Below are 71,084 nucleotides of genomic sequence, written 5' to 3' on the forward strand. Positions count from 1 at the left end.
AAAATTGTCTGACAATAGCTAACTGAAACAGGAGTGACCCTTCTCACTGGAAGCTCCTTTTTCCTGCTTGTCAGCTACTTAACAAGTATGTGAAAGAGCTGTGGAGGGAGAATGGGAGCACTATGCGAAAGAAAGACTCTGGGACTTGCTTCTCTTAGCAACAGCCGAGATTTGTTTGTTTTTGAGGGAAAAAAATTCCAGTCCGCTAACTACAAGTCTCATGATCAGTATGGCCTGCAAACAGGATTTATCTGACTCATCCTTTCTATGATAGGATTAGAATACCCTGAGCACAACACGCTGTTTCACTTCAGTTTCATTTGCACGTGTTGCTTGATATTTTGTGAAATACTCAGTTACAGTCAGAGTTTAGCTAAAAGATCAATGCCACTCTTGCGTCAGTTGGGTAAATGACAAGCTATAGTCAGCAGTTTGTTATCTTGATTTCAAAGCATAAAGGCTGTGAATTAGGAACCAGCTACCCTGGCTCTGTTAAATGACAACAAAATCACCCTTCTAGCACTTAAATTAACTAACTAATTAATACATTATATCTTCGTTGTTTAATTCATTTAAAAAAATCTGACTGACAAGAAGACTTCAGACAGTCACTGTGCACTGGCAAGATATAGTAAAAACACAATGTCGTTTTTACACTACATTTTTTGTATGGATTAATCAAACAAGTTATGACATGTAACTCTGTGAGCTTCAGAATTCTTTACCTTTAGACAGAGCTATGCTACATATTCTCTGTACCTGCTTTCTGCTAAGCCTACCGAACTTGCTGGTAGTGGTAGTTCCTCATCCACCATAGAGTCTATAGATGTTCCTACAGAATGATTTTCCAGTCAATTAAATGGGAATTTAAATTTGGAATTGTCGACTAGTCTAAAAATAAGGAAAAATTTACCAAAACTTAACAATAACATTAAACATTGTGCAAAAAAGTAGATACATTGTGCAAGTAGATAATTAAAAGTCATTTGAAAACATGAATCACCATTTGCAACTGTGTTTTAAACACTGCAGACATGTAGCACTTTGTAGCATGCATATGAATACTGCACTATATCATACAACTACTCCTAAATAAATAGCACTTTTAACAGATGTCAACTGTCCTACTTTTCATTCTTGCTGGTTTGCAACATTGCTTATGTGAACAGTATGAATCTTCTCATCTAACTCTTAGTAGGACAGCAATAAGACCATGTCCAGAATGCTGACCCCTTCCTTTAATAGTGGTGATCCTTGGCTTACCTTGAGGTGGTGCCTGTGGGTAGCCTCCTGCTGGTGGATAGCCTCCAGGCTGTGAAGGATATCCTCCTTGTTGTGGTGGATAACCTCCAGGCTGTGGTGGATAGCCGCCAGGTTGAGGAGGGTAGCCGCTTGGCTGTGGTGGGTAGCCTCCTCCTGCTTGGGGTGGGTAAGCTCCAGGCTGGGGTGGGTAAGCACCTGGTTGTGGAGGGTAAGCCCCAGGCTGTGGTGGGTATCCGCCTGCCTGATGGGGGTATCCGGGGTAGCTCATTGCTGTGAACATAAAAAGAACAGTCAATCAGAGGGCTGCCTAACCGATTTAAAAAGAAAATCACATTAATATTCATCTTGTGGAGCCACCTCGGCAAAAATGCACCTTATCTGTTGGCAAACAACAGTTAAACAAAAGAAATACTCCTCTGACATCTTTAAGACATATTGAATGTGCTTCCATAGTTTAAACACACCCAGCTGTAAAACTGCTCCTCCTCATCTTTAACACTAGAGAGAACCCTTCACTGACTAAGACATGAGCAATGTGACTTTTTCAGTACAAGGGCATGTATATAGTAATCTGCTTTGACAAATGCAAATTTGAAATACAATAATTATATAGTCAGTTGTTAGATTTGGCACATAGCTTACTAGTCTGTTATATAGGTTCCTGTGTTGCATGAGTTCCTTGACTCATGGTGCAATACACTGTCTGCTGATTGTAAAAGCAAACAACAAACGGCCTATTACAGTCATCCCTAGTTTTAGTTCTGCAGCGTATTCACCGCGGTCTTTTCTTTTGAATAAAGCAATACAAGTGTCACTGTCACTAAAATCTAACGAAGGGCAGACTCTTCCATCCCGGGCTGTTGGCTCACAGACGTTGCTAGATGAGTGGTGGGGTGGTGAGGAAACTTTCATTTTGGTCAAGCCTAGTATAAAAAGCCTGTGTCCCAGTAGGCCTGCTTGTTCCATGGTAAAACTGACTCCAGTGGACTTAAATGGAACAGCCCTTGTTGCTTTGCATTTTATTAATAGAAAAAAGACGATACTGTATTTGGATATGTGCACAGAACAGATAAGATACCCTGGGAATACAGAGTGAACACATCAGTTGTGTTATAACTTAGTTTTAGTTTCTTTGGTGAGAGTTATTAAAACCACAATGGCTGAAATACGTTCAACCTTTCATCCAGTACACTTCCCCTTCATGGCCTGCGGCTGATGTCCAGCTCCAGACCACTGGTGCTGAGTCAAAGTGCTGTTGTAACATCCTTCATTAAAAGAATTACTACAAATGTGGCTTGCCTTATTTAGAGACAATTTGTTCAGGTTCAAACATATCACATGTTTCATTCTCCAAAGGTGCTAAACATGTCACATCCAACCACTTTCACACTTCAAAGTGTGAGGAACAGCAGCCGGACAAACCCACACAGCATACTGCAACCACTGCACCACTGTATTTGCTCAGGGAGCTGGGCTGCTTGTAAAGATCATTTCAGGGTCATAAAAGAGAAAGAACCTATTGATAAAGTAACTGCAACCTCCATAGTTACTATAAAACTGTTGCTATTAGCACATTTTGTGTCAGCCCACTCTATTTATAACTTATAATGAATGCTAGGTCGGCTAAATACATATCATTACCAATGAGTTTACTTTGGCAAGTGGACTCTATACTAAACAGATTATGGAAACGGACTATTAGCTTATGAGTCGAGCTAAAGTTTTACTTCAGAAAGAGGGCTAGCTTACTTGAAGTACAAGGCTGCTTCAGGCCTGTACAAACCTCTATTGGAAACGAGTGGAGTTACCTCCCAACACAATTTACATAATGTAGCTCCAGCTACTTCGTAAACTGAACCTTACACTTCGCCGTATCGAAGCTAGTTAGCACTAAAAAAACCGAACAAAAGCCTCACCGAGACCGAAACTAGCATTTTATAGCCGTACGTGGCTGAGCTAAATGTACTAAAGACTGTAAAACAGCGTTGGCAGGCCAGCTAACGTCAACGTCGAGGAGCAGAGTAACGATGAACAACAAAACGACTGCAAAAAAACACCAACAACACATCTAAATGGGGCTAATTCAAAACGTCTACTAGGGTATGCTGTATTGTTTTAATAGTTGTTAGCTTTTAGCACTTACTTTTTTTTTTATTTAGCGTGTAGCAGTCTCTTCCTGGTGGACGTATTCCTTTGGACAGTCTCCGTATTGACTGTATTTAAGTGGTGTGGGTGGGACTCAGAGTTTCCATTTAGGGAACCCACCCATTTCCAGTGACAGACAGCCTGTTCTGTGACAACAGCCATAAACAGACACCGGCCACTGCAACTCATTCACACACCTGAGCATTAGTGCCATAATGGAAACTGTGACAGACACACGTCACCATATACTTTACAATAGGTGTATGACATGGCAGGTGTGCTTCCTTGTACAAACATCTTAATCAAGTTTTAAAGTAAGTACGTAGAAGAAGAAAAAGAAGAAGAAGAAGAGTTATAAGATTTTTTTTTTTAAAAAGTAAATACTATTTTCTGAAACGTACTTTATTGTATACTACATACATACGTGTGTGCCTTAAACTTAGAGAAGGCAACTTAAATCTAAAAATTTAGACTAAAAAAGAAAAGAAAAAGCAATTATTTATTCAATTTTATTTAATTGTGTGTGTATATATTTCATGATATACGTCCTATATATTTACACATATGTGAAGACCATGTATCCATGTATAATATGGCATTCTTGAGTTCGCAATAATTCAATTCAATTCAAATAACTTTATTTATCCACTAGGGGCAAATCAAAAGCTCACTGAGTATTTAATATAAAGACATATAAAACAAAAAACAAAACAATAAACCATATCATAAATATCACATTACATGGGCTGAATTTTGGAGAGTCAGGGGACATGAAATAATATGTATATAATATAATATTATATGTAATATAATTCCTATAATTGGACATCTTTGAAACACATATGAACAAAAACAATCATTAATTTTGGTTCTTTCATAGATTTATTATAGGTCTTCTGGAAAAATGACAAATCTTTTTTCCGTCCTATAAAATTAGGAGTTATGAGGGTCATTGGAAACTCAAGACTGCCTTGATGATGGGGTTTACAACTGTGTGTAAAGCCTTGTATATGCCCCTACATTACCATTAAAATGGGTTTATGAAACTTATGAAATGAAACTTGTGTTAACTTATGTATTTACACTTTGTGATGATAGTTTGAGGTATGAAAATAAAATAGACTAGCTTTATTTTCATTATACATGGGGGCATGACAAAAATATAAGTATCTGCCTCTGGGCGGGGCATTGAACAAGCTAAATTAACAACCATAAATAATTTAATCAAATGTACATATAAAACAAGACTGTATTAAGGATTCCAACATATACAAAAGAGGCAAGATATATACAGTACAGTGAGGAGGTAATGAGATCAAATAAAAACCAATAAAACAGAATAAATATGGGCAGGAGATTGCACGTAAGCAGCATTATTAAAAGTGACACTGTGCGTTATTGTTTTGAGTTCAGAAGTGTGATGGACCATGGGTAAAAACTGATTCTCAGCCTGTTTGTCCTTTGTTCACACAGACATACGACTATAACAAAGGTGTGTTCTGCATGAAACAGAGCACAGTGAAGACAGCTCTGGCTATGTGAGATAAGTCTGGATCTGTCCATGCAAGCACATAAACTGAATGTGTCACACTATGATAATGGTTACCAACAAGGAAGTGCATGTGTGTGTCTATGAAGGGAATGTACCACAAGAGGGAGCCATTTTTAAAGTTTTCACCATGCTATACTTCCCTTGTCTGCCACCTTCAGGTTCACTGGAGGCTGTGAGAGGCCTGGGCTGCTCTAAAGAGTTTATTGATTGCTTAACTGTTGAACTCAATGTTCTGTGCTACTCTAGATCCATCCATCTTATTGCACACATGAATATATATATAAATGATCAGATAGGCCTCAAGATGAACAGGAATGAATGGGAAAGTCCAAAAATAAATGAATGAGCAACTCACCTGTGGATAAGCAAAACATTTTACAAGTAATAAATATCATTATATGGCTCAGTTAATTTATTTAATTTAGCAATTTGTGTTGCAGAATAACCTTATGGGGAATTATTGGGGTCTGGGGACATAAATGAATATTCACATAAAACGGGCGCTGATTGGCTGGACGTCCCCTGTGACGTAGCGCTCACTTCATTACATATTCAAAGAGCGTCTGTCTGCCCCGCTGCAATAAAGGCAGATAGCGGACCATGGGGAGCAGGGGAAAACTTTCTATACTGACATGTTAGCGCAATGACTTTTTGAGTAACATCTAACTGGGACGAGGCTCCCGGCGTGAGGAGGACAGGGCCCCTTTTACGGGAAGAATTTAAAAAAAAAAAAAAAAAAAAAAAAAAAAAGGAGCACTTGCCATCTGCCGGGGGAACGAAAAAAGCAAAGACGGTTAAAAGAGTTGAGAGCAGTCCAACAAACAGCGGTGGAAAATCCAGTTTGAGTTGAAAGATGAGCTTGTTGTCTGCCATAGACACGAGTGCCTCCGTGTACCAGCCTGCGCAACTTCTCAACTGGGTCTATCTTTCATTACAAGACCCTCACCAGACCAGCGCCTTTGACGCGTTCAGACCCGAACCCAACTCTTCCCACCCGGATCTCAGCTTCAGCAAGACTCCCGCAGCGACGGACCTGAGCTCTTCCCTGAACTCCAACTATCTCAACAACTTCTTTCAGCTGCAGCGAAATGAGGTGAAAGATGGCATTGCTTGCGTGTTGCAAATCTGGGATGTTTGGGATTGTGATTGTGGTTAAAGTTACCAGAGTGAGAAACCGAGTTGTTGGATTGTGAGCGAGTAAAAATATTTTTTTTAATGTGCAACATGGGCTGATTCTGGTGGGATATAGCCTGCATGACCCGCCATGATATTTCTAATATGGAGAATAACTTCCTAGTAGTCTTATTACATACATGTCATGGAGGATTATATGTCACTCATATCAGAGCATTTATTTTTATTACTGTTATAAGTTGGTATTATTATAGTATAACACTGCACAATTGGAAGTCCTAACAAATGTCAGAGATGCTCAGTAAATATGTAGTGTCACAATGTCAATGTCACTTATGAGTATTTCAGATGTACTCTACCTGCAGGAGTGTTATAGGATTGTTTGGGAATTTTTAAAGTAATTCTATAAAAGTTTACTTCCTCAAGTTGGGATCTGACTAGAATCTAGCTAAATATCACAACCAGCTTCCTAACTATAGTCACTTTAGGTCTCCTTTTACCCACTTACAAGTGAGTCTCGGCATATTGATAAGTTACAGTTCAGGTGATCTGAGCAAAAAAAAAAAAAAAGCTTTGATCAGACATGCCTGTGATCAGAGAGGCAACAGATGGAAATAGATTCCCCTGCACGCCTCTGCCTGGAGAAAGCGGGTCACTGCAGCCCCTTGCTGAGGTCTGCTGTCTCCTGGCTTCTTCAAATAGACCAGGTTGTGCAAACACAAATCAATCCTTGTTTACATATTGTCTATTTTTGTAGCTCAGAGTAATTTTAAGGGACAAACATGCTGCTAATGTGTGCAGGGTGCAAATCTGATACTCCGGACCACACTGTGTGCAAAAAGGACCCCACCACCACACCCCTAAACCTCAGGCCTCAACACACACTCACATACATGCAGCATGCACAGAGAAAAAAAAAATGGTCACATTCTGTGGGCAAAGTGGTAAAAATATATATCTATATACAGCAAACTGTGTTGATTGCACTGCAGTCGAGTTTCTCAGATCTACATTATGATGAGGCTGGAAACTAGTGGATGTTGTGTTCACCAGTGTTCATTATTATGTTGGTGGGAACCAAAGAGGCCTTTTGAAGTTATTTAACACCAAGAGTCATCTAAAAAAAATCGGGTGTGCACATTATACATTACAGTGTGTAATGCCATTCAGGCCATATGAGCAGAAAGACTTTCAGACTGCAGGAACACACATATAGTCTGGAAACGGTTTAAGGGGTGGGGGGATTTTGCAACTTACTATGCTGGTGAAGCCAAGTAAAATAAACCACTGCAGAGATTTGATGATGAGATGAGTAATGCAAAATGTGGTTGTTTTTGCAGTGAAGGATCACACAACAGTCGACTTAAATCGAATTGGTGATAAATTAGTGAACTTGTTGTTGATTGGGAACTCACTAGGGGCCCGAATCTAGTATTACAGTTTCATCTGCTAACAGTTTAAATTGTTTAAATGTTTGTTAACTTTTCTTTCTCATTATCTAGTTTTTGGCCAAGAAGACAAGTATTTTAATGGGCCTTCTGAACAATTCTGGATAAAATTAAACAATACAGTACTTTCCAGGAAAAACTGTTCCAGCTCATATCAGTCATCTTTAAGTTTCCGCCACGTACCACAAACCTGCATGTTGGTGTTTGAGTGGCAACACATCCCTGGAGCTATGGAAACAGTCACAGATGTGCTACACTTGTCCAACTCACTTGGATGCGCAGTGACTGGTAATAATGATAGTTTAGTCCTTCCATCTATTGCTACATACTTAAACACACAACCTCCCGAGGAGTCAGTCAGTCGGTCAATCACTCACTCACTCTCTCACTCCTTCACACACACAGACACACAAAATAAACAAACACTCTCACCCCGCCATTAGCAGATGTGTGTGAAATCTGTTTCCTTTGGGCTGACAGTAGGAGGTTTGAGGCCAAACCGAAGAAACGGGAGGAACAATCTGCGCTAAAACTTAAGTTTAGACAAACACACAAACATGTACATTTCCAGCAGGAGTGCTAATGCATAACGCAGTAATACGCCGAGCTGAAACACATGGCAGATGGAAAACTCTGAGAAACTGCAGAGCTGTAATGCATGATTTACAACGACTGCATGTAATAAATGAACATGAGTCTCGAAGCTGGAGCTGGTTAGCAAGACAATCTCACAGCCTTCAGATAAAGATTTGGCTTCCAGTACCGGCCAGGTTGCCAAGTCTTAAGGTTTCAGTGCTTTGCAACATTAAACATCAGCAGTAACATCACTTCCCAGACACAAACGTGTGTCCCACAATGATGCATGGCCGTCAGGGATGATGAAGAGTTTATCTGTGGATTTCATCATGTCTACGCACTTGCTGACGTTTTTACTTGAGGGTGGCGTCTCAAACATTTGTCATTAGTTTCCTATTAGTGCAGCTAAACTATTCAATTTCAAAGCAGATGCCCAGCTACACTCTTAGCAACTTTTCCACAAGCTTAATTACCTGTGTGGTCATAAAAATGTCATCGGCATCATTTCAAGCAGAGGCCAGTTCCTGTCTGTCCTCTCTGGATTGTATTTAAGCAGAGGAAGACATGAATGAGAAGGGAAATAAGGAACTGCAGGCAATGCATTCCCTGTTATTAATATTCAGAGGGCATCTTCTATGAATTCACTGGGCCCTGTGGCATGCAACACTGCGTTCTGTGGCTCCGAGCAGACTGCAAACTCGGACCATGGCTAGTTTACCACCAACAGTGCATGGTGACATTGCTGATGTTCCACAGGCTGGCGAGGGAACATGCCTCCCATCTTGTTTACAATGAGTCATCCTTTGTAAAGTCCTGTCTTTTTCTCTGTGGACATGCTCAGTACTTTTCCAGTTCATGAGCACAGCTGGGCCTCTCGCCAGATGTTCTGAATTTAATGAGAGAAATGATCTTGGAAGGTTTTTTTTTTTTTCTTCATTTTTTTTTTTTTTGCACAACAGAAAATAGGACAGAGAGCCCATAAAGGAAATTGATGATTAATCTAAGAACTTTTACTTTCTGCTGAGAATCTGAATGTCATGTTAAAGCGGAACCGTGTCTGATATCTTCTTGCAGGCCTTAAACAACAACGTGTATAAGAATGTGTCGCCCTATGGCTCCCTGAACAACATTGTGGATGGACTCAACTCCCTGACGGACCATTTCTCAGACCTTTCCCTTTCTTCAGAGCCAAGGAAACCCAACAAAAGACCCCCACCCAACTATTTGTGCCACCTGTGCTTCAACAAGGGCCATTACATCAAAGACTGCCCTCAGGTGAGACTTGTAGCACACATATATTACATAATGCAGTCAATTACCTGATTCTTTATCTGATACAACAAGTGAGTGACTTGTGTTGTGCTTGCTTCAGCCTCTCTCTTTCCCTCTCTCTCTCTCGCTCTCTCTCTCCCTCTTTTTGGATCTGGTCTGACCTACTTGTTAAACAGGCTGGCCTCTGTCTTCCGCAGTCATGTGCGTGTGTGTCTATATGTGGACTTGTGTGCATCTTAACTGCCAAAGCATTACGCTACAACAAACTATATGTTAGAGCCATGATAAATGAGCTTTTTGAGCTTTCTCAGATTTCCAGGTCAAAGGTGAAACTGCCTGCGTTTGCATCAGATCATCATCTCAGCTGCGTTAGCGTGATTCCAAGAATCAAAAACCACGAGCAAACACTACAGGTGCCGTTTTTTACCGACATGTAGCTCAAGATGTTACATTCATTTCTCGTAGTTGCAGTTACATTCCTCTGCCTCACAGTTTCCCACTGCTTCAGCCTGTTGTGATGCAGCCTTTTTTTTGTGAAGCACCATGGCAAATCCACCTTGAGGTCTAGAATGGAGGTTGCAGCGCACTAATGTGTGACTAATGGCGACCCAGCTGTTGTCATCACCCCGAAATGTGAACTCATCTGGGAAAGCTAAAAAGGGAATTTTAGGTTTCAAGTAATCCCTGCCAATATGCTTTAAATAATCAGCCATGGCAGAATTGTTTTGTTTTTTTTTTAACATAAGACATTAGTTGCTACTCTTGATACTACAGACATGTCATATACCACAGCATGCCAAATACTGTGTTCATTTACAGCAACAATAGCATAAGTTAAGCAATATTTTGTAGCTTGCAGGCGCTTTTGAAACTGCTATGGTAGATCTGTCAATGTGATGTTGCATAGCACCTTGTAAAAAAACTCCATGGCTGGGACTGCAAGTGATCCGATTTCAGACGGGCAACACAATGGCATTTTCCCCTCGAAATTGTGGAATTTTTTACACAGAGTTGCTTTTTGTTGGACTCGGGGTGCCTAATAATCTCCCGTCCCTCCTTTGCCTCTCCCTTTTGTCTTCTCTCCCTTTCCCTGGGTGAGGTGCGATAGCCGAACCCCAGCCCCTAAGTTTCTTTTGCATGGAATGGTAACGAGGAGCAGATGTGAGATTAAAATGCTTTGACTTGCTTTATGACATATGATGACTGGTCTCATGAGGCCTGTAAAAGACCCGTGTACTGATGAAATATCTCCTGGACAGCTCCAAACTGCAGAGTGTGGGAATTAGATCATCTATTGACAACTCTAGCGGGAATTTGGAATTGTAGTATATCAGGCAACATGTAGCTTTCGCCTTCATTTTTCCCCTTTAAGTAACGCTGTACCTGTTGATGTGAGCGTTGATTAAACGGTTCTGATATTCAACTCTGAAGCAGGTGTACGTTAAGTAATGCACAACTCGGTGTTTTATTTCTAAAACCACATGCCTTGTACGTTAAATTCCACTCTATTACTTTAAAACAAAAAGGCTCAAATGTTGCTTTATTAAACATTCGAGAGCAGACGCTGTGAAATGAATCTTTCTATAGGGTTGAGCATTCCGTTGTGTTTGTCAAAATCACCCTCAGCCGTCCTCTGGTTTGTATTTCAGCTGTTCGTTAAACTGCCAACAGTAACTCAAAAAGCAGCAAAGTCTCCAGACGGCCTCCACACCTACACAGTTCAACACCATCTCACTTATTTAGGTCTCTCCTGGGCTTGTTTCTCCATAAATTCACCTTCCATTTGTGCTACAGCGTTTCCACTATTGCCCAGTCACCTGTCATTGCGTGCCTAGCCGAGGATAGTTCAGCCTCGCTCGACCGGCTCGAGACCCTAATAACAGATGTGACGCACGGCTTGCAATAAAAAGCGCAGGTTTTTAAAGGAAATAGGCTTTGACATACTGATAAGCCATTTTCCGAAGACTATTTTCATTAGTCTGTTTCACAATGTGCAGTGATTAGTTGTGTGTCTGTGTAGTTTAGTGTGCCTCCACTAATAGTTTGTCCTGTCCAGAGATGCTTTGCCAATGAAAATAGAGGATCCTGCTTTGCAGAGTGCTGCTAAGTTTGTCATCCTGGTCCAGCATGGAGCATCACATTCTGATGACATGTACAGTCTGTCTCTACTTCACTTCAGCATGTTTTATTGTGTTGTTTTGAGCTGTGGCTTTTATCACTCAGTGGGAAAGTGTTACTTTTATAAATCAAGTGACTATTGCCACACTTCCTTACACTGATTGCTCTGTGCTTTCTATTGCTGCTCAGAGTTAAGTCCTTACAAAGCTGACTTACCAAAGTGCTAATGCATTACTTTAGATGTGAGATTTTTTTTGTAACATGTTAACATTGGAAGCACATAGAAGAGCCTTGTGGCTGTACTGAGAGAATTATTTTTCAGGGAACTCTTGTAGTTGAGTGAAAGCCACAGGCCTGGCAGCAGCTGCCCAGTGCTCCCTGTCATGGGGACAGAGGTGTTATGTAAACTGGCTTTTATTCGGAAAATGAGGTCGCTCCCCTAGTTATGAGCAGAATGCCTCTCACTGCCACGCTTTGGCCCCTTTCCAAGATGTCTTCCACTTGCACTCATGATTTGGTTTCGTTCTGAGGACTAATCCTCTCAACAGCTGGCCCCACCTCTGATTTTAGCGATCAAAATGATGCACTGAATGACATCTTCTTGCTATGTCTCCCTGTAGAAAGATTAACTCATGGAAAATGTCTTTGCCGCAATGCAGGTTTGTGGGTATGTGGGGGTGGCTGCTGCTGCTGTGTGTGTTTTTTGCGTGTCTTTGAGCTACAGTGAATTCCTAAGTTACAATTCCCCATTCCCAGTCATAATGCGATCCTCTGATTCAGACCTGGAGAATTATAGTTTCCTGGACGTGTTTGTTTATTTATTCTGAGAAATTTAAGTTTTGGTGTTTTGTTTTTTTTAACTGGTAGAAACCACAAAACTGCAGTTGCCAATCTTTCATATGACCAAATCAAAATGACCAAAGCTGAACTTTTGGAGAAAATGTTATGCTCTGATAGGGGTGTGTTCATATTCACATCAGCTGATTGAGGAAATTTTGTTTTTTGGGCCTTTTACGCAACAGATTTTTAATTTTAGGAAATGCTTTTGTTTTCTTTTAATGGGATACATGAGAACATTCATACCGTCTCATATTTGTCCATTATATATAAGGCCTCAGCCAGCAGCTGGTTAGCTTAGCATAGCAGGGAAACAGCCAGCCTGCTCTGTCCAAAAATAACAAAATCTGCCCCCCAGCACCCACTTGTAAAACACTAACCTGCCCTTTTTACACTTGATCCCAGTCTTTGTGCTAAGCTAAGCTAACCAGTTGTTCCTTGTGGCCACACAGTTACTGGACGGATGTAAGACTGGTATTCCTCTTTTCATGCAACTCTCTGCAAGAAAGCTAATATGCATATTTTCTTTTGCCCCAAGCCTCACTGTAATGAAAGAGGGAAAAAAATCCCTCTATAAGCTACCTCCTTTAGATGAATCTGCAGATCTTTCATTGCTTAGATTGCATAGATAGAGTTATAAAAGTCTGTGATGACGTACAGATTTGTATTTCTTGTCCTGCTGTGAGACAAACTGAATTTATTTTACATACATTAAACCAGCGACGACACTTTAACATGGAATGTTCTACGCGTATCAATGTGCAAAAATAACAGGGTGGGCAGATAGAAGAGTCATGCCAAGACCATCACAGTCACTGTGTTGATCAGAAACACATGGAGCCCATTGATCCGCATACAGAGGCTTCTTTATCACACCAGTATAATGCACCTTTTGTTCAGTTTGTTATGGAGCCAGTGGAATGTGTACACATATATATACACATAACATTAATTTCAATGTTTATTTCCTTTATATTATGCTCCTGTTTTTTTTTAGTTCTGACTAAAATGTGATACGAGTATGTAACTGAATCATTCCAGTTACCTAAGCGTGCAAAATGAATGAGGATGACTTTCAAAAGGATGCCCTGTTTCACTTTCATCCATACAAGTGCTACATTTCCTCTCATCCAGACCCCTGTCAGTCAGCCAGTCAGTCAAAAGCCTACGACTGTGCCGTGCCTGAAACTTCCCAAGCATGTATCTGATCTGTATCTGTAACCATATGCCTGTTGCTGTGACGGTCCTCACACCTCGTGCGGTGTTAATTTCAGCAGCAGTCTGTCCTTTGTGACAAATGGTCACCATAATCTCCCATAACAGTGTCAACACGGAGACCTGAGGCGAGCTGTGAAGTGAGGCCCTCTTCACACCAGAGGCGAATCGCACTTTGAGTAATGTGCGACTTGCCAAAATGTGTGCTTTTCCTTTGGAAGCGGTGTTAAACTTAATGACTTGTCATTACTGCGGCCCATTTTGTCTACCATAACAAACAGCGGCGGTAGTTGTTTTGGCAAAACGTATTTGCTTTTACATTTTCCAGCCTTTGACTGAGCAGTGATCCTCTTCCAAATTGGTTGGTGGTCATGCTGGGATAATTGTGCCGTGACTTTGTTTTCATGTTTCTGTCTGTTGTTGCACTGGGACATGGTAGTGAAGTAGGAGGAAGGGGGGAGAATGTGTCAAAAACACATAGCAAGTTTCTAATTTACCATGTGTTACATCACTGCACAGCGCTCCGAGTCTGTCTGCTTCATTCTAGGAAAGCAAATATTTTAGCTCTGTGTGGGCACGCCCAGTAACTGTAATGTTAAAGTCTTAACTAAATCAGATTTAGGTCTGTCATGGTCATGCACTTTCTCTGCCTTTTCTTTAACATATGTATTCTGAGCCAGATCTTGGAGGCAAGTTTACTGTGCCAGGATATTAAGTCTGGTCCTCTTTGGGGTGTATTTAACTGAGATTAAAAACTTTGGAGAATATGCTTTGCTTATAAATGAAGATAATCACATTAATCAAAATGAAAATGCTCGGAGGATACTAGCAGCATCTGTATTTGCTTTTTTATTAATTATATTTTTTGTCATTTAACAAGTATGTTGGGTATTTTTTTGTTCATATAAAAGTCTTAGATGACAACCTGCAGGCTTCCACGTTCACATCTGGAAGGCCGAGTGCTCTCATGTTGGCGTTTCAGCTGTTAGCAGTTCATCAGAAATCACTGGCTTTGTTTGTCCGCAGTAATACAACAAGACAAAACTGTCCTCTTCACTTCACACAATTCTGCTGTGATTAACATGTTTTCCTCCTTTTTTCCAGAGAATTTGATTAACTTAGACTGTAGCCTTTTCTGCGAAATTCAAATTTCCATTCAACCCAAAAAAAATAATAATTCCAGCATAATTTTCAATCAAATCTAATATTGTTGAGTGAGGCTTCTCTCTCCTATTGGGAGCAGCTCTGCCTCAAGCCGCTGGCAAAACATTTGTCAGCTCTTGTACTGGAAACATGCTGCTAAATTGTCTAAACTAGCCTGCCATCCCTCTTTGATAGTTAGTCCAGTGCTGATTATTCAATAGTTCAACAGATTATGTGGGCTTAACGTAGCTGGAAACGTTTGCTGTCCCCTGGAGGCTAATGTTCCTGGGAAGAGAGAGAACATAGATCCTACATCTGTCCTTTAGCTTTTCTAATCTCTATTTAACCAACTCCTGCCTTCACTGAAGAAAAAAAAAACCTATAGCAAAAATCACGTATTTATATTTTCTTCTGCCTCCGCCATCTGTTTTCCGTCTCCTGGTCGTAGTTTTCTCCTCCCTCCCTTCATGCATCCAGCAGTTTGTTAATCCTGTCGATAAACAATCTTTCAACGCCGCAGTCACACTTCAACATTTGTCATGAGAGAATGCCTCACATTTTACCCCCATGATCTCTGTGCCCCGAGGCCAGGTCTGACATGGCTGCAGTTATTTGCTGTGGCAGTTTGGATGTGTCACTGTCATGCCATTCAGCGCTATTGAGTTTGTGTGACACAGAGAGGGTATAGTTCGAAAACCTCGAAGAGGGCAAGAGGGCTAAGAGACAGCGGACCAGCGAAAAATGGGAGCGAGGGCACTTCCCCTGAAAGGAAATCAAAGTTAAAAGAATGATAAAAGTGTGGTTTCCTGCCAGCTGGTTTGTGTTCTGTACAGAAATCCCATTCTTCCTCTCAGTTTTTGCTGAGACAACAATCGCACCACTTCCTGTTTTGGTAACTGTGACACAGTGAACCGTCACATTTAACCACGGTCAGGGATGCGCCGGTAAAGTGTTGAAATATGGTGATGATGGAAGGTCCAAACTCACCACGAGGAGAAAGTGGTATGAAAACACAATGCGCCATCGACTGCTTAGCCTAAGTCGAAAGATACAATCTATGTTTATTTTAGGTGAAGCTTAGCCGATGAAGTCTATCAGTTGTCTCATCGCAAATGGATTTTGCACATCCAGTCATCTGTTCTGTGAGGATGTATTGTCTAAATTATGCTAGATGACTTTATTAGCTGCATTTCCAGATTTTCTTATGTAATGCTTTGTTATACAAATCTTGCTCCAGTCAGAGCCAGTAATGTAAAATGCAGGCTGGAGTTAATAAAAGAAAATAAACAATAATGCGTTCGAGGCACTTGCTCATCACATTGCTTTATGTAATCTTGTTTTTGCAGCATGAGCGAAACCAGGTCAGCGTTCATTTTGGAACCTCGTCTTCTATGTTCTACCTCTTTTATTTTTCTTTATATCTTATTGCATCTTAGTGTAAGAGCCTTTATAAATATAATATTTTATCCTGCCACATCCAGAATGCCTGCAGTATGAAGACTGAAGGCAACAACACCAGCAAATACTCATACAGTAGCAACACTTGGTGTTCTGAACACAACTACAGTGTCATGGAGGTCAGCAGCGCTGCACTGAGGCCTCAGGAACTAGAACAGGATGGTTCACCTTTCACTGAGGGAGAAAGGAAGAATCAGGGGGTCAGAGGTCAGATTTTCACTACAGCATGATGTCCTGTTAGCACACCATGACCAGAGGGCTGTGTTAACGCGTACTAAATGCTAATGTTCTCTCATGTTATGTCTGGTCTCTTTGCACATTTTGCCATGTTTTAGATTTCATTTTAAATCATTGGAATTAGCATTTTTTTGGTCTGATTAATCTGCATAACCATTAAATAAGCGAAAACATGTTTTTAACAGTCTTTTTTTCTGTCTGAATATGCTGATTTTTAAAAATATTCCTGTTTATTTTTTAAATTAACTTATCGTGCAACATGGTTTTGATCATTATGTTCCCTGGTCTGATAGCATCTATTAAACTGATTCTCGTTGGGTTTTGATCTACTACAAGATGCCATCTTGTGCTCTTTTCACTGTTTTCTGATGTTCTCCAGACCAGACAGTGATCTGATTGTTAAGACTGGTTAACTGATAACGACGATAATGGATGTTTTCAACGACAGATGTAGCCTCAGTTTGGCTTCAGCTGAACTCGCCTATTTGAATCATGGCATCATTTAAAACTTTGATACTAATGGACTGATATTCAAACCTCTCTTCGGGCTGACAAACATCTCATTTGAATTCAAACTGCCTGATTAAGATACTTTACAGATTTACAAACCCTGACACCATAACCTCGTCTGTCTTCGCTTTCACTCATTAGCGAGTTAAGAAAGGTCGACGGTGAAAATGCCTTCAGAATAGAGTCACTAACCCACTAGAATAATATCCGCGGCAGAATTTTCGTGCTTATCTCCACGGGTTCGTCGGTATTTGGTCGAACTAATTGCTCCTTGTAGCGGCACCGATCCTTGTCACTTGAAAACAACAGTAATTCTTTCGCGAAATAAGACGAGACCGAAAGAGGGGACGGACAAGCAGACGGACAGACAGAGACACTGTGAAGCTGCGAGTGCTGGCACACTGGACTGGATTTGGTGTCAAGAGATCAGGGGCTGACACTGCTGGCTTTGTGTCGCGCTTGAATGGGCACCTTAGGGAGAGACTGCGGTTCTGAATGGGCACCATTGGGGAAAGCCCTAGCGGTGGGAATGGAGGCTGGTAATTAAGGCAGTCATTGTATGTCTGTAGGATATGCTAGACAGAGAGGTCAGGAAGGCAGGCCTGTATTGTTCCCCCAGCAGGGTCCTCACTGCATCACAGTGGTGCGTCAGACTCGAGTATGTTTGGAGAGCCTTGGATCTTACAGAGGAAAAAAAAAAAAGAGAGACTTACAACACCAAACCACACAGGCGGTCCTATATAGTCTGTTTGTTTATATGTCAACATATAGACTATAGGGGCCTCTTCTGTGGTTTTGATTTTGTAACATTTTTTTTTCTCTCTCTCTTTACGTTTAAGTGTCTTGAAGTCCTTCTCTGGCAGGCTACTCGGAAGCTTTAGTTCTCTCACGAATCAGGACTGTGTCAAGCACAGATTAAAGTTTTACAGACACGGAGGTGGGCGTGCTTCTTAAGGGAGCCCAAATCAGACAATACACCGTCTGAGTTTCAGATGTTTTGCACAAGTCATAATCAATCAAAGGGGATAAAAAATAAAAGACAGTGTAGGGAGAGAAAAATAAGAGCCACAAAGGGCTCATTTATTACCTCTGTTTAAAAGAAAAAAACATGTAAATATGATTAACAATGTCACAGATATACTGGTTGTACACTGTGTGATAAAAGAAAATGTATTATATTTTAAAAATAATGGTTTAACCCTTTTTAAAATTGGTATTTTTGGAAAAAAATATAAATTCCATCTCTAAGATTTCTGAGGAAGAAAAAGATTCGATCACTGTCAGACATATTTTTTGAGTTAAATTGGAGATATTCACAAAAACATCAAATAGTCTAGTTTGTGTAACTTCTTTAGAAAAGTATGCATTTGTTTATGAAGTAAAGGGGCTGAGGGGAAAAGATTTGGATGAGAAACTGTGAGTAAGAGTTACATAAAATACACGCAGCTGCCACTTTGTAAATGGATGCTTTACCACCCACTACTGCACTTGGAAGATGCCATCACTGCTAGTACTATGATAAGCTGGATAAATATGAATATAGACAAGAACTATGCATAGGCTGATTAGATTTTTTTTAAACTGAAGTACTAAAAAGATACCACTAAATATAAACTCAGGCTTGCTTTCTGAAATGCATCAGCTTAAGAATAACAATGGTAATGTTAGCCTACTATATTGAGAGTTATTGTCCTTTTGCTTTTGGTCATTTAACTTCATAAGGTATGAACACTAAGTTTGTCAAAGAAAATAGCACTCTTTCTCAGTTATACTAGTAGATTTACTTAGTTTTACTGTCACAATGTGTTCTCTCAAACTCAAGTCTAATTGTAGGTCTTATTTCGTCGCAGTGTTTCTGTAAGTGAAAATAGACTTTGGTGACTGCCTCTGTATAAAAAAAAATAATTCACATTTCACTTAGACGCTTCCTCTCTCTATCTGTAGGCTTTGCTCTGCAGTGTGTCGAGAAGTTCCTGGCAGGGATGAGGGCCGGTGGGGGGGCGGGGGGGAGGGAGGTGCACCATGGGAATGTTTTTACAGAGTGACCCCTGATCTTCCTTCCAGTCGCTGCAAAGGCTCTGAAGGCCTCGCGTCTGTCTCTGCTCTAACACTCACTCAGTCAGGTTTGCCAAAGAGAGAGACAGAGACTGAGAGTGAGTGGAGGCCGCCGTGTAAACAGATAAGGCTTAACAGAGGTACTGGTGGCATGCTGTATCAGACCTATTTTCTCTTTCATCGTGTCACAGCAGACAGAAAACTATCATCGCCTAGAAAAACTGCTGTGGCCAATACCTGTCAGGATATTTTTGAGGGGTTAAACAGAGAAAGAGCCTTTCATAGGGAGAAACCATATAGGGCCATAGGTCCGATATAGCATTGACACCGAGTGACACTGAGATTAGCAACACACGTGTACAGTATATCCAGCACAGTGACTTTCAGAAATATGCAGACACACATGCTGGCACAGCCACATACACACAACTACATGCAAGATGCATACAAACACAGAACTTCCTGTGGCAGATGACAATGTTTTCTGCACCTCTGTATGCCCCAGGCTGCAACCCAACCTGCTCTTGTCATTCACTTTGCTGGTAACCCAATGCTGCTGTGCAGCTGCACAGCTTGTTGGGCTTAGTGGGACTATGGCTAAGTCCAAGGCTAGCAGAGGGCAAGGGGGAAATTCACACCCACTGCCCCACTTAACGTTAGCCCTTAACGCCCAGTAGATATGGTAAGCGTAGGAGTATGGTAAACTTATCCTTTGTCTGTGAAAGGAGGCAGCCTCCATGGTGTGGTGTGTTGATGGAGCTGAGCTTCTGGGTTCAACCAGGACAGATTCCAAGGCCCACTTGGCCCGCACTTGTGTTTTCTATGAATGAAGCATGAAGAGGGAGAAAGGATCCTGTCAAAAACATCAGCTTTAAAACAAGGGAATGTTATTGGTATGAATCAAAACACCCACATGTCTGATTCTCGAGGGTATCCATCAGTCATCCAAGAACATGACACTGAGATCCATGGCCGATTAGGGAAGCAGGGTTGTGGAAATCTAGGAATCTGGGAATAAGGTTTTGGCAAAGAGCACGCTGGCATGGTGATATGCCTCTGCAGCTGTCTTGGACGCAAGTGGCGTTGGGTTTGTTGCTGCGGAGAAAAACTTGAACATACACACAACATCTGCATACAGTCTGCACATGTACATATATGGTATGTTTGCATACATAGTGAAGCGGGCATGGAGGTTAGAATATAGTGGTCTGTTGGCGTGTCAGTGAAATTTTATAACAATTTATTATATGGTCTTCAAAATAAATATTCTCTCATTATTTGGTGGATTAAAGTGTATTTTTCTGTCTTAACATTGAAATCAGCTGCTTATAGCGACATATAACACAAGACCTCCACCTCCAGCTTATCAAAACAACCTGAAATTGCAGGTCACCAAATTTAATTTGTAAGCAAAAACATTATTAAAGATGACTTAGCTGAGATTTGCTTTAATCTAAATCAACAGATCAGTATATTGTAATGCCAGCTTGGCCAATTTAGTTTTGCAGTACAGAAACTGAAAGCTGCATTGTTCCATGCATCTAGAAGATGTTTTATAATCTTCCAACTAAATGAAGCCATTAAGTAAAACACATAGATGTCAGTGGGTCATAAAAAAAAGAGCTAATCTTATTTTACTGATTAAAAAAAAAAGCTCTCCAGGGGTATTTCTGCTGTCTTTTGGGATTTTATTTCTGCCATATGTGTTTGTTTTTATTACTGTAGCGCAGCAATCCTGCCTGTATTTCCTCGCTTCTTTTGTTTTATTTGAAAGGGACGAATAGAAATAGAATTGAAACCATAACAGTTTTATGATCTGTGCTTGTAAAAATGCTTCAACAATTTCTCGGTAGGCACTGATGACAGCAAAAAACAAAAAATCACCCCTTTTTTATACTTTCTTGGCGAAACCTATCCACTTATCAACATGACTGATAGCTGTGGGATGTTTCATCTTTGGTACAGCTGTTTTGATTTACCTTTTCCCTGTGTGATAGCTCAGCATGTCAAAGAACAGACTAAACACAAGTGATATGCCCGGTACAGTTACGGGACTTCGCTTGAATCTGAGAAAAAAAGGTTAAATCTAGATACTTGTTTTGTTTCAAGATGTGATTTCGAGTGTGTGCTGTGGTACAGTATCAGCCTCTTCCAGTAGAAACAACACTCTTACTCTGCCAAGCGGAGGCCATTTACTAAAACGAACTATTTTGGCGTTTCCCCCCCCGGGCTGGAAACGAACTTGCGGTTCTTCTTTAAAACAGTCGGAGCAGTTGTCCTCTCGAAATCCTCCCCTCTGTCGCACGGTGAGATAACAAACTCATTTATAAAAACTTGTGATCTCAGCGGTTAAACCCAGAAACCTACAAGAGGAAACTCTCACTGCTCTGTTAAACATTTTTTAATCCATCGCTATCCACCTTGTATAGCTTGCACTGCTGATATTGGTTGTACTGCTTCAGGTCCGTGTGGGTTTGTGGTTCTTTTAGGAAATGTTGCAGCTTTTGATTATGCTCCAAATTTTTTTCTTCTTCTTCCATATACCACTTTTAAACCTTTCTCTGTCTCTGCCTGCTATTTTCTCTGCTGTTTCCCTCACATGATACACCTGAGAGGGGGATAGGCGAGACTTTATGGCAGCACAAATGCCTCGTAGGAATATTTAGACCTGGAAACAACTGGGATGTGCTATTGTGAGTAAACTGCTTTTTATAGTGTAATGAATGGCCGTGCACATACGAATAGCTAAAATAAAGAGCTTCTAGAATATGAAACCTTTTTTAAGAATAGCACCCTGACCCACATGGGTGGAGAGCAGGTTGAGACTAGTGGCTGACGGCCGATGGGAGACTCAGAGGAGAAGTCACATCCAGCGAGCTCATATATCATTTGCTGACTAACATATAAAAAATATATAATGTGTCTTTGTCAGGGAGTTCATTGTATCAACTCACGAAGACATTTACAGATTATATGTCAATTTGAAATGTTAGATTCATATGCACTTGGACATATTTTGCACCCAAAAGGGGAAAGTGTTACAGATACCTTCCTGAGAGGCGCACTGCTATGCCAGCACTCTGCTTGTCACCACTTGCACAATAAATGAGGTGACTGAGTAACCTACTATACATTTAAACAGACCCAAAATCTATTTAAGTTGCCACTTTTTTTTCCTCTCGGTTTAGCCCTGTAATAATGGACATGGGCGACGGAATATATGAAAGGAAGAAAATTATACAGTAAAAATAAAGTTCAGATTATTATGTACCAACATTATCAAAGTATTATTCGATGTAGAGATGAAATGGTCAGTTTAACAGAAAAATAATAATTTTTTAAGGAATTATGCTTAATGTTTACAACTTCCAGCTTCTTTATTTTGAATATTTGCGGCTTTTCTTTGTCTTATGTGATATTAACTTGAAGGTTCCTGTGTTTTTGGCTGTTGGATGAACAAAACAAGACATTTGTTGTGATCACGCTGGACTTTAGAAAGCTGTAATTACATTTTACAATATTTTCCGGCACTTTTTGAAACTAAAAACTCAACAGGTTAGTTGAGAGTAAAATTAATCATGGTTTGCAGCCTTGTGGGGTGGATCAGTAAGGTGAAAAAACCATTGCAGCTGATAAGTGATTCTGTATGATACTGTTGTGTAACATAAGCCGGTTTTTATCATGTGCACCATTTGTGAAATTTCAAGCAGTAAGATCTTCTTGAAGTTGTGTCTCCAAGATAGTTGCACGCATGCATTGGCGTGCTGTGGCGGTACAAGCGTTCGTGTGTGTGCGATTGAAGTTATGCGCGGTACATGATGTGTAATGCTGCGGTTTATATTTAGAGACAGCTGTACGCGATAAGAATGCTTATCTCAGCAGTTGTAGATGTGGAGCTGTGAAGCAATGGAAGGAATACGAGCCGTTTACAAGCTTCTGTGATCTTCACCATTATGGCAGACATGCACAGTAAATCTCCCTTCGTTTGAAATATTCAACTGAATATGTAGGCTTGACAGTCACACATGCAACTTTCTGATGAGTAACCGGAGAACACTTTGAGCTCGATTGTGGTGCTGGTCGCGTGAATAAAGCTAAAAAATTTCCAGGAAGACTGATAGCGGGACAAACGTGCGTGCACACGGTGGTGTACACAAGCATCAAAGAGTCTGCAAAGTGTGAGGTTCAGTGTTTAAAAGCTCCATGAACAACGTCTTGGCAGGTTCGGCTGCACTCCAAATGCCCAGCCCGCATGATTAATAGATATATGGTTACTAAAACACTGTTATGAAACGTTCAGGAAATATTACCTTGTCGTGTCTAAGAGAGGAATCAGTCGTGATTGATGCTTTGATCTTTCTTGATGTTTCACAGAGTAGAACCAGTTCTCAGGTTTAAACCACATCCAGGTTCTCTCTCTCTCTCCCTCCTTCCCGCCCTCGTAGCGTTCATCAGACCGCTAAGGCTAGCACGCTAACTGAAACCACATTAAAGCAATTAGGAGCCTTATCAGAAATACTACGGTTAATGAGCAAACCAAACAAAAACTCTAAAAAGACTCAAAGCTAACATTGTGGACTGAACCCCATCCGCTGTATCTGTAAATCTATCTCTTTCTGAACCGCCGCCAAACCAAACACAGACCCTGAGATGAGGACACAAGAGCAGACACAAGATATGCGCACGGACACACTCGCGCACGTGCACGTGGAAACGCAATACACACAGGGGCTTTTTTTTTTTTTTTCTCGGCCGGGGCTGGCTCGCTGTTCTTGTGTTGCTCTCTGAGTGATGTCCTGGGGGATGCGGAGAGGCAGAGCGGGGCCTGAGCTCCTCCGCTGCTCCTTTGTTTACACTGATGGTTTCCAGATGCTAGCTAGTGATCGGAGCGCTACGGAACGCTGGGGAGCAGCCCAGCAGTTGGAGGGGCCTGCGCCAGCAAGCCAGGATTAAGGCAGCTCTATCTGGAGATGCTTGGAAAAAAAAAAACTTTTGTAATAACTCCGCAATTGTTTCCAAGAGACTTTTAGAAGGCCGATTAAAAATTATCGCTTTGTATGCGATGATCTTAAATGTGTAAAGGAGAGGTTGTTGTCGTTTATTGCATGCAGTTTGTAAGAAGTGACGTCTTAGGTCATTAAGCGTACTAATTAGTCGCAAATGTAGACCCGGATTAATTGCTTCTGACTTCAATTAACATATTTGTTTTACTCAGTAATTTTGTCTAAACAGGCTCCAGCCACGCTTTTTTTTTTTTTTTTTTTTCAATTAACATATTTGTTTTACTCAGTAATTTTGTCTAAACAGGCTCCAGCCACGCTTTTTTTTTCTTTTTTTTAATTCTGATTGCAAAGAGAGATTTTTTGCACCCTGTAATTTCCCCTTCCAACTTGTTTTTTCTGCGGCCGCCTGAGTCATTGTCTGTCTCTTCACCAGTTTCAGGGGGGATTGTTTTTATGAAACAGAGGTGCACTGTGCTCCAGCGAGGGCAAATTTATCACTTAAACAGCACACCTGTTCCTCCCGTCACTTTCAGCCTGGGCCACTTTTTCCTTACAGGCATTATAAAGAGACAGCTGCACCAGCAAAGGAGCCGTCCAGAGAAAAAGAGAGAGAGAGAGAGAGAGGGAGAAGGAGAGGTGAGAAAGATTGCAGGGAAAAAAAAGAGAGAGAGAGAGAGATGCACAGAAAACAGTGGCTGTATTTAGAGCTTGTAGTGCATGGTGGGATTGATAAATAGTCCCCATAATGCACCTGGCTGAGGTTCTGGCATGAACTTGTGTCTGTTTAGTCCAGCAGCGGAAACAGCCGATAAAAAAAAAAAGAAAAAAAAAAGCTTGTTCTGTGTGCAGTGGGACACAGCTGAGGTGGCGACAGTGTCATTCTTGTGAGAGGCTTGAAGCAGTGGCCATCTGCACGCCCTCACTTGGCCCTCAGTTCTGACTGACAGGCCCCACGACCGCATCCTCAGATCTCGCCGTGATGTCAGACAACGCTTGTAGTGATGGATAAGTGGATACAAAGGTTCAACTAAGAAACAGGAGAGGGAGGGAAAAAAAAAAAAAGAATAAAATAAATAGAGAAGTTCCCCCTGAATGACCAAAAGGGCAAAGAGTTCTTCTCTGGTTTCGTTCTTTTTCTTTTTCTAGCTGCCATGTGAAAACCACATAAGATAATGCAGCGTGTGAAAGAATGCGACTTATTTTGTGCTATTTTTCATTTTTCACATCCGAATCGCCCTTGATGTGGTCGATCCAAAACCAAATCGTGCGCAAGGAATTGTTTTCCAAGAATTATTTGCCCCAAATGATGCTCTTCCTTTCACGCTGTGTTGCTCTTTTGTGAATGGGAGGCTTATGTTGTGACTCATTGACCTGTCTCGGGCTCAGTGATTGCGGTAACTTCATGTTGTGTTGATCCAATCAGACCAAAGAGTCTCACATTAACTCTGTCGTAAGGAGTCTCAGCTTTGTTTAAGGTTGAAGTTTAGAAAAGCATTGTCTAATGAAATTATCGTTGCTTCCTTTATGTTGCAATTCTGTTTGTTTTTTTTCCATATTTCTGTACAATCAAACAAACCACCGTTTCGCTTTTGAAATGTTTATGTGTATTTGAAGAAATTTCAAACATTCAGTGACTTTGCGTTACTGATAGAGCTAAAGTGCATTTGCCAACAGACCCTGCTCTCTAAATCCAGACCAGAAAAGCAATTACATGCAATTACTACCAACCATTTTCCAAAGCCTCAAAGTTGTTTTACCCACCAAATCTCTTGTTTTCTCATAGAGGCGGACAAAACCGCGGAATGGCATGTAACGTTTGCATAAAAAAACCCAAGCTTTACTGTCAGCACTGTCTCCTCATATTTGTTGTCTGTGGACTGACTGTGGGCAACATATGGAGTCCGGTTCAATTGTAGGTAGATGTCTCCTCCGATATGCCAAGAAAATATGAAATCCCATATCCACAACCTTGAAAGGAGTGGTCGCTGCAATGATTCCTCTTGGGTTTGACTTGGAAGCGACATCTAATATTAAACCAAGGCTAACCCATCCTGTTGCTGGAGACAGGGGATTAAGGGTTCAGTTTTTGGGCGAGCGTCTGAGAGTGTGCAGTCTGGTGTCTGTCCACTGGTCATTACTCTTCTTCTGGAATGTAAGATCAACACAAATGCAAGATCACCTTTAGGCCACAGACAGCGGTCGGGACCACATTTTTCCAGTGGTCAGTAATAGACATCTTTTAACGATTTACACCGGAGCTAAATTTCAAGATGGTTTTGTGGCAAAAAAATATATATATATTCAAACTACAATTTGGAACTGGGATGCCTGAGCTGCATACCTTTTAATCAATTTCCCAGCATTGCCTGATTTGCAATGAAATTTTCGCAGTGGGTGTCGTCTAGACTGCGCTCGCTCAAACTTGCCTCTTCGTATTCAGCAATCTACCTGCGATCGCGCGCATGCTTCGAATTCCTAATGCTGTTTGTTGAGCATATGCGTCTTTAAAAATCGACCCCCCAGAGAATAGCCTCTGCATTCCTTCACATGATAATGAGTCCAATCCACTGTAGTTGTGGTCAGAGCTGCAGCGGTTAGTTAACGCTGTTTCATCCCCCCCTCCTCTCTCTCCCTCTCTCTCTCCGTCTCTGAAATGTATGGCCTAATTGAAAGCAGAGCAGCAATTTTACGACGGCTCTCAGTGTTTCTCGTGTTCTGCCCCTATGGAGGCCATCTGCTTTGGATTTAGATTTCCTCCTCCTTCTTTCTCAGTTTCTTCTTCCGCTTCTCCACCCTCTTGAGAGGAGCTGCTTCGGAGGGTCTCTCCGCAGTCGCCCGAGCTGGGCTTGTGGTATTCGTCCACTTTCCTTTTCCTCCCTGTGTGCGTTGGGGTCATATTCTAGACCAGCAGGCTTCCAGATAGTCCTCGCTGCAGAATCCTCAAGATGCAAGGAGGCCGTTTCGCATTCAACTCTGACGCCAGCTCTTCCTCAACCTTCATCTTGTTCCCTTGCGTTCCATTTTTTGTTTTACCGTCTCTTTACACGGCTCTGTTTATTCTATTTAATGCAGTTTGTGAGCTCATTAATCCCGCAGTATAAGCCAAAGAATGATCTGTGCTCTTGTAGCAGGGGTGAAACACTGAGTGGGAGTAGTGCAGGAAGCCGAGCGCCGAGACTTTCCAGTTGTGTCTCAAGAGTGTATGAAAACCTGTAGATGTGGAATTTGTTGAGAGCATGTGTGTGTGTGTCTGCTTGTGTGCATTTGTGTCTGGGTGTCAAGAGCAGAAAGACGCATTATGTCAGTGTTTTCTTGTGCCTGTGTGTGGCCATGCTTTGTGTAGACATTGCATCAGTGTGTATCACGTGTGTGTATATGCTTCATTTAACAGTTCACTGACCCGTAGTGCGTGCGCATGTGTGTGTGATATGATGACTCCCTGCTGTGATCTGGACCAGAGGAGGAAGTGGTGAACTAGCTGTGGTTGTGGAGTTGCACTGTCTTCTCTGAGGACACTGTCCTCATCACACACATTGACCCTTATCTGAAAACACAGGGCTGTAGCCTTGGGGACTTAAACAAACACCGAGCAAGCCGGCACTGTCAAAGTAATATGACAAACACCGCTCCCGGCAACTGATTCGCCGTTTCAAAGCCGTGCTTCCACTTCACAGACACCTAAACTGCTCCAAATTGCTCTGATGTGTCCATTTAGCTTATACCTTGGCGCAAGCTTGAATGAATTCATTTGTAAAAAGCACAAGTAAACAAAACACGCACCACCCTGCAGGCTCATCTCCAGAGTGTTGCGTGGTGTGATGACGCAGTTCCATTAAATTAGTCATTGTACTGTGTGTATTATGAACAGTTTGTAAATGTTGCTTTAGAGGGTATTTTCCTGGAAATGAAATGAAACCTAACTAAAACATTTACTCAGTCATTCTAGTGTTTACAGCTGAGGGTTTTGATCCGTAATCCACTGCACCAATGTAAACGGAAGGACAGGCTCTGCATGTATGTACGTATGTGAAGAAACCCAAAAGCTTCTTTCATTAGCTGCTGCCTCTGGTGCTGTTTTTTCTCAGCCTGCCCGCGCTATGCGGTGGTGGCACAACAGTCCAGATGTTATTGTGACACTGGTTCCCACGTGTTCGGGTGCCCGTTGGAATGTGCAGCACCAACTGCAAAGTTCATGACTTCAGAACCTAAACTCGCTGTTCCTCGAAGACCTCCATGCGAGACAGAGTGTTGCAATGGCCTCACAAAAGCTGACCGCAGTGTGAGTTTATTACTCAGATTTATGACTGCGAATGTCCAAATAAGTTCAGAAGCAGTTGTGCAAAACTGAACTGCATCTTAAATCTGCATGCAAAACTTGAAATGCAAAGGTGATATATTTATTGAAAATATCCATTCCAGCACACAGCATCACTATTAATAACACTATTAAGGATTTTAAGTGTAAAATCAGACTGCCTCGCATACTTTTTGGACTGCCAACCAACACTAAACACTAAGAAGTGGGACAGTCATTATCTTTTTTTTTCCCCCAACCAACACTATTGTTCCTGACCCAGTGCAGCACTCCTTTTTTTTTTTTCCTCATTGCTTTCTGTAATTTCCCACAGCCCAGCACAGCTCTGTATATTCAAATTGGTGGACATTTTTTTAAGACAGTCTCATATATTTGAGCTGGACAATAATAAATGGTGAGGTGACAGCAGGGTGTGTCCTTCCTTGCCTTGCTAATACACTCAACTTCATCATACACTCCTACACACAGTTTTGGCACAATATGCGGGACTGTAATTGACATTTACTTCCATCACAGCTGTGTTAAATTACTCCTCTGATTCTCGTGAAGGAGATGATTACGAACAGTCAGTCAGTCATGAAAAAGCGCTAGCCCGAGGGCGATATTGTTGAGAGGAGCCGCCCCATGACTTCATTTTGGCAAATTTATTTAGACCACTATAACAGCATTTGGGGAGAAGACAATTTCCCCCCCCCCCCCTAAAAGCATGTGACAAACAAACGTACTGCTGATGTCATCATAAGGATAAATCATCCTGCTCAAAGAAACCTAAATGTACACTGATTAGTAAGTTTGTCAAAGCTTGTCATTATCAATTTAAAACTCCATCATTGGAAAAAAAAAAAAAGGGCAAAATCATCCCACTTGAATTTGCCCAGTGACCGTTATTAACAAGCTGGGAGTGATTATTTTGAAAGAGCAAAAAAATCGTCATTCTAATACAAACACTGTAAATGGAATTAGTGAGGAGTTTTGTTATTTTATCTTAAACTTTCAAAACACTCTCTCGCACAGATGAAAATCTGACTTGACAGAAAGAAGTAATCTTAATGCACAGCATGCAGCTGATGGCAGCTCTCCAGGAAGTTAGGAAACACTCTGCCTTCAAAGTGAAATCAGACCTGTCCAGTCCCTTCTTGATTCCCCTGCAAGACTGCAGATTGTTTTCATAATCACTTAAACATTGGTTGCAGATTTTTTGGGATGGATGTAGGGGGCATAGGGCGATGAGAGCGAGGGGAGGGGTGCAACACTGTATCCCCGGTCTTCCCTTATTTTGTCCCAGCCCGTGTATGAGTCATAAAAACTTTAATCAGCAGCATCTGGCGCTCTCCAAACAGACGTCAGCACTTTGCATCAGCACCGGCAAGCCAACGCTAAGTATGAGCGGCTGTGCTTCGCTCCGGCCCCTCAACAGCATGACCTCAACCCCACTGTCAGCTTTGCATCTCCCACTGTGACAGCATGCAGGCTGGAAAATCTGACTTCTGCTGGCCCTGCACCACACCAGTCTATATACACTGACAGCGTTGTCTTTGTGCAACCAATGGGCAATCTTGAAGACAATGCCATGGCAACGTTTTGTTCGAATGCTCTCCCACAAATGATCTATTTACTATGTGATCCAACTATGAACTGGCTTCTATTCTCAGTCCTAGAAAACAAAAATGCCAAAATACAGCAGTTTCAAAGTTTCTGCGGCAGTAAGACTAACCACTATTACATCCAATAAAACAAATGTTGACTGTTTTGAGTTTAAAAATTAAGTACAATCAGAGAGCCAGGTGTACTAGGCAGGAGGTTTGACCCTAACCCTCTTTATTCATTTGGAAATTTGAACATAGTCCCTGGTGATTTCCCATTACAGCTGTTTGTTCGAATGTAAAAAAAAAAAAAAAATCTCTGCCTAGCACTGCAGCCAGGAATCAGCAGGACAGAAACAGCACTCGTCCTCCTCATGATCATTCCTCTCTTGCTCCACGCTGTTTCCAGGGTCTGGCCTTGGCCTTTGGCTGCACACCATGCTCTGTCTGCAGCTGAGTGCTCTCAGATTAGCTAAAGCTGCCTGTGCAGTCAATCTGAAGGTGTTTCTACTGTGCACATGAATCAATTACTTGTCTAATGCAGAAGAAAAAGTCAATGCGATACTGACAGTTACTCAAGTTAGCTGTAAGGTTTGTGTAGTTTTAATTTCAAGAAAGGTGTGTGTCTCAGAAAATGTATTTAAGTAATTGAAGGAGTTATTTTTTATAACAAATGAATTCTTAATTAATTTCAGTCTTTTTTTCCTTTTTTTTCAAATATTCACTGTTTTTTTATATTTTTTTACCCCTGTATGAGGGCTTGAAGCTTTTATGTGCCTGCTATGATAGTAAACCTAATGTCACTGGCTGATGTTTAAATACAACAATGAGACCTGCTGTTATTAGTCAGCATATTATTGGTGATGACGCTGACAATGTGCATGGTTTCTGGTACTTCAGTTCATTATAGCAAATTTTTTTTTTCTGGATCACTACGTAATTGTTGTGTCATGACTTCATTAGAGTTTGGCTCCAGTCATTGGTCAGCTGCAGTCAGTTTTACAGCTTTAAACAATGACAAGGGCAGCAAATTCCAAATCATCTCAGCATAGAAGTATCCAAAGGCTTCAAAAGTAAGGCAGCGTGTTAGATTATCATTGAACAAAAAGGTGGTTTGCTACAGTGTGCAGAGTTTTGATGGCAGCATTACGGCACGAACACCTTAACAGATAGTAAACAGGTGTTATTTGGTGTGGACTTGTGTTTGCTTCTCTCTTGCTCTCTGTGCTCACATATACTGTGTTTTAATGCAGCTGAATTCCCAATAACGCTGTTCTTGTTAAGGTGTTTTTCTTTTTCTGCTGTCAGACAACTTAACAGTGACATACAGCTTCCCAAACAAAACACAACTTAAATGAAATAGTCATTTTGTCTGGAGGAAAACATGTCATTTAGATTGATAAACGAATTGGGAAAATAGTCGACAGATTAATCGATAGCAGCCTTAAATTTGCCAAAGACTTTGGGCTTTCCAATTTATCTGCCATGAACGCAAAGAGGGATGATTTCTCGCCTGCACAAACAATTTCCTCACGTTTCTCTGTTCTTCACAGGCCAGACCCAAAGGTGAAGGACTGACACCCTACCAGGGGAAGAAGAGATGCTTTGGAGAGTACAAATGCCCCAAGTGTAAAAGGAAGTGGATGAGCGGCAACTCCTGGGCCAACATGGGACAAGAATGTATCAAATGCCACATCAATGTCTATCCACACAAACAGGTACTCCAACCAACATTCTGACATCCACTTATGAGAATTTACAGCCACTTAAACTAAAACACATGACTCATGCAGTTTCAGCTCATACCTTGGACCATCTCAACTAAAGCTAACTGAGGACAGACTCTCTTTTGCATATTGTCTTTAGGATATTCCAGATGGTCTCATTAAAATAAAATAAAAATTCTACCACTAACAATTGCCTTGGTCACAATCCTGTATTGAATAAACTAATTACATTTCCTTTCTGCGAAGAAGTTTGGGATTATTTACTCCACGTCGTAAAATCTTAAAACAAATATTTCTTTATTAATGGCCCACAGACACAAGCGAGGGAATCGAGGTTTACAGCTGCAGAAATTCCTCTCACATTTATTAAGAAGAAGAAGTGAAATCATAATAACTAGAATTCTGGGAAGCGTTTTTTTTTCTCCCCCCTAAACTGACACTCGAACAGAATTAACGTGCTGTCTGTTCGGCTTAACCTCCAAAATGTTCCTCGCTGCCTGTTGAGTGCAGAGATGAAGAAAGAATCCACTCTGTTTTTTTCTTTTTTTCTTTCAGCGAGAGATATATTTATCCTCAACGCTCCATCTTTTAATATTTATGCTTTTCCACATTCTTCCAATTCCACTTCCTGAAATAAAATTAGGATTACCGCTCGAGGCCCTGCTCGCACTCTAAATACCACAGCTGACCATGTTCCACTCTGTTAACACTTGCGTGAAATGAAGCGGGGAAAAAGGGACATTTCTCGACGAATTTATCCTAAATGTCTGGCGAGGACGCACCAGCATTCCAAGACAATGAAAAGCTAATAGCTCAAATCTTCTTTTCGAGATCTCAACCTTGATTATTAGCTGTAAAATGGAATACTGCGTTCACATCGCCAGTAGTACTTCTCAGTCGTTTTGTTCCACTGGGTTGACTGGTGAGAAAACCTCCCTTCTACCCTTGCCTCTGTGTCTTGTGGCGAAGCTGCACACAGGCAAGCAAATTCCCTGCATTTGAAATGTCACCCACTTAACATATTTCTCCCCTGTCAGCATTTGCAATGGACCACTAACCTCTGTGTCCTCGAGTATCAAAGAGCTCAGCACAAGCTCCTTCCCTCGCTGTGGATTCCCATAAATCAAATGAATATGTATTTTTCCAATCCCATCCACGTGTATCAAATATTTGTTCCTCTTTGATGGGAAATAGTCGCGATGAGAGAGAGAGAGAGCATAATTTCCCCTGGGAATGACGGGGGGCATGTCTCCTTATTTGTCATACTTTGGTTCGATTTACATTTCCACAGTTGGGAATCTCTCTTTTTTTTGAACAAGTGATGTGATTTTATTGCTCTGTTAGCGACCAAATAACAAGCATACATCCTGACAGTTAAAGCAAGTTATATAACAGTGAGCTCTGCTAGTTTTTTCCCCCCTTTTCATGGGAAAGCACACAGAGAGGTAATCACTGAATGCCTTTGTGACTAACCTGCTCCTGGTTTTCAAGTGTATTAGCTGCTCATTTGCCAATTACCGTATTTCGCTTACAAGGTCTGAGAGTTGTCACCGTGTCAACGGACCTCAAGCGTGACCTATTTAGTGAAAACGTGCAGATACGTTTTTGCTGAGCCACTCTCTGCTGTGACATTATGTGTTTTTTGTTGCCCTTGGTTTCGTCTGTCAGGCTACTTAAACCCTGTGTTTAGCGAAAGCTCTGCAGACACTACTCCTGACTTTAAAAACTTTAAAGTCTCAGCTTCATATTATTTCATTTAAATATAATTTTAAGCCTAGCAGGCTACAATAATAACCCTAAAATTTAGGTCACATTTCTATTTGTTTTCTTGGATCTAGGAGTTGCACAAAGAACCGTTTCATTATTGCCGGGTTAAATACCATTCGCGCGTATACATTTTTTGTTTGATTGTTTTTGTTCGGTGGAAGAATCCTCAGACAAAACTGAAGTCCTTTCATTTGATTCCTGCCTCTGTGCCAAACACACATACCAAATTAAGTTGTACATTATTGATCTCAGTAGGGGAACATTCTCTTTTTGCTTCCTCCAAATGCAGAGAGCTCAGACTGCAGCTTTACCTACAGAACAGACTCCCTTAAGCTTCTTGAGTTTCTTGCTCAAGGACAATTCAACAGGGACGCCGCCTGCAGCACAGGGACTTGAACCCATTTCCCTTTAACCGCTGAAGGGGACCCCATAAAATATACATCAGATTTTCCAGCTTTTCTCAAGGAACCTAATGTCTTCAACGCAGCAACAGTAAAGTCTCGATACTTGCTGGCAGACTCATTAGTGGAATACTGAAATTTCTCCTCGTAGTGACCCACGGTAACCTGGTTTCCCTTAGTTCGACCGCTTGGAATAAATAACGGTTGTCTAAAAAGCTCTAACAAGAAAAAGAACAATTGATGAGAAATAAAAATTTTCCAGATGGACTGTTAAAATAACCTCCAAAAGCGCCGGCCCAAAATGATTCCTTTTGTCCTCGATAATGACTCCCAAGAAAGCCAAGCTTATATTTCCATACAGGTCATCGTGATCAAATGCATACTGGATCTTATTTTCTGTAATACCAGGTTGTTAAAGCCGACTGCAAATTTCCACAGCTCGTGGTGCGTTGCCATATCTCTGCAACTAATTGTGTTTAGTGCACGTCTGGTCTGTGAAGAATATGGGTGTAGTTTTGGAGGCCAGAGGAGTTTGGCGTATAGCTGACTCGAATCTGCTGCCAAAAAAGCTGCTTGCAAAACTCGGAGGTTTATGCTGTGTGTTTGCTGCATGCTTTTGCTTTCCTTAGTGTTTTAACATGCATCATTCTTGGGTTTTGTTTCTGTATCTCCAGCGGCCTTTAGAGAAACCGGACGGCCTGGATGTGTCTGACCAGAGTAAGGAGCACCCACAACACCTGTGTGAGAAATGTAAAGTCCTGGGCTACTACTGCCGCCGTGTGCAATAATCATCTTTATCCAGAGGCTGAGAGCAACATTTGGGTCCCAAGTATCGCTCATCCACCATCGAGGCTTTTCACATCTTCCCTACCCAGTACACATCCAGGTTTTTTTGTTTTTTTCCTCACCCATGTCCTGCACATGACATGGAGTCCTTTCCTCCTCACGTCTTCTCAGAAGCCTCCAACATAGAGTAGCTCTAATCCTTTTTTTTTTCCCGAAGCCTTTCCTCTCTACCGCAGCAATGAAACCATCATAGAACACAGATTTCATTTCTTTTTCTTTGACAGTATTGAAGATTACATCCAGGAATGAGAGGAATGCTTAGGATCAATCTTATCTCTCAAAGTAGTCTTCAACAAAAAAAAAAATTGCCAAACTTTTTTTTTTTTTTGTATGCCTTGTGTATCAGAAACCACATAACCCAATTGATCCAACTCAGTGTTTAACAACAGCAATTTGTTGTATTGATGATTTAGCACCAGGCTTGTATTTCATCGGTGTTTGCTGACAATATCGGTCTCAATAGATTACCTCACCTTGGGGTTTGTTGGCTTTGTGTTTACAGAGATCTGCTTTCCATTTCCCCGCCAAGTGAAGTGTGTGGCGATGTGATGAACGTTTAACCGGGGGCCTCTCATGATGGTATACGAGGCCTTTTGATGTCTTGCCGTATTAGGGTCAACAGCACATCTTATTAACTGTGAATTAACTGAGGGATAATGTGCCATACATCCCTAGCTTACATTTGGCCTATTTATTTTCTTGTTGTCAAGTGTGCAATTTGAATTTTAACTGGGACATAAAGAAATATTTTTTTTTTTGTATGTTTGTATATCACAATATTGTGTAACTGCTTCCACGTGTCTTTAGAAACTACTGTAGGTTCAGTTGTGTAGTCGCTCCTCGGCTAGATTTAGTGCATTGCTAACATAAGGATTCATTCATCCTCCCTAGAGTATTTTTGTTACCACACAAATTTTCATTTATCTGCAGTGTTAGATAGATATAAATGCTAGATTAGTAAACTGTGTTGCTGTAATTTCAAAGCAAAAGAAGGGTCAACAGAGAAGAAGCTGTAGGAACGGCTTCAGTAACAGTAACATGTCGCCACACGTGTTCTCGTCCGTGTTGAAGATTCTATTTTTCAGAGCGGTTGAAAATCTTGAACTGCTTGCCACAGTTCGATTAGCCTTATTAAATGTTATTTGACAGTTAAACTGTTCACCTAAAGCCTGATAAGATTTTAAAACACCAGTTTGTAAAATACAAATGAGATGTTTGAACGAGATTCAGAAAGACGTTAAAAGTTTTAGTGCCAATTGATGCCTGGCAGCCTTAGTGGAGTCAGTGAAGCAAAATGGAACTTTTCCAAGGGTTTGCACCCTTCAAAAACTATGTCCGCTAATTGCAGTGAAAAGAGTGTCTAGAGGGAGGTGAAGCTTTGGAGAACTGCAATGATTTTTCAGGTTGGTTCAGAGAAAGAACACGATTTGATATAGAAGGGATGATTTGCGACGTGGTGATGCTGAAGATTTGTGGATATATTGAAAGTGATTGTGATTTAAGTTTACACTTGCATTCGTATTTTATGGGGCCTACAAGCATAGATCATGTCTTTAAAGGAAGAGAAGTACCCATTGTGTTTACATACGTCACTGTGCAGATCGAAAGCACGACAGAGGAAATTAATCTAGCTCTCGCTTAAAGAAACCTGCCTTCCAAGGATCCTTGTTATAGGAATTGTGAACTATTTTATATGTACTGTATTTATAGCCTTACAAAAGCTGGTCCACTATATTTTATACTTCAACATACTGTATGTGCCTTAAAAAGATTTCAATTCTCGAGACTAAGACGACATTTGACATTTGGAAAAGACGTGGATTTAGGCTCAGAGGTGGAGCAGTAGACAGTATACAGCAGAAGGTACACCCCTGTGCACAATCACTTCAATTTCAAATGATTTCAAACTGTATCACCGAGAAATAATTGCATTATTTCTAAGATTGCATGTAGAGTGTTTCTTCTTGTGAAATGTGACACAGAAAAAGTATATTGAAAATACAAGCCACAAGGTAGAAGCTCAGTGCAATAAAAGTGAATACACCTGTGATAACTGACACACAAGTTAAAAACAAAAAACTGAAACAAAGTTGAGTAATTTCCAGTTAGCCTGATAGCAAGAACACATTTATAAAAATGATGTGTCTGCACCATGGCTCCACTATGATAAGAATTGCCAGAGGAGTTTAAAAAAACATGATAAATATGGAAAGATCAGCCAGCATTCCATTGGCTACCAACTAATGATCAGTGGGAAACCAGTTGCAGCAGTAATCTAGGGGGTATAGAAGGAGCCATAGCACCAGTAATCAATGTGGTTATCAATGGAAATTAGCAACTCTTTGACTGCCCAGACAGGGTGAAGAACTCTGCATAAAGATAACATCTATGGAAGAAAACATTTGCTTGCTTTTCAGCACTAAACTAAAAAAATGTATGAAAAGAAGCCTGATGAATAGTGGGAGTTCTCTGGTCAAATGAGAACCAAGATAACTTCTGGGAGCTGAGAGGTATTCACAAGGGCTACGACAGTGAATAGTCCTGGCAGTGAAGCACAAAGTGGAGCAAGTGTGATTATTTGGGGCTGCAAGGTGTTGGGAACATGAGATTCATAAATGGCACCACGAATGCCTGTGATTATGCCAAAACACTGGCTGCTGAGATGACGTCCAGCCTCCAGAAGATTGGCAGAAGAGGAATAGTTAGGCACGATAACATTTCAAAACTCCTGGCCAAGTATGTCACTAAACTTAAATCCAATAGAAAACTTTGGGGTGTTTTAAAGAGAAAGGTAGAGCAACACAACCCCATCAGCAAAGAGCAACGTTTTTACAGAAATGTGGGTAACTCAGAAGTCATGCAATTATGCAGCGGTGATACAATTTTGAATCACTTCGGTGGCGTCACGCTTGGGTGTTCTGTTGTATACTCGATGTGCATGTGTAACTGTGATGCATAGCAAGTTTGACGTAGGTTCAGGTTGTGACAAGGGACAAGAAAACGATAAAGCTCCTCTATTTGCGGTTGAACTGGCATGGTGGGTGTTCGCTTCAACGCAGTTTGCTGAGTTGGAGGCATGGGCTGAACCAGCATTTCCAGCTGGCAATAACAATCCTACTGTGGTCTGTTGTCATGGAATATCAACAAAGATGTTATTTCTTAGTCGATCCTCACAACACAATGAAGTTGCATATGAAACTGTGGACCTCACTCTTTGTTTTGTTATCTGTTGTAGTTATGTTTATCCAAGAAACCGTGGGTTTTGTCAAAAAATATACATGGTTACTTGCTATGGTGGGAGTGGATGATAATGGTACATTACAGTGTGGGGAAATTTAATTAAATTCCATCTGTAAAGTTAAAAGGGCACTCCGGTGATTTAGTATTGCAGTTCCACAAAGTTGGGAGGCTTGCAAGAGACACTAAAGAATAGTTCATGCAGCTGAGGCTGACATATTTTCACTTTTAGTCGTTAGTATGGCTCAAGCTCCAAAAATGCAGTTCTGATAATGCCACTCAAAGCATCTTTCAGTCAATCGCCTGGAAAAAGGACGACAATTTCAAAACTCTGCACCAACAGATCGTAATACATATTTTTTAAAAATGTGTCTCTAAGCCTGAGTTGAGTTATATTCTCTGTGGTGGTAAACTGAACATCGTAAGCAAAACTGATCGAGTGTCCCTTTCAAGGAAAGACTGTGCATCTATACTAATCTGAATTAAAGCTTCTCCTTATTGGCCGCCACTGTTGGGAACAATCCATTTTTTTTTTTCTTACTGTTATCGTCTTTCTTATGCTCCGTGTGATGACACTAACCTGACAGGTCTTTCAGAACCTTATTGTCCACGTCGTACCGTGTGGACGTAGTGAAAGGAATAGATACCAATGATGCCTTATGAACTAACCTCATAATCAAATAACAGTGTTATTGTGATTCACAGAGTTCTGGCAGAACATAAATGACATGTAGGTCTCGAGAAATCTTATCAGAGAGTTTGATTCCGCCCAGAGACATGTTATGAGGAGGCCATTTAAAATGGCGAATCAAGAGCCAATGGAAGCAGCTGATACAATACATTTGAAAAAAAAAAAAAAGAAATCTCTGCTTTCAGACGTAGTGTCTTGAATTACATATACTTGACTTTTCTAGTACCTTTTCAGTTCAAAATTGTTATTTTCTATGAACGAGATGTGTATTTTGGAACACTTAATAGATGTTGAAATTTTTAAAGCAATCTGCAAAAACTCAAGAGTTATTTCCCTGACAAAGATAGATTATTTTATGTATATATTTGATGGCCATCATTTTCAATGATAGTAGCTCTTTTGAAGTGTTAAGCAATATCAAAGCTTTTTTTGTGTGAAGAAGGGCCTATTGCTGAGAAATAATCAAAGCTGGGAGTTTTTTTTTTCTCTTTTTTTCTTTATGTTTTACAATAATCTGAAGGGTTATCCTGCAGAAATATTTATGGAAAGACTTTTTACAACACTTTTTGTATAGAATATGCAACAAAGTTACACTAAGAAGGAAATATTGATGTCTACATAGAATATTATTAAAAAAAAAAGAAGCTGGTACATAATTAATAACCTTTCTCAATTATAAGCCATTGTTATTTTTGTGTTTTGTTCTACGATGTTATCAGTTTTGAATAACCCAACGTTATTCAGTTGCTATGTGACTAATTATGAGCTGACATTTACATCCATACGGCCGCATGTATTCGTTTTGTAAACAATATTATGAAGATATATTGTGTTAACATGCAGAAATCTTTTTTTTTTTTCTTAATTAGTGATGGATACTCACCACTGTATAAGCACATTAAACTGTGAGATGTAGTTTGCTTAAAGCAGCGATGACAAGAAACTATTATAAAACGTTACGGTGTTATTCGTAGTTTAGGGAGTGTATACTTTTGTCAAGAAAGCGTGTGTGACAAAGAACTATTTTAGAGTTTGCATGTGCATGTGTTTGGTTTTGAATGAAATATTACTTTGTGCAATGTATACTTATTTAAATACTTTACAGTAGTTTGCTACAGTACATATTGTTTTTAACATTATAAGCAACTTCTGATTGTTATTAGTCCCGAAGTATTTCATTTACCGCAAATGTAGCCTCTGCAGATAATACGTATTTACTGAATGTAATGTGTTAACACTTATGTGGTCAAGTTGGAAAGTTATGTTTGTATTCTTTGCTGTCTGTATCACTTGAGATGTTTGTCATGCAGTATTGCAATAATGTAATATTTGAATTGGACAGAACGCAGGCGTGAGGTTGGGAAGACAATGATTCTGGGAAACAAGGACAGTGGTGGTTTCGAGAGTCGACCACAGGTCTGTTTTTCATGTCCATGAAACGGCATTCCAAAATGTGCCTTATTTGTTAGTTGGGAAAACATTTTAGTGCTTTAGTGCTGTTGAGAGTTTGATGAATAAAAGTCATATTGAATTAAGACCGCTTGGATTGTGCTGTTTAATTTGTTTGGATCCTCTGCTGAATTGATGTCAGCAGTAACTGGGAGGTGTTCGCTCTGGTGTTCGATTTCAGCCAAAAGCAACACATTGTTTTCTGAGTAATATTCATTACCGAGGATATGTTTTCGCCAACACTCTGTACCGTGTCCTTGAGTGCAAGGTTGAAGTCTTACACAACACTGAGCATATAGATTATGATAAAGAGGTTTTTAATGGATTATTCATGGTGGTTGTGTAACGCAGATGGTGGGGGGGGGGCTTGCAAAACTTTTTTTTTCTCCGCTTTCCGTGAAAGTGCTGAGAGATAACAGGCACATAAAACTGCCAGGACTTGATTTCAACACATTGAGTCCAACTGTGGACAGGAAAACCAAAACAAAAAGAAAAAAAACGGACACCAGCTGACATGGGTGCTGTGTGATAAATGTAGACATTTACAGAAGAACCAGCTTGTACCAGTTGTAAAGATGTCATTGTTTTGTATGTGTATTAAACGTTGGCCACAGCACCATTGTCTCTCCGGCCAAGTTTCCATGCACAATATTGGACATGCATTCCAAATAACTAAAACTAAACCAGAGGGTGGGGACCCAAATTATATCAAGTTTGTTACAACATCTCTAGCTCAAACAGAGTGAGAGCTGAAAAGTCTCTATAGCAACAATGTAATCTGAGAATTCAAACAAACGGTGGAAGGTCAGTGCGCATATGGTTTCATTTAGGGGCAAGAGCTGCTTTTTCACGTCGCTTCATTATTTACTTTCATAAAGTATTAGCTCGATAAGCAGCACCACCCAGTCTCTGGCTTTCAGACACGTCCTGGCCTCCTTTTCTCCCCCTCGCCCTCGCCCTCCCTCTCTCTCTTCAAGACGCTCTGCGTTTCAAATAAAGAGGCAGCGAAGGAAGAGCAGCCTACACGCAGGCTAAAGACATTTTCAGGTTCCTCTGTGGTTCCAGCAGATTAAATCATCTGCACCGACTGTGTCCAATGAGGCCAGATTCCACATGTCTGTCATCTGTCAACTGCATTCATGTGATTCTTCGGCTCCCATGTAGGTGGATGTGACATCCTGCTCTGATGGACAGGAAGTCGGTTTCTGCGCGAGCCCGTGTCTAAAAAAAGCAGCTGGATCATTTCCGGGAAGCTTTAAAAGCAGCAGGGCCGGTGGCACATGACAGCAAATGTCCTGTGCTGAGAACACTGCTCGTAAAATATGAAAATTGTCATTTATTTGGCAGTAAATGGAGATTAACTGCACAATAATTTTATACAGTAAATGGCTGAGCACTTGGACACAAAGTAGATTGGCCAAGTAAAGACTTCTTTTCTCTCACACACAGATACAATATAAACATTTCATACCTGACTTGGAGCGTGAAATGATAAATCCCCTCAACATCAAATCAACCGTAAAAACTGCACATTTTAGTAAAGACCAGAATCACCTGGGACAGTCCCTCCTTAAAAGTCTCATGAATAAGGAAACGGTGATGAAGTAAATACCAAAGTGTTGCGTACTGAGTCATCCAGCAGAAGTCTGTGAATGGTCTTTGGTGTCATTTGATCTCCCCACAGTCAGTGATGACAATTTTCTTGATCACACCGCCATCGTGTAAACCAAAGGATTCCATCTTGGTGACTACATCCATACCGTCCTTCACCTGCCCGAACACCACATGTTTACCATCAAGCCTGTCAAAAGAAAATTCAAAAAGCGACTTCAGCAACCGGCGACTGGTTCGATCTGGATGTGGCCAGACTATGAGGGCTAGAGCTCAGATGACTGATGAAAAAGTTCTACAAAGTGTTTACCATTCAGTTTTAGTGGTGCTGATGAAGAACTGTGAGCCGTTGGTGTTTGGGCCTGAATTTGCCATTGAAAGCGTTCCTGCAGAGATCAAAAAAAAAAAAAAGGCCAATCAACGGACCGCGATGGGATCTGGATGTCCTTTTACCCCTGATCCAGTGACGCTTTGGCGTGACAGTAGCATGATGCAAGTCAACAAGTGTGTTAGGAAAAAGGCCTGTTTCTCTTCTCTGAAACTGACGCAAACTGTGATTATGCAACACAAGACGAAGCACCAAATAATCAGCGTGTGGATAAAGTTTGTTCAAGAAAAGGAGGTATTTTGATTAGTGCATGTTGACTCACTAAAAAAAAAAAAGTAGGTCATTCGCACAAGGATTGCAAAATCTATACAACCGGTGGTTTTAGCGCTGCATGAGATTGGGCACTGCCATCTAGTGGAGAGGCAGCTTTATTAAAATACAGGCAAAAATACAAGAGAAGAGCAGCAGTTTACATCTATTTAAATATTCTAGTCTGAATGTTTAGTCTTGAAAGAGGAATTAAATAATGAAAGTTAACAAAATGTCCACATTTCAGATTCTGGAGCCAGATAAAACGTGGCACTGATGCTAGAAAAATGTATTAAAGTATGAATCAGTTAGCATAAATGTTGATTAATCTGGGCATGACCTGCTATTTAATATTTGTTTCAATGCAGTGGAGACTCTAAAAACACACTCTGAAAGCACCTTTTTCAGCCTTTGAACAAATGATATGCCTAATGTATTGATGAAGGATCATTGATTTTGTCCTATAAACAATAATAAAGTAGACAAATCAAGTCACTGATATTCATAAAAGTACATTTAGAAACAACATACTTTGAAATAAAGTGTATTCCAATAGAGAAATAAGACCTAACAAGTTTAATAAGACCCTGCAATATTATGTATTATAGAATTTACCTCACTAAATTATAAATAAAGGTAAAGACCCTACAGAATTATAGACATTGCAAATTTACCTGACTAATAAGTGATCACTGCAAATAATTCCTACTGATCACTAGATTAAATATGAAGCTTAAGAACTGACAACATAATATATGATATCACATTATTGGACTAATTTATAAACTAAGGTTTAAATCTACAAAAATATACATACAGTCTCTATCATATTGGGAAAAACATTCAAACAAAGCTGACTCCCTCACTGATTCACACAGAGAAAATGCAGGAAAACACATTTTAAAATAGAAGAAAAGAAGTTAAAACCTAATGAATCCAATGAGGGAGCTGTGAACATGTACCTGGACCCGTGTGTTTCAATTTGAAGTTTTCATCTTTGAATGTTTTCCCATAAATAGATTTGCCTCCTGTGCCGTTGTGGTTGGTGAAATCTCCTCCCTATAAGAAAAAAACAACAACAACAGACAATATGGATCCAATAATCACACCTGATTGCACTAACCTGCTTCGTCATAGTAAGTCTCACCTGACACATGAACTCAGGTATGACTCTGTGGAACACTGATCCCTTGTATCCAAAGCCATGTTCTCCAGTGCACAGCGCTCTGAAGTTCTCTGTAAAGTTGGATGGATTAAAGTTAGAATAAAAACAAATCAAGAGCAGGTAAATGAACAGATAAGTTGGGAAGAAAAAAAAAAAGAAAGAGTGTTGTTACCTGCAGTTTTTGGCACAACATCTGCATTCAGCTGCAAGATAATACAAATCACATTCAGATTCATTCATGCAGTGCACCTAAGACCTGCTGCTGCTGCAGGTGACACCAAGGACTTATGGAGCGGCTAGCATGCTAAGCTAACTAGCTAACCTCAATGGTGATTCTCCCCAGAGGCTCACCGTCCGCCTCGATGTCCACAAACACCAGCGGGTTCTTGGCGGCTCCGGAGGAGAACAGCCTGGCGGCGGAGATGCCCACAGAGCTGTATCTCATGCGGTTTTTGATCTGGATCATCGCTGCTCAGCTGACGGGGGGAGCTGCAGGCCATGAGAGCTGCTGCTGCTGTTTACATCATGTGGTGTCACAGCAACCAGCAGTGGGAAACAAACAGCGACACCACGTGGCCGGAAGGAGAAGAACATCCTGCACGGCCCACCATCATTTTTTAATTATTAGAATGTGTTACTATTGTGTTTTTATTGTGGTTATCTAGTCATTATAACTAATTAGAGAATTATATACATAAATTATGCCTGACCTGAGAACAACTATGGTTGTTGTCATGACAACTGAGCAACTTCATCCAAGGAGGAAGACCAGAAGATGTGTTTCTGACTGTTTCAGGTGGTTTCTAATAGTTCTGGAGTGTTCCGAAGCATATGTATGTGATTCTGATTGTTCCAGAGTGTTTTTGAATGTTTTTGAGTGTTCCAGAGCTTTCTAAGCATTTCAAAGTGTTCTAGAGTTTTTCTGTGTTTTCCACATAGTTTAAGAGTTCCAGACTGTTTCAGTGTGTTCTAGAGTGTCTTTATGGGTTTCTGATTGTTTTAAAGTGTTTGTAGGGGTTCCGGAGTGTTTCTGATTGTTTTGAAAAGTGTTTTTTATTGTCTCAGACTGTTTCTTGTCGTTCTGGAGCGTTCTAAAACGTGTCTAGAGTTTTCCTGAGTGTTCTAGACTGTTTCAAATTGTTTCTGAGTGTTCCAGAGTGTTTCCAAGCATTTGAAAGTGTTTCAGGGTGTTTTTTTTTGTGTGGTTGTGTCTGAAATCATTAAACTCACTCCCTACTACCTACTCACTATCTAGGGACCACTATATATATATATATATATATAGTGACCTATGTAATAATCTATGTAAGGAGCACCTCAGCAAAGTAACATTTCGGACATTACTGGAGCTGTTAATTATGTCACGATCTGTGCCGTAGCAGCGTAGTGCAAACACATCAAATTTACAGTTTATTCCATTGCTATGAAACAGGTAAAATAAAATTTAACAAAACATCAACAGGAAATTACTTACATTTTTATGACAAGTTTTCACGCTCTCGTTTGTCTAGTTTACATTTCGTTTCGTGTAACGCATGATGGTCCATATTGCTTGGTTAGTGACCATCGGCTGTACACTGCTTTTCACAGTGCATTGTGGGATATTTTGAGTGCAATACATAGGGTGTAACAGTTGTAACATAGCAGCTGGACAGCACTACAAAATGGCGAACACCCTATGTAGTGCACTGTATATGGTATAGCAGGTGATTTCGGACACAGCCTGTGTGTGCTTCTGTGTTTTCCGTGTAGTTTGAGTGTTCCAGGCTGTTTAAATGTGTTCTAGAGTGTGTATATGTGTTTGTGATTGTTTCAAAGTGTTTCTAGGGGTTCCGGAGTGTTTCTGATTGTTTCTGATTGTTAAGGAAAGTTTTTTATTGTTTCAGACAGTTTCTAAATGTTCCGGAGTGTTCCAAAGCTTGTGTAAGTGTTTCTGATGGTTCCAGAGTTTTTCTATGTATTCTAAAGTGCTCCAGACTGTTTCAAAGTGTTCCGGAGTGTGTATGTGTCTTTCTGATTGTTTCAAAATGTTTTGAGGGGTTCCAGAGTGTTTCTGATTGCTCTGAACTGTTTTTTATTGTTTCAGACAGTTTCTAATAGTTCCGGAGTGTTCCAACACGTGTCTAAGTATTCTACGGTATTTCTATGTGTTTCTGATTATTCCAGAATTTATCAAACTGTTTTTAAAGGGAGAAAGAAGCCATCACTCCAAAAGCAGATACAGTCACAGTTTGCAAATGCACACAGGGACAAAGACCTTAATTTTTGGAGACATGTCCTGTGGTCCAATGAAACTAAACTGTTTGGTCATAATGACCATCATTACATTTGGAGGAACAAGGGGGAAGCTTGCCAGCCTGAGACCACCATCCCAATTATGAAGAACGGGGGTGGCAGCATCATGTTGTGGGGGTGTTTTGCTACAGGAGGGACTGGTGAACATCACAAAGTGTTTTGGAGTGGCCGTCACAAAGCCCTGATCTCAATCCCGTAGAAAAATTTGTGGGCAAAGCTGAAAAGGCGTGTGTGAGCAAGACAGCTTATAAACCTGACTCAGCTAGACCAGTTCTGTCAGGAGGAATGGGTGAAGAAATTCCAGCAAACTGTTGTGAGAAGCTTGTGGAAGGAAACCCAAAATGTTTGACCCAAATCATTCAGTTTGAAGGGAATGCTACCAAACACTAAGGAAATGTATTTACACTTTGTGACTTTGACTTTGTACTGGAGTGTTCTAAAGCTTGAGCAAGTGTTTCTAGGTGTTTCTGATTGTTCCGGAGTTTTTTTTTGGTTTTTTTTTGAGTTTCTTTTCAAGTGTTCCAAAGTGTTTCTACGCATTTAAAAGTGTTCCAGAGTTTTTTTTTGTGTGTGTGTTTCTGTCCTTTCCGCATAGTTTGTGTGTCCCAGACTGTTTCAATATATGTGTTTGTGATTGTTTCAAAGTGTTTCTCAGGGTTCTGGAGTGTTTCTGATTGATCTGAACTTTTTTTTTTGTTTTACTGTTTCAAACTGTTTCTAATTGGTCCGGTGTGTTCCAAAGTGTTCCCAAGTGTTCCTGACTGTTTCTGTGTGTCTGTGGTTGTTCCATAGTTCTCCTGTTTGTTTCTTCTGACGATTTGAATGTTCAAAAGTGTTCCAGAGTGCTCATATGTTTTCTGATGGTTCCAGAGTTTTTCTGTGTGTTTAAGTGTGTCATACAGTTTTGAAGTGTTCCAGAGTCTTTCTGCGTTTTCCAGATTGTTTCGGTGTGTTCTGGAGTGTGTACATGTATCCCTGAGTGTTCCGTGATGTTTCCAAGTGTTCCAGAATGTTCCAAAGTGATTACAAATGTCCCCGAGTGTTCCAAAGTGTTTTGATGTGTTTCTGATTGTTCTCAGTGCTTCTGAGTGTTTCAGAGTTTTTCTGACCGATTTCATGACCTACATTATACTTCACTTGATAACAGCTACAACCGTCGTCATGACAACTGAGCATCTCTGTCCACAGAGGAAGACCAGAAGATGTGCCGGAAATCTTCACAAACACAAAATACACGAAGCAAAATCTAAACACAGTTCAGTGTAGATGGGTTTTTTATGAGAATATTTGTTGCCAAGCTGCTTGTTTTCAACCTCAGTAGTAAACATTTCAATTCCCCTTTAACTTGGTGTGAGAAAAACATTTCAGGAGACATTTCAAGTCGAGGAACAATGTGAAGAGGAAACACTAAAAAAGAAAAAAGCATCATACTAAACTAATGTTTCTGATTTTTTATTCATTTACACGTTGTCTTTGAGTAATCTTGTGGAATATTTTAATTGTGGCAAATTATTTACATAATTCTGAATGAATGAAATTACACATAATGCATTTTTAATCAACTGTTTATTTAACTATGTTCTAAATATCTATAGAAATGCAAGTTGTTTGAGAGTTCCAGTACTGGTCTCTGTTAGACATGTGTACATTTTGATAGACTGGCACTGAAAAGCAAATTTTCCATTCTGATGCATTGCAGTATTCCTGCTTTAAATAACTTACTGTGATGAAGAACACTAATTTTAAACATATGCAGGGGTTGTGCATTGATTTGTCTTCAGTTATGTGTTTGGTAATAGTTTGTCTGAAGTTGTCTGAGCCTTATTATGCGCAATACTGTAAATGTATACTGTCCAGCACTCCAAAAGGGGCATAATAAAAATGCTAAACCTGTTCACGAGTACTAAAAAGTCCAATCTAGCTTTGAAGCAGCTTTTGAAATCTGCAAATGCTGGATTCTTTTTAATATTTCTGAAACATAAAGCCCGTGCAGCGTGGGTTCTCTCCAGGTTCTCCAGCTTCCTCCCACAAGGTCCAAAAACATGTTGAGGTTAATTGGTGATTCTAAATTGTCCGTAGGTGTGAATGTGAGTGTGCTTGGTTGTCTGTCTCTAAGTGTAGCCCTGTGATAGACTGGCGACCTGTCCAGGGTGTCCCCTGCCTTCACCCTAAGTCAGCTGGGATAGGCTCCAGCCCCCCCTGCTACCCTAGTGAGGATTAAGCGGTGTATAGATAATGGATGGATGAAACTTAAAAGACTTCTATAATAGTAATAATGTAAATATATTCGGTTGAACCTCCTACCTACTGATTATCAGACATTGGTACCAGTGCCAGCATTCTTGACCAAGAGGGAACTTATTAGTCTCAGTATTGTATCGTCTCGGTTCCACTTGTCTGACTCGACCACAGAACACGTGAGCTTATGTTGTGTTTTTTCTGGAGCGCCGAAAGTTACTTGGATCGATCACAAAATTGCTCCGAGGCCCACAGAAGCGTTTACAGCGCCAATCTGTGACTCGCTAATTAATTGAGAAACAAAGCTGCTGATTATTTGCGATGGTAATTGAATCGATACGCTCTCGTTCAGTATTAATTTCAGCTCATGGGATAGAAAATAACTCGCCGCTCTCTGCACGCTCTCTATTCATTAACAAGTCGCTGTGGTGGTGCAGTCAAGATAAACCTTTTGTAGAAACTCTGACGTGTGATGGTCACAGCGCACAGAAAAAGAACCCTGAAACTGAAGCAACGGGAAATTAAAAACAGGTTGTTTTCCATCTATATCTATGTTTTGTTCTAAAAACAGTCGGAGAACATTTTGTGAAGTTCTAGTTAAGTTGTTTTGTTTTAGGTGCCAACAATGTTCTTAAAGGCTGGATAATGCTGTCTAAAGACATACTGAACATATTTGGTGGTACCATTGTAATGCCATTATGCCCAAACATTCCTAAAATGTTCTCTAAATGTTGCATTGAAATGCCTTTACTTTGTTATTGTGTGAAAGTCTGTAAAAATCTAGGAATCCTTTATAGAAGAGGGTTCTGTTACTTCAACAACATCCCCAGAATGTTGCCGCAAAATGTTCTATTTTTGTTAAAATATCAAATTACAGGAATGTTTTATTTAAAAAAACAAAAAAACATTCTGTAATCTGAGGTGCTAACATCTTTAAAACATTGTGAGAATATTCTTTGTTAATGGAGTCTGTGGCCCTGACAACATCTTCTAAATGGTGCACTGAAAACACCATGTTAGTTAACTTTGAAGCTGATATGAACATTATTTTAAAATATAAATATGCTGATGTTTTCTTGAAAACAGTACTAGAACCTGCATTTAACATTGGCCAATGTTGTGACTCCCCGCTAGCCTGCTAGATGGTTATTCTGCGCTATTGGAAAAGAAACTGTACAATATGTTGGTTGCACTTTGTATGTCAAAACACACAGAGGCCATAACTTGTGTTTCATCTGAATACATATTTATTAGATAAATATTAGGATGTCACGTCATCTAACTACATACAGATTTGCAAGACTAAAAATCACAATGTTGTTCTGACCAGTTTAGAATATGAAATGATTGTACATAGAATGTACAAAACCAAATAGACAACTGCCACTTGTGCCAATCACTTCAGATTGTACCTTTATAGCATATTTTTTTTTGCCAAATTGCATAAAAATTATAAATTTGACAAAACTTTTTTTTTTTCTTTTTTTTCTTAACAAACTGTAAATTTTTGGAAACAAACCCCTTAAGAGCTCACTCAAAGCTCGATGTCTCCAAGTCCCAATTATACCTCAAAAGGTTTGAATAATTTCGTAGCACCTTTATAAAGTACACAGGTAATAGCGAAATACACAGAAGTTTAATATTACACAAAGGAAAAATGTCTTTTCTTTTCTCGAACCCCGCGTGGAGGGGCACATAAAGTATCTTACATAAATGAACAGGCATGGTTAGAGAGGTCTGCACAGACGCAATCAAACACAGACTCATTTTCCCAATTCAATGTCTGACAGGAGGATGCAAGCTTTACAAATTCTAAATACACTATGCACACTCCCACTGGAGAAAATGAATACATTTCTGTTAACGTGTCTCTATTTGTCATTTACATTATATACAAATATCCCTTACATCCCCGGCCCCACCCCCGGATCCTCTGCCACAACCTCCCCCTTTGTAATGCAAATAGGTGGGGGTCTTCCCCAAATTTCATTTTTACAATATTAACCGTGTTCTCTTTTTAAATCCTCAACTCAATTTCCAATGTCTGCAATCAGACAGTACAAATTGTGTCGCTAAAATTACGAGACGTGAGTTTGTGAAAGGTTACAGTTATAATTACACACTGTGTAGGGAAATAAAACATCCCAATGCGGCAGTGCATTGTCTTCAACAAACATAGAAACAAACACAAACAACATTGGATTCTTCAGCTGTGTTATATGCAGGTGATCTGACAGTTTTTAAAAAGTAGCAAAGCCAAATTTGGTTCTTCAAATGGATTACAAAACTTAAGAGGGGGATGTTTTATCCGACAACATGTAGCATATTTTAAAATCATTGTCTGTACTGCATATAACTGTGTAAACCAAATTATACCAGTCGTAGAAACACTGGACAGAAGTAATAACTTAAAACAATTTTTAAAAAAAAACAAAAAAAAAATGTGATGAAAATACACACGTATGGTTATCAAAAGCTCAAAATCAGGCCTCGAAACAATCCAGAGGACATTTTGCACATTCTCACTTTAAATAAAGACGATGAGGTCACTTGTTCCAATAATATTAAACAAATACATTTTGGAGAAATTTGGACCTCTAAGCTGCATTATCAATCTTTTAGATAGAAAAAAACAGCTCGTTTAAAGCTGACCAATTTGTCAATACATATATATAAAAAATAAAAAGAACTCACTTACAGCTTGCCTGCAGAGAAATTCAAAAATTCTTTTTTTTTTCTTCGCTGATGCATTGTCACAGGGTAATGGGAAAAAACTGTACACAATACACAGGTACTCAATACAAGACCAGTGAGAGTGCATTTGGATCACTTCCTTACAATATTGGACTGGTTATCAGGGACTGTGTGTGTGTGTTTGTAAGTGTGTGTGAGTGTGTGTAGTCTTTGACAGACACACAGTACCATGTAGTTGCCAGTAATAGTTAGGTACAGTACTGTACAGTCACAACGTATTCACAAAGGGTATATACAACAGCTCTGGAAACACTGTTGGATCATGCAGGATGTTTTTTTCCCAAAAGGATGCAGTACGGCAGTAACAAAACGACAAAAGGAAAGATCAGTACAGTCACACAGATGTTTTTTTCTTTTATATATATATATCTATATATAAAATACAGTGATGTAAAAACCTCTGAAGATGTTGAAATCCTGCTGTTACACCAACATAATATCCAGACCCAACCCCTTACAAAAAGCATAGGACAACTGTGGTGTATCTGATTAATTTCACTGCGGGACAGAGATAAAACATATAGAAAGACGAGAATAAAAACACGGATGACTTTGAAATAAAATAATAAATATAAAGACGAGAGAGAAAATGATTCGATCAAGCACATTGAGGCTGGACAAAGACAACAGGAGCCGTTGGCACACATGCACTTGTGATCAAAAATGGTGCTGAATCTGACGAGGAGAACGTTACAATAAATACGCGAGAACAGCGGCAGACTGGGCGGAGAGAAAAAGAACTGAGACAGCTCTTTGAGTCGATTGTTTTCTCTCCCTCCCATTCACTGTTTTTCTTCCCTCCTCTGTCTCAAACTCTCTCTCCCCGCTGTCTTTCACATACGCTCGCAGGCAAACAAAAGAGGACATGTAAACAGACACACACATATATACAGACACACACACACACACTGACACACTCACACACACTACCATTGCACAATGTGCGCTCGTTTCCTTTGTTGACACTCAAGGACATTTTAATATGTCCTTTCAGTGCTCTGATTCTGATGAGTTCCAGTTATTCAACTGTCACACACACACACTGGGAAGTCAGGGGTCAAAGGGCACGGCATACGCCAAAGTTTTGGAAGAACACATTTCAAATAGGATAAAAACACTCTTACGAGACAATGGTTTTCCCTCCGACTCTTGTCTTTTTTCAAAAAGGAAAATTAATTTTTAAAAAAGACAAAAAAACAAAACAAAGCTACAACACTTCCTAGAGCCCACAAGGCTCCTGTCTCCTCTGTGTTGTTTACGTATAATGATTATAGCTGCACAGTTTTCAGTTGAAAAGTCACAAATATCTTATATGTATATTTATATATATATTTTAATATATATATATATAGATATAATATCACTTTAGTGCCCACCAACATGGCTGTAAATGGTGTGTTTTCGAGTCTGAGGCGGTGGAACTGGTGTGTGGAATCTTAAAAGGGAGTGCATGGATGAGTGGCGTCCCTGCTTCCTCCCTTGGAGTTCACAAGCAGGTACCTCTTTTCAGCCGCGCTCCTCCGCCACACACTGTCTGTTGAGGAACTGTTCGTGTGCGCGTGAGCAGAGAAAGCTGCTTGAAGTGTTGATAGGAGGTTGGTGAAGTGTCTGTGGACGGACAGTTAAACACATCACGGCTCCCGTAGGTGCAGGAGGGTTTTGAGGGGGCTGAGGGGCTAGTTGTTCTCGAAAAGGGAGAGAAGGTCGTCGTTGCTGTTGGCGGGAAGGTCGGGAGGGTCCAGGTATGAGAGTAGCTCCTCTGGATTGGCCAGCTCTGGAAGCAGCTGTGGACAAAAGGAAGAAGAAAAAAAACAAAACTGTGATTGGCATTTTCCCTAATGCTGGATGACTTAGAATCAAGTGTGTACATAAACATAGCTACCACTGCTCAGAAGCAATTTGAGAATCAACAGAGCACACAGCAAAGAGATGAGAGCAGCTGCAGCCGACAATGTTAGCTGTTAACAGGTAGCTCGTGGCACCCAAAGCAGACACACTTACATCCAGGGAGGGTTCGGGCATATCCTGGGCTCCCTGACCCATCTGCCCATCTGAAGAGGGGTTAAAGTTCAGATCGCTGTGGGGGTGACTGTTCTGCCCAGGATGCTGAGGCTGCGGCTGAGGCTGCGACTGGCGAGGCGGCTGCGATGATTGGCCGCTGTGATGCAAGGGTTGCCCTGATTGGCCACTGTGATGTAAGGGCGGCCCTGTTTGGCTGCCAGGGTGGGGAGACGCATGCAAGCTCTGCTGCATGGAGTTATGGGACTGATCGGAATGGGACATCTGCAGGTGCGAGAGGCAAACAGAAAGCGAAAGACAAACAAGGAGAGTGAGAAACAAGAAGGAAGATAAAGTGAGAGGGACACAAAGAGGGAAGGAGAGAGTGTTAAGAGGAGGGGGGAGGGAGGGGAGGCGAAATGAGTTCCAGCGTGAATAATATGGAACAGGCCTTTTAAATGGAAGCTGTGATCAGCAGACATGTGCAGCTGCAACATTATACGGTGACATGAGCATGTGAGCATGACTGAGCACACATGCTGGCCAGAGGCACAGGCTGCACCTTGTTCAGATAACAAATCTGTGTTTTCACTGTGGCACAGATTGTCTAGAGATTTTCTTCTATAAGCTAAGTACTCAATTATGCTAGAGGACCAACTTAGCAGTAGATAAAAAAAAAGACACCTAAATGTCAGATCAAGCATAATCTTATTTTAAGCCAGCTTGATTCCAAACAAATGTCATTTATGGTTACAAAGGCAAGAGAAAGCAAGCAGCTCTGCAAGTCACATCCACTTACTGCATCATTCATGCCGTGATTGAGAGGCTTGTCCTGGGAGAGGAGACCACCAGGTCCATCTGGGGGGTGGGAGAGCTGAGGGCCATGGATGAAGTCATTCATAGGAGGACCTCCTCCACCAACTCCACCACCAGAGGGGTTCCCGTGAGGAAAGTCAAAGTTCCCTTGGCTGTGGTAACTGTTGCCTTTAAGGACAAGAAAAGAAACACTTCTTTTGTCAAAGACTAAGTGCAGTTTGGCCTTGCTTGCTTGTTTGATGAATCCCTGTAGTTGCAAAAAGTTACCTTTTCAAAGTGGTTACATAACAGGATACACACTTTCTTTCTTTTTTTTCACTGTTGTGAAACATTTATCAGAGCAGTAACATTTTAAAACAGTTTCAGCATAAAACTCTCCTTGGGGCTGTTCTTTGTTTAATGCACTAGAGACACATCAATAGTTTTCTGCTGTAAAATGCACAACAGCTCATTTTTCCAACAAATGAGCTGACTCTCCTGTTATTTATCTACACGGTACAATCCTGGCTGCTTTTCTTTACCTGCTCCTGGGTAATCTCCCCCGTTGCCGCTGGCGTGCTGACCGGGGTGCGGGGGGTAGGGGCTGGGGCCTGGTCCGGGGCCAGGTCCAGGTCCTGGGCCGGGACCAGGGCCGAGTTGCGCGATCATCTCCATCACATTGGGCATGGTCATCTGACTCGGGCTCATGGTTTTAAAACGCTTGGCCAGCGGTCCGTCAGGGTCTTCTTTGATGTGTAGCTCAGACTTAATGGGGACAGGTCGCCAGCTACATGTGGGTTCTATAGTAACCTCCTCAAACTCTGAACTGTGGGAGGAAAAGGTAGATTGTGTTGGTTTCATTTTGAAATAACAAAATCAAACTTATGGGTGCATTTAGCATGGGAAGGAGCAGTAACCTACTTTTGGATGGCATTGAGGATTCCCCACATGTACTGGTCCACCTCCAGACCTTCTAATAATGCTGTTTTACTGAAAGAGGGAAATAAATACATTAGATACAATCTATTAGAGGCATTCCATACAAGCAATCTCATCATTACATCCCAAAAATATCACTTACTTGCACACAGGACACCTCCATGTTCCCCTCTCACAGTTGAGCTGCAGGTAGGACTCCAGATCAAAACACTGTGGAGAACAACATCGCAATGCTCATTAGAATAATATTCCCCAATTCACCGCGGTACGTGACGCAAATTTTCATTAACGATATAGATTTATAGCGTGAACGAACCTGGACGTGTTTGCAGTCATGCCCTCGTGCGGGTAGCTGGATGCGTCGGAAGGTGATGGGACATTTCAGCGACACTTTAATGGCCGTCTGCTCCACGCCGTCTTCCCCGTTAAGAGTGGTGTTGCCGGCCGAGGCCGCGACGCTGCTGAAGTTCCTCTTAACTGTAAAGAGAAAGCCTTTTAGAGGGAGCCTACTACTTGGCGAACAGTCACAGGCGCACTGAAAGGACTGTTTAAAAGTAAAGAGAAACAGGTGTGAGCTCGTGTAATTAAGATGTACTTGTGCATATTAACTAGAATAAGAGAGAAAATTAGCCGTACTCTTGGTGATGCAGTGTTCTGCAGGAAGGAGTCTCTTCTTCAGGAGCCCCTGGAGGACGGATCGCACAGATGGCCTGTGGACCAGCTGAAGCACAAACAGGTGGGACTGCAAACAAAAGAACATGAAAACAAACAGATTTAGCACAGACAGCTGAACCTCATGTCTACGCCGCACAACAAGTATCCCGACTTAATCATCTGTGTGCAAATCACTCCAGCTGATCTTTTTGTTGAATGAACTGAATTTACATTTGGGTGCTGCGAGCAGGAACACACTGCTCCGACAAAAAAGTGTACTCACGCAACAGCAGGCGGTGACCGTAATTTGGATGGTGTTCCTCCCGGGTTGGCATACGTGCTTCAGGTGCAGGGGTTTGTGGGAGGTTTTGTTGTCTCCCCTCTCGATGGTGAGGGGCGTGGCGTTGACGCTGACCTGGACGGAGGCAGGCCAGTTGGTGTTCATTTGCCTGTCTTCGTGGTGGTAGCACTTAAACTGCAGCTCAAGGTCTGACCTATGAGGGTCACAGGAGGACAACAGTTGGCTGTAACAGTCAGAAAAACAACAAGAAGGGCAGATGCTGTGTTTCCGTGAGAGTTTTGCATGCTACAGTTTACGATCCAAAAAAAAGTCAAATTCTTGGCCTACTATTCAATAAAAGTACTGAACAATGTGTGATTTAACGTCAATTTACAACAGCCTTCTGACATGGTTTCCTTTAAAAACAAAGTATATATACCTAACATCAAGCCAAAGAAATGTAAGGGAGTTACAGCTAACAAAGATTTTCACCAAGTCCATCACATTTATATGGATTTAAATTAACATCTTAAATAGCAGCACTTTAAGCTTAACCACACAGTTCCATAATCTGTTGCCCAGTTACCCAGTGTTCCAATTTAAAAAGATTCTGTTAAATAACCCACATATATGTTTGATCATAAAATATAAGTACTCTAAACTTCAACCAATTTGAAGACAGTTGCTTTACTGTAAAAATGTTATGACCCACAGCATGTGATTGTAATGCGCTAACAGGAACAAATGGTAAACTGTGCGGCCCTACCTCCACATGAGGGTCTGGTGGACGGAGGGTCGAAGGTGGAAGACGTGGTTGCTGACAGCCAGGTTGTGCTCCAAGCGGAACGGTTCCAGCACCACTCCATCCCTGACTGGGAACGTCAGTCGCAGCTCCTCATTGGGGTTAGCTGGAAGGGAGGGAAAACAGGGGTAAGTAAGATAAATTTTAATCTAAAGACCCTTTATGGGATACATGACACTACTGGATTTACTGATCTGTAAAGTGATCGCTTGTGTAATTTAGACATACGGACATCCTCATGGATTCATTCAGACTTATCCACCACAGTGCCAGAGACAGACATGAGGTATTTGTCATGAAGTTTGGAACAATAAACCAAGTGATCTATAATGCAGCTTCCTTGCTGTGGAGATGCTCATATGGATTCTGCTGTTGTCTGATGTTGGAGATATTCAATAAACACAGAGGAAAAACTCCTACAAGCAGCTGGAAGCAACAAACTAAACTTCAGTTCTAGTTAATGTATGATGTGGGAAGAAAAACTGCTTATTGGTAAGCACCATAAATCTAAGCGGTTAATGTCTGGCTTTATCGCAGTAAAGTTAAATTATCATGGGTATTTCAGTTTGTAGCAGAATAGATTTGAAAATGTAGAACATACAGAATGAGGCATGTTTCGTGATCTTGGCACGCAAAATGACACTGGTGCCGAAATGTGGAAAAACCCACTTTATACAACTTGCTTGCACATGCCTTTCTGTTGATAAATTAGGTGCAGTTCAGACTTGTGCCATGTTAAGTGACACGGAAATGTTACAAGGTCCAACCTAGTAAGATTTCCGTCACTATTTTTAGAATTAAAAGTGTGCACAGTGCTCATTCAGATATAAAGCCAGCACATTCAGTTGCCGTCAGATTATGGAAAAGGAGTGCACGTCTAAAAGGTGCTTAATGCCGGTAAAGCAACAGGATAAGACAAAAGAGTACAATGAATAAAAGCAGACAAATGGTCCTTGTTTCAGGCCTGCTGAAGGTACTCACATGGAGGAGGCGGAAGCGCTGTCATATTTGGTTTCATGTCGGGTGGAAACGGAGGCTTCACATCCTGGTTTGGCGACAGATACGGAGGAATACTACTTCCTGGAGTCATAGGGGGCGTGGGGTTTCCAGGAACCGGTGAGTGGGGGTAGTTACCGGGTCTGGGAGGCTGCAAAAAGCAGGAAAACGCAATAATGCAAACTTAAGTCATTTTGCATATATGACTGGATCACGTTCAGTACAAAGTTCTTGGCATGAAATTGAACTTTCTTTGGATAGGGAGTGAAAACTTACCCCATTGCCTTGGCCGTAGGAGTATCCACCGCCGGAGAAATTGGTGCTCTGACCGTTGAAAGGCTCTTGCTGTAGGCGAATAAAAAAAACAATCCAAATTTGATATAGCTCCTTCTTGTCCCAGACATATTCTACAGTTTGATTCAAAAAGTCCTAAAAATGTGTCCCTGCTGTTTGCACAGTGCATAAAGGGCTTTAGCCCCTCTTCTGACCCAGAGTATGGATAAATGGTTTGGAATAACCAACCTTGTAGTACTGGCCCATAGGCATGCCAGGTGTGTACTGCCCTTGGCCCTGCTGCCCTGGCATCCTCTGGCTGGGGTAGTTAGGAGATGGCAGCGGTCTGGAGGCATTTGCTGTGGGGTACTGTCCCTGCTGTGGTTGGAACTGACTGTTTGGCCCATACTGCTGACCGGCATAACCTCCCTTGAAGAGGAAATTTAAAGGAAAAGCCGTGAAACATATGTTTAACATGCTACAGGAAACTTAATCCCTAGATTGCTTTAATTATCTAACCTTCCCACTCACCTCCCCGGGATACGGCCTCTTCATCCCCTGCATGGGCATGCCCTGCCGAGGTCCTCCGGCATACCCTTGTTGAGGCATCCTTTGGCTGTGAGCTCCAAAAGGCGTCATGCCTGGGGTTCGAGCCTGGTTCATGCCCATTGGAGGCCCACTCATATTGGGGTTGTTCATGGCTGATCCCATGCTGGCTGGATTCATTCCTCCAGGGGGCCCTCGTGGGCCTGGCTGGTTCATGAACTGGCTATTGTAGGCTGGAGCAGGGCCCATTTGGAACGATGGACACATCTGAAGGCAAAACAGACAGTTTAAGTGTTAAACATGATTACATTGGGTCTCCTGCTGGTAGTGGGATGACAGATTTGTATGTGTGTCTGTTTTACTATTTTGCCAAGTGATTACAGCTGAAAACATCTGTCAGCAGGGGTGCACTGTACCTGTCCATACTGGTTCATATCCTTATTTTGGGTTTCCTGCAGAGCTGCCACAGTAGCCGTTGCTGTGGCTGTTGCCGTAGCAGCAGCGGCAGCAACAGCAGCAGCTGCAGCAGCGGCAGCTGGCTGAGTGAAGTCACCAGGAGGACGTGTGTGGGAGGTCATTCCCATACCTCCTGGTGGGGCATTCGGGCCTCCAGAGTAACTGTAAAAAAAAAACAAAAAAAAAACAGAAGGTATGTTTTAATCGTTATGCTAAAATGTAAATGCTTCATTGTTTGAAGTAAAAACAACACTCCAATGTCCAGGTTCTTACCTCCCGCTGTATCCCCCAGGACCGCCAGGGTAGCCAGGCCTGCCGTACATACCCTGCTGCATGTACGATTGGTTTGAACCTCCTTTGCTTGGGAACTGTTGCTGTTGAGCATTGAACTGTGGAGAATTGAGCCCTGCTGCGCTGGCAGACATGCCCGATCCCATAGGGTTACCTCCAGGATTCATGGGGTTATTGCTGTTCACCATTGGGTTACCCAGCACCTTTATTTAACACAGCGTCATCCAGGAAGGAGAAATGTCCATTAGGTTTTAAAATACAGCACACAAACCATCTGAGTCAAACAGTGGTTGCTGAACTTATATAATTATAGAGTGGGTTGTTTTCTTGCATGGACATACCTGACTCTGTGACGTGTTGGTCACTCCCCACACTGTTGTAACCACAGACAATGACCCAGGGGGCTGGTTGGTGTTTTGTTGCCAGGGGACAGAGTCATAGGGAAAGGATCCATCACTGGAAAGTAGACCAAAACACAAACATGTGCCTGATGTCATTTGAAGTTGTGAATGATTTGGGGATTCTTCTTGCCAATATGTTAGGCAATTTCAAATGTCTGGCATTCAATTTCAAAACATATTTCGAGCCAGAATATCTGCTAAAGGCTGCTCAGTGAAGTAAGTAAAAAGTTCCAAAAGAGCTGATAAGGAGTTCCATGTCCCTGTGCACCAGCAAAAAACTAAATATGATTAAATTAAGTCTCTGAGTTGTTGAAAACTATTTGGATATGCAGAGGTGTAACGCAGCTGGAATGTTTAGTATTCACATTCATAACAAATATCGGGGCAAAATATGAGAGTCGGCTTCATATAATAAACAAACTAAATCCTCATGGGGAGAGGCAAGTGGCCAGCAGAGTGGGAAGGAACTGCTGTTTTTGGAGTGCAGCTTGTTTTCACTCAGAGGTTAGCTCTTGGAATGGACGACTTGTTCAATATTTCCTCATAAAGGCACAACATTATCCCAAGATTCTCAGCAGAGGCAAACAGGACTCTTGGCTAACTTGGGGCTCTCTTTGAGAGTGAGAGTGAAAGAGAGCGAGGCATGAGCACACAATGTTCTCCGAAAACATGACTTCACATCTCTCTTCCCTGTTGGTTAGTCCCTCCACCCCAAATCAGTTCAGCTCCGCTTACAGTAATTCTGGCTTGTCTCCAGACAATGGAAATCCTTTGTGTCTCCGCATGTCTATCTTATAAGCACTGAAGTCATGATAATACCCTATTGACAACCAACCCGGTCTGCTAAAGAACTTTAATGAATAAGTTTGCTGCTTTGCACATGCAAATGACTCATCTCTGTTAATTTACAGACGTACATCGCTGACTTCCACTGCCCTTGATACTCATCTTTTTTTTTTTTTTTTTAAGGGGGAGGGAAAACTTGAAACAAACAACCTTGAGCTGAACTGGGTTTTACCGTAAGATAGCCACAGTCATCTGACAGGATATGTCTCAGAGACTCCCCACTGACCTGTGTGTGAGGCCAGGCTTCATGCTGTTCATGCTGGGCTGCATGGGGACTTTTCCCTGCGGCTCGTTCTGCCTGTTCTTCTGGTGACGCAGCAGGAGGAGACGACCCAGCTCCTCGCACCACGACGACAGCAGGGCTGCAAGGAAAACACAGCAACACACACATATGCACATGCGTTAGTCTCCGCTCGGCCCACATACTTGCATGAATATGGGTTTGCAGTGTTTTTATCATGTTATGGTTCTGGGTGTGAATGATCAGAGAATTTTCTTGTTTCACCTACAACACACTTTTAAATCAAACAGACACATTTGTTCTGTCAAGCGTCTCAATGGCACAGCAGTGAATCGTGTGTCCAAAGCGATTCGGGCCTGAAGTTATTGCTAAAGCCTCCAGGGGGCAGACTAATGCAATAAACTCGCATTGATTATCTGAATGTGTGGATTTCACAACCGCTCCATATCTACCTGCAGCGTAAAATGTAAACTGAAATCTATCCGCAGCACAAAAGTCCTCCTGAGTTTTTCCGCCACCGAGAGGAGGGAAAAGCTAAAAAGGAGCACGCGAGGCTGACGGAGACAGAGTGATCGGGGTTACGGATAAGATCTATGTAGGAAGTAAGAAACAGAGATATCTCCATTTCCTCCACTCATCACCACTCTATTCTCTGTCATGTCCTCACATATCCCTAAGGACCTATCAGCCGTCTCATCCTCTTCAAGAAGACAAGAGTTGGGATATTTTTTGTCTTGTGCCAATGATGTGCCAATTTTATTTTTTGTCCCCCCCCTCCTCATGCCAATCAACTTGTCTTTTTTGAATCAACCTGTGTTTTGTGGCTTATTTAAACACGCCGCCTCTTGATAGTAAAAACTTCTCTTGACAAACATCAACTTAACAAAAGAAAGGTTACCGTGTTCAGCACTTTATTAAATATTTGAAGAGGCTATTTTTAGGCTTGTAGACCCAGATACACCAGTTTTAGAAAGTGCTGTTACTAGGTTTGGGGTTTTTTAAGAGGTAGATTTTTCTCGAAAACACGATCCGTGACGATGAAATTGGCTGTGAAGATTTACAAGGTGGCATGCAACAAACGTCCGTCAAAACGAAAATTGTCCTTTCTTTTCAACCACATTTTTATTTTCATTTAATAAGTGGTGTGGCTTAATTTAAACCTTGTTCACATTTAAGCACTCTACAGCGAGTTGTGCCATTTGTAACATGTACAGTATGATGTACCAAATTGCTCGAGCTAATAATATATTTTCTGAATGATTAATATCGGATCTGACAGGTGACTATTCACAAAGACAATCGGGGAAAAAAAAAAAAAAGGAGAGGAGTGAAGGGGAGGAAAAAAAAAAACAGAGAGAAAAGGAATGAAGAACAAAGGAGAGGAGCAGCAACATTTTCTTGTGGAGGGTGGAGAGAGCCAAGCCTCCTAGTTAAAGAGGAATTATTCCACCCTGCCATTACAGGGAGCTTATCTCCCCACTAAATCACCACCTCCACACCGAGGGACTGTCTCTTCAACTGGCAACCCACCATTTAGACCTAAAGCTCCGAGCGCAAGTGATGGAGTCGCTTTGAGGGAGAGGAAAGAGATAGAGGGACAGCGAGGCATAGGACAAAAGAGAGCGGCGGTGACTTATCACATCAGTGTGGCTACGAGCTACCGAATCTAACAAGCTGCCAAGGCCACAAGTCATTCATAATAGAGTGAGGGTCCGCTCGGGGCCATCGTGCATATTTAGCAAGCTTAGTACAGTGTACATGAACTTGTTTTCACCTCGCAGTCCCCTGTGTTAAAACCCCTGCCAACACCATCACACACCCACAACTACACTGCCACAGTCCTTTCACTCTGTCTCTTTACCCTACATAAATGCCCTTCTACCATACCCTGCACATCCACATTCCTCTCAGTCGTTTTCTACTTCTCGGCACTGACTCCGGTGTCATCTGCCTGAACTGTTATTCATTACGATGTTTAGTTAACTTCACTAATAGAGAATATGAAGCAAAGATGCCAAGAGTGCGGACATTTCAGCCAATAAAAACAGAAGCGTATAAAGACAAGGTCTCTGTCTCATTACGCCTCTCCCTTTCTTCCTCTTTTCATTCACTGCCATTTCATTTACACTAAAGCTTTGTAGTTAAATCACACACTTTACACTGAAGGGTCAAACTGCTACCTGGCGGAGGCACGCCAAGGTCTTTTGCTGAAGCCTTTTTTTCCACGCAGTACTGTCTTTTCATCAGCGGCTCATACAAAAAGTCTGCAACATTAATTAAAACTAGTCGGAGTGTAAAAAGGTTTATGGAGTAACAATGACATAATACACGACAGTGAACCACATCCAGTGAGTTTCTGTTTAACAAGTTGGATTTACTTCCACCGACGAGTGAATTTGTCCTCGCGTTTCCGAAACACTGCCTATCCACAGCAGTAAGTAGCAGCTCTGCAGAACGTCAGAGCTGCTTGATAATGTGTTGACAGTTGACAGTTCTGTGGGAAAATAGAAAGATTGCAGCTACAGGATGTAACGTTCGGTTTATCAGGAGTTGTGATCATGTTGCCTGAAGGCCACTTCTACAATACAGATAAGTGATAGTTGTGAGTCTAACATTAACAGTTTTCTTCTTTCTGTGCACAAAATCACTACAATAACATCATAGTTTGAAATAACTGTTTCGACTCATAGGATCCTGTACAAAGGAGAGAGTTGGTTATGCTACTATGTGTGTTCACTAAATCACAGCTCCACCATCCCTCTTTGAAGACGTTTAATGCTGTGTGTTTCCCTGTCCTTGAGAGAAGCTGCTGCTGAGCAGTAAATGAGTTTATCTAGGCTAATCTCACTATTCAGACCTTTAAACAGTGAGCAAATACATCAAAATGGATTAATGGTTAAATAAGAAGACAAAGAATTCAAGAAATCCACGCAAAAGTCTCCTTCGTCTATCCTTAGTTAAATACTGACGAAAAATACGACAGTGATATTCAAGCATCTCCAGCTCAACTGTATTGCACTGAGGGGTTTTCCATACCCTGATTGATATTATCAGCTGGCTGATAATACCGGCTGATATTGTCCTTTCACAGATATATCCGCACATTTGATATACAGAGATATAAAAACATTCTTTTACAGACCTTAATACAGGAGAAAAGATGCTTGGGGAAATTTAAAAACTGTGTCATTGCATAGTTAGTCCAGCAGAGCAGCTCCAACTCCAATGCAATACTGTCAGCACTGTTTGCAGCACATGTAGCAGAGTAAATACCACAGCCGAGCAGAAAGTGGTGCAGAGTCAAGCTTTGTCTTCATGGTAAATTGCTGACTAATTTGTGAAATACTTCCACAATATATCTCTCTCTATATATAATACAGCATAAAATCCATAATGTCCCAATAACTCCAGCATCGGCTCCAGTCTTTCTGTTGGATTGTCTGACAGGGGCCTGGACACCGAGTCCTCCCCTTACCAAGTGGTCAGCTCTCATGTCCTGCTCTGCAGAGAGAGCAGGACATAAGCTGATTTCTCCGGAACCTCTCCTGAACCCTCTCCAACCGGCTCCATTTCTTAGAAGCTGGGGCTTTTAATTGAGTAATGCGCACAGACATATGGGTCCTCCTCACTCAAGCTGTATTTAATGCTGTATAGCTGACTGATAGCAGAAGCCCTGGCTCATTCTCACCTCACCTCAGCCCCTCTGGGAGCAGCAGGGAGGGAGAGTAAGCCCTGGTAACAGGCTGCAAGGCCCATTAACTAATGACAGAGTGTGTGTACAAGTCCTTTTTACAAGGAAACCCAAATGCTAATTACTATGAACTCTGACAGTGCTGTGTGTGCGCGAGCATCTGCGTGTGTGGTAAAAGCCTTCTGCTACTGAGCATATCATTTGCCAACGAAATCATGACAGACTGCTATTACTTTAAATGTGTGCACCCCAACATAATTCAGTTAGCTGCGTGATCGTGAGCCCACTTTGTTGATAAACACCTGACATGTTTTAAACGTGGAACCGGCGATCCGCCACATGTACAAACTGGGTACACTCAACTCTTTTCAGCGAAGATGCCGAAGCCAACAGCAGAGGAGTGTTACTGAGTTGGATAGTTCCCAGGTGTGAATCACTGTACAAAATCTGCTATATGGCTGCTGAGACAGACTTTTAGTTTGAGAGAGAGAAGAAGGAGAATACACTAAAACAGCCCTACTTTGTGTCGTTAAATGGTAGTTATTAAGCGAACGTTGCATCCACTGAAATTGTCATAACCAACATAACCTATTCTCTCCTGCAACCAATTGGTTATGTTGTAGCTCATGGTAGATGTGTTAAATCAGCAGCAGAGCTCACCAAGGATGGATTAAAATGTGTAATTTTAGGATATAAAAAAAAACAAAGCCAACCATGCCAGTGAAACTGCTGGTATGTCAGCCTATTTATGGCTTGAGCAGTGTAACATAAAATTACTTAAATATGACAAAATATGCAAATGAAGCATGGTTATTTGCTATATTTGTGTGCAACAATTAAAAACAGGCAACTGTGAGTAAGTTACCTGAACCGTTCACAAAGCCGATGTGGCGTCTAGTGTTGTGCAGGGAAACATTTTCACACTTCATTGTTGTTGGCATCCTGCCATGTAGCAGAGTGAATCCCCCAACCAACCACTTAACTTCACTATGAATATAATGTTAGCTTCTTTTTAATAATGTCAACCAGCGCACGCTTTTTGGGAGTCACCCAAAAAACATTCTCAGCCGTAAGAACACAACCAGAGACCAGGACAGTAAGTGTTGCCAGCTTAAGTGTATTATCAAAAATCAGTCGTGTTTGTTTTCCCAAATCAAAAAGAAAAAGGCAGCACCCAAGTGGTAATAAAATAAAAAAGGAATCAGCTCAAGTCTTGACAATGTGAATCTCATTTACAACTACAAGTGGAAAAATATGCTGATGAGTTTTGGCATCAAGTTTCAAAAGCTTTCATCAGAAGACTCCGTCGTGACACCTCTTTCTTGAATTTGTTTTGGGGAAACAAACACATTGCAGCTTTCAATGCACAACACACCACAGAAATTTAGTGCAAGAGAAGTGCACCTGTTTCCTCTTAAGGATGCAGTTACAGCCATGACTGTGCACGAATACACCATGATACCAACATGTCATCAATGATATGTTACCTACAGTATCAAGCCGCAGCTGTGGCTCTTTTATTGAAATGTCAAATTCATGTTTTAGCGGCTACATCCAAGAGACTTTCTGTAAAGATGATGTTCAATTTGACTGTTGTAGCCTCATTGGTTTGGATGGTAAGACAAAGCAAGGATTGGTAGCAATAAAAGGCGCTAAAGGAGCTTTGTAAAACAGAGAACTGCAACCCTAAGACGCCACTGTCCATGATCATCAACTTCTTCAGGTATAAACTTGGACGTTTCCATTATACGGTACAGCTGACTAGATTGGTTTGCACAAAAGCCCAACAGGAGTTTGTGCCAAATTCATCAAAAGCACTGCAATAATTGTGGAGGATTTAATCAGTCGAATCTTCAGATGAATGCACATCTCTGCTCTCATACTGTACATCCTCTGCTCCTGAAATTACCAAACATCTGTCTGTCGCTGGTTACGCTAAGCTTTGATAGAGACATGTAATACCGTGCATGCACCTCCATCGTAGGTGTGTTGATAGCACCACAAACAAAGAAGAAAATACTACATGAAAAATTCTGAGCATGAACACTGCAGCACTAGACAGAGAAGCCTTCTGAGACAATGTGTGGGATGATAAAAAAGAAACAATTTATAATAGATATCATAAGCAGAGGTCTGTTAAACACTGGCAGGTAGGTCTGTGCTGTGTGGGTACAAAATATTATGCAAAAAAGACGAATATGGAGGGGATATAAAATCCTCTGAAATAAAAAAAAATAATAAAAAAAAATAAGTCATGCTTTTTGCCGAAGTGTAATGGAAGCCATTTAAGCAGTCAATGATATCCCCCTTCCTGCCCCCTCTCTGTTAAGCCAACTTCTTCCAAGAGAAGAGCATATCAAATGGGCTTTAGTCTCAACAGCTTGGAGGCAGAACAACTCAAACATGCCCTGCAGAGAGAGAGCTCGGTGTCAGAAATCACACTCAACCAAAACCAGGCCTTTAATGTAACAGTTCACACAAATCAAAAATATTCCAAATCTGAAACTCTCACTTCAAATGTCTTATTTTATCTCTTTTTTTTTTTTGCTTTTTTATTTTATTAAATGTTTAATTTCCCATACTGGTTTTGTAAACTTGCACTGAATAAAACAATGCAGTTTGCTCTATCTGGCTGGTTTAACAGAATTCCATCCACAACCTCTGGCATTAATCCAGATATGAGGACAGAGGAGGGGAGCGAGGGGGAGGGGGGGGGGAGAGGATGGATGGAAGGATGCTACACAGAGGACAGGTGGAGATGGAGGGAGTGGGCGGATCCCCTCCTCCCCAGGATATGTGTGGGTCACAAGCCAAAGAGATGCTGCAGCCCAGAAGGGAGGGTAGCTCTACCTGAGTCACTCTGACATCTCCTGCAGGTGCTGGTTTCTGTGGGGTTCAAATTACACATTTTTAAACGGGGCAGAGTTATAAGAATCAGCATAAACACCAAACATTATGCAGTATGATGGCTAGATCTGACTAAAGGTGCAAAATGTCGGAGCTCCAGTGGGAAATGTGGGACCTCCGTGTCCGGTGTGGCCGCCGAAAAACAACAAACGCCGTTTATTATATTTTTAATGTATTGCGGGTCATTTGTGGTCAAGCTGAGCTCGACGGAGATTCGCTGCAGAGATGAACATTTCTTTTTTTTTCTTCTTTTCATATTTATTATTGCAGCTTTAAATGGCTGTTCTCGTGGGATATTTTCCATTTATGTTCTGTCACAGACTACAAAGGACAAGCACCAGACTGCAAAGCTTATATCCCCTGTATATAACAGTTAGAAATGTATTTAGCAAAGGAATGAATGGTCTCATTTCAAACCCCAAAGTACATTTACGTCCAAAAAAAAAAAAGGCTCCCTCAGTGAAACAACAAAGTCTCTTTGATTAATCTGACAATTACTTTCTCCTTTAATCAAACATGTAAAAAAATCCCTTCACCATATTCTATAGCACAAGGTCTTTAAATTGCTTGTTTAATCAAACTATGGTTTCAAAACTCAAGATGTTCCATTTATATGCATATAAAACAGAAAAAAGTAGCATTGTTTTCCAATGACTGATGTATTTCTTGTGGTACATTTGCATCCTGTGAGGCCAGTTGCATTGGTTTCATTTGTTATGACTATCACTGACCTATGGATGGGGGATATGAAACTCAGGTGACTGGTGCTTCTGCGTCAGATGCTCTATGACTCATCCTCTCCTCCCTAAATTACTGAGCCCGGGGTCACGGCCTTCCACATCTGGATTCGGGAACACTCACAGCCATCCTACATGGTCGTACATCCGCTACCCACATCAAATAAGCAAATGTGCACAGATTTGTACTCGAGGTCACGTGAAAGTAAACAGGGAAATACACGTCTGCACACAGGTATGTGGACGCAAACATGCGCACAAAAAGAGAAAAAAAAAAAAAAGTAAATATGGAAACTGAGGTTTGTGTTAGTGGGTAAACAAACGCAGTCAGTGTCTGAGCTTTGCGGAGATGCGCTTATACAGTAAAGCACCTCACATGGCTAGAAAGAACATCAGAGAACAGCGAGCTGTGAATGAACCGCTCTTATCAGCCACGTGCAGCTCCCCACCACTGGAGGGGAACTAGTAAATATCACATGCTTAATTATAACCAGACACGCTACTTGTCTCAACTTCCACAATGAGTCTTTCATCTCGCAATGTTGTTCCTTCAATGAAATCATCAGGGTAAAGAACACAATCAAGAATTCCGAGATTTCCCGCGGCGGTTCTTTCATACTATAAGACAATGATTAAAAAGTGATGAAATTCCAGCTGTGGCCCTTTTTCCGTGCGTGTTAGCAAAGGGAGATTTCTTGAGGAGCGGCCACCAGAAGATGCCGAAGCACCTCGGCCGAAGCGCCGGATGGATGTGGAAGTGATTAACAAGGCCGAAGAATTGAAGCGTTTCCTGAAACACAACCTGGAATCCTGCCGTACCGCCCGAGGCGCCGAGAGCTCCTCCCTTGCTGCTATCAATACTTGACATCAGCTTGTCCTACCAGAAATTCCTTTCTCAATTCTCAAGAAAAGAATCTAACACAACTTTACTTTGGCCTCCTTGCTTTTAGTGAGGAGGAGGGACGGATGTGAAGCGTGGCAATGATTCACAGAAAAAGCAGAAACAAACTGCGAAAACAAAACACAGGCCGCACAAGCACAGTTCAAAGTCAAATGTCATGAATGAGTCACTAAACAGCCTGATGGGAAGTACTCAGAGCGCAGTCAGAGGAGGTCACCAAAGTGTGTGGAGTAAGTGATACAAACAAAAGCGTTGGAAGCCAGAGAGGAAGGAGAAAGGCTTGGAGGGGAGGAGGAGGGGGGGGAAGCGGCTGCATGTGGCTGTGAGGTTGAGGATGCAGACGGTTTCGGTGGTTTACACCCTGCTCAGGCTAACAGGAAGCGCTGCAGCTCCACAGCAGCTAAGCTGGAAGTCGTATCGCGTTGTAATATTCGCTTCATAGGTCACTGGAAGATTGTGTTATTGTTTGCGAGATCCACTTTCTAATTAACTTGTCAGTTCTAAGGTTAGATTAAACGCTGATTGAGTAGCCCGCAGCAACTTGTTGTTTTTATTGCCTGACTGCCCTTTACTCGTTCAAATTTGGTTTCCCTTTATGAGAGACATTTGACACTAAGAGGTACATTAAACACGTTCAAACACAGCTGATAGGGTGAAACAAAACCAAAAAAAAACAAAAAAAACAAAAAGCAGGCATTTCTGTGCACTGATCTAACCGCATTGTCCTTCCATGACTACACTCCGGCCCCCTCCTTCCCTCCTAATGAGTGGACAAGCAGACAGGCTCTGGCTCCAAGCACAGGTCAACAACTTAAAAAAGAATCCACAGTGGAAAAGTGGGTCATCTTCTCCTGACAGAAAAACACACACAAACTAATGCACATACACTTGCACTCTTCACACCAACGTGGATACAAGCTCTTTCAGGTGCCACAAACTGGAAATACTTCCTGACTGCATGTTGCTGTCTTCAGTCGGCTGGACTCACGCAATCTTTACTCTCCACATTGAGGTGCAATGATTAAAATTACCATTGTGTATGTGTCAAATCAATACAACAACCACACATGGGTTCTTCTGTTTTCACGAGAACTTCAGGATTATTTCACAATCGAATCTCACACTTGCCTTCCTTCTTAACTTTTCTACTGCCCAACAGTGACAGGCCGAAAAATAACCACAACCTCAGCTGCAACCCTGTCCAACAAAACCCCGAAAATGAGTCAAGAATTAACCAACAATGATTCATGCGAACATATCCTTGCACACGGCGCGCACGCTGACAGAAACCCACTCAGAATAACCCTATGACAGAACAGCATGTAGGTCAACCTGTGGTCAGCTGATCTGTACTGATCCTGTCTTCTGTGAGCACACAGTGTTGTAGACCACAGTTACAGCAGCAGCCCAGACAAACTCATATGATTTATGGAGTGAACTACAGTTGCAGTAGACACAACAATGTGAAAGCACAGTTGAAATTAATAGTTCTGTATTTAGACAGGCTAACATAGCATATTTCAAACAGAAATACTACTAATTCTAATTGCATCATCTCAGATTTAAATCAGTTGCTCAGCCGGCCTCTGGTAACCCCTGATCCTGCCCCATGCATGAATACTAAACAGTTTTGTGTAGAAACACTCGTGGACAGCAGACACACACACACACACACACACACACACTTACCCAGAGCCAAGCAAAGTCCCTGCACATCTCATCTCATTCCCTTCATAGCGCAGAGAAAAGACTCAAGTGTCACAAATGCTCCTGTTCCCGCAGAGGCCAGTGGCAACTCTCAAAGCTTTTGCTGCTTCCCAGCCTCCTGCCTGCGCCTTATCACTCTCACTCTCTGCACATATCCCTTACTCCGCTCACTCTTTCTTACTTCTCACTTCCTCTCTCTTGTCCTGTCTTTCTCTCTTTTGCTCACTCTTCTTCTCCTCCCTTGCTCTCTGATCTGTCTTTTTCCCTTGTCCAGCGTCTGCACAATGCACATCAATTATTCAGAGGCAGTCTCCCAGTTTCTCCAGCTTATCCAATCAGAGCAGGGCTCTGCACTAATGGGCTCCTGCTGTACCTGCTACCGGCTCCAACACACTCTCGAGACAGCGGGGGGAGGCAGGGAGGGAGAGTGGGAGGGAGGGAGGAAGGGAGGGAGGGGGGGAGAGAAATAGACAGCGGGAGCAGTGGAGACAGCCGAGGAGGAGGAGGGGAGGATGAGAGGAAGAGATAAAGACAGCGAGCCGACGCAGACAAACAGGAGTAGAGATAGAGAAGGCAAGATACTCCGGTGCTTCTCACCTCCGTCGTAAGGTGCTGTTATTGATGCGTTCAGTCTAGCTCTTCATTGCCATGTTTTTCTCTAAGCTGCTACACAGACAAACACACGTGCACACATGCGTAATCCAGCAATGCTACTGCCATTTGTCAGGAAGGGCAAAGAAAACCAGAAGAAGAAGAAGAAGAAGAGAAAAAAAAACACCCCTGCAAACTCAGATTGCAAACTTGCATAAATGGGAGGAGCTTAATATGCTATGCAGGCTGGCTGGAAGCCAAAGCATGAGGGAGGAAGTAGGAGAAGAAAGATCAATCTCTTCAACGACAGACAAGTAGTAAGTTACTAGGCTTATCAGAGAGGGGATTCC

General features: G+C 41.4%; 4 protein-coding genes across 11 annotated transcripts in view; 1 reads left to right on the forward strand and 3 right to left on the reverse strand.

Moving 5' to 3' along the window:
- LOC103355130 (annexin A11-like) overlaps positions 1-3,480 on the reverse strand; it is an 11,532-nt gene extending 8,052 nt beyond the window's left edge. The window contains exons 1-2 of one of the 2 annotated variants that reach the window (XM_008278799.1): positions 3,407-3,480; positions 1,264-1,533 (exon numbers count right to left, since the gene is read on the reverse strand). In XM_008278799.1, coding sequence (XP_008277021.1) covers positions 1,264-1,531 — 268 coding nt within the window. In that variant the 5' untranslated portion in view covers positions 1,532-1,533; positions 3,407-3,480. The remainder of the gene's footprint in view (positions 1-1,263; positions 1,534-3,406) is intronic. The other variant, XM_008278800.1, reaches the window with a different exon arrangement.
- A 2,028-nt stretch (positions 3,481-5,508) lies between these two features.
- On the forward strand, positions 5,509-40,068 carry zcchc24 (zinc finger, CCHC domain containing 24). Its single transcript, XM_008278798.1, has 4 exons — positions 5,509-6,053; positions 9,193-9,393; positions 31,418-31,582; positions 34,434-40,068. Exons 1-4 carry the CDS (start codon positions 5,814-5,816, stop codon positions 34,545-34,547), a joined length of 720 nt encoding a protein of 239 aa, XP_008277020.1. The 5' UTR covers positions 5,509-5,813; the 3' UTR covers positions 34,548-40,068.
- Positions 40,069-41,298: 1,230 nt separating this feature from the next.
- Positions 41,299-43,894, reverse strand: ppifa (peptidylprolyl isomerase Fa). The gene is made up of 6 exons (XM_008278797.1): positions 43,718-43,894; positions 43,568-43,598; positions 43,378-43,466; positions 43,193-43,289; positions 41,904-41,979; positions 41,299-41,783 (listed from the first exon to the last, which is right to left on the reverse strand). Exons 1-6 carry the CDS (start codon positions 43,859-43,861, stop codon positions 41,648-41,650), a joined length of 573 nt encoding a protein of 190 aa, XP_008277019.1. The 5' UTR covers positions 43,862-43,894; the 3' UTR covers positions 41,299-41,647.
- A 5,258-nt stretch (positions 43,895-49,152) lies between these two features.
- zmiz1a (zinc finger, MIZ-type containing 1a) overlaps positions 49,153-71,084 on the reverse strand; it is a 106,746-nt gene continuing 84,814 nt past the window's right edge. For 2 of the 7 annotated variants that reach the window (XM_008278801.1, XM_008278808.1), the window contains 18 exons: positions 60,186-60,321; positions 59,054-59,168; positions 58,695-58,915; positions 58,382-58,583; positions 57,951-58,232; positions 57,669-57,848; positions 57,423-57,491; positions 57,132-57,297; positions 56,115-56,256; positions 55,352-55,562; positions 55,051-55,156; positions 54,731-54,891; positions 54,557-54,624; positions 54,397-54,465; positions 54,018-54,301; positions 53,480-53,664; positions 52,684-52,965; positions 49,153-52,466 (listed from right to left, as the gene is read on the reverse strand). In XM_008278801.1, the coding sequence (XP_008277023.1) occupies positions 52,359-52,466; positions 52,684-52,965; positions 53,480-53,664; positions 54,018-54,301; positions 54,397-54,465; positions 54,557-54,624; positions 54,731-54,891; positions 55,051-55,156; positions 55,352-55,562; positions 56,115-56,256; positions 57,132-57,297; positions 57,423-57,491; positions 57,669-57,848; positions 57,951-58,232; positions 58,382-58,583; positions 58,695-58,915; positions 59,054-59,168; positions 60,186-60,321 (2,987 nt within the window). In that variant the 3' untranslated portion in view covers positions 49,153-52,358. Of the gene's footprint in view, positions 52,467-52,683; positions 52,966-53,479; positions 53,665-54,017; positions 54,302-54,396; positions 54,466-54,556; positions 54,625-54,730; positions 54,892-55,050; positions 55,157-55,351; positions 55,563-56,114; positions 56,257-57,131; positions 57,298-57,422; positions 57,492-57,668; positions 57,849-57,950; positions 58,233-58,381; positions 58,584-58,694; positions 58,916-59,053; positions 59,169-60,185; positions 60,322-66,741; positions 67,714-70,125; positions 70,336-70,740; positions 70,894-71,084 lie in introns of those variants that run through there. The other 5 variants (XM_008278807.1, XM_008278806.1, XM_008278805.1 and 2 more) reach the window with 5 other exon arrangements.

The sequence above is a fragment of the Stegastes partitus genome, unplaced genomic scaffold (genome assembly GCF_000690725.1).
Source record: "Stegastes partitus isolate 25-593 unplaced genomic scaffold, Stegastes_partitus-1.0.2 Scaffold133, whole genome shotgun sequence".
NCBI classification, from domain to species: domain Eukaryota; kingdom Metazoa; phylum Chordata; class Actinopteri; family Pomacentridae; genus Stegastes; species Stegastes partitus.

What these genes read in the sequence shown, in the direction of transcription:
- ppifa (XM_008278797.1), bottom strand. Translation starts at nt 43,861, where the DNA reads ATGATCCAGATCAAAAACCGCATGAGATACAGCTCTGTGGGCATCTCC. An exon ending in TGTTGTGCCAAAAACTGCAG is followed by an intron (nt 43,467 to 43,567) that starts GTAACAACACTC and finishes CCAACTTTACAG; the next exon opens with AGAACTTCAGAGCGCTGTGC. An exon ending in AGCACCACTAAAACTGAATG is followed by an intron (nt 41,784 to 41,903) that starts GTAAACACTTTG and finishes TTCTTTTGACAG; the next exon opens with GCTTGATGGTAAACATGTGG.
- zcchc24 (XM_008278798.1), top strand. Translation starts at nt 5,814, where the DNA reads ATGAGCTTGTTGTCTGCCATAGACACGAGTGCCTCCGTGTACCAGCCT. An exon ending in TTCAGCTGCAGCGAAATGAG is followed by an intron (nt 6,054 to 9,192) that starts GTGAAAGATGGC and finishes ATCTTCTTGCAG; the next exon opens with GCCTTAAACAACAACGTGTA. An exon ending in ACATCAAAGACTGCCCTCAG is followed by an intron (nt 9,394 to 31,417) that starts GTGAGACTTGTA and finishes TGTTCTTCACAG; the next exon opens with GCCAGACCCAAAGGTGAAGG.